Source organism: Elaeis guineensis, chromosome 8 (assembly GCF_000442705.2).
Source record: "Elaeis guineensis isolate ETL-2024a chromosome 8, EG11, whole genome shotgun sequence".
In the NCBI taxonomy this organism is placed as follows: Eukaryota; Viridiplantae; Streptophyta; class Magnoliopsida; order Arecales; family Arecaceae; genus Elaeis; species Elaeis guineensis.
This window is the reverse complement of record NC_026000.2, coordinates 19,509,154-19,581,242: the sequence shown is the minus strand read 5'-3', so window position 1 is coordinate 19,581,242 and position 72,089 is coordinate 19,509,154. Positions and strand designations below refer to the sequence as shown.

At 35.1% G+C, this 72,089-nt stretch overlaps 2 protein-coding genes across 10 annotated transcripts in view; one reads left to right on the top strand and one right to left on the bottom strand.

The window, feature by feature from the left end:
* LOC105049959 (tRNA (guanine(9)-N1)-methyltransferase) overlaps positions 1-4 on the bottom strand; it is a 5,329-nt gene extending 5,325 nt beyond the window's left edge. Inside the window, exon 1 of the mRNA XM_010929780.3 lies at positions 1-4. This exon is cut by the window's left edge and continues 531 nt beyond it. The gene's annotated coding sequence lies outside the window, so the exon portion shown is untranslated.
* An 18,268-nt stretch (positions 5-18,272) lies between these two features.
* Positions 18,273-51,683, top strand: LOC105049958 (sister chromatid cohesion protein PDS5 homolog A). Of its 9 annotated transcripts, none has more exons than XR_012143254.1 (33): positions 18,273-18,535; positions 21,474-21,677; positions 21,789-21,970; positions 23,871-23,997; positions 24,190-24,408; positions 25,886-26,102; positions 26,202-26,347; positions 26,440-26,585; positions 30,488-30,637; positions 30,754-30,802; positions 30,881-31,069; positions 31,308-31,490; positions 37,829-37,983; positions 38,119-38,254; positions 38,366-38,515; positions 38,614-38,679; positions 38,846-38,982; positions 39,096-39,213; positions 39,360-39,494; positions 39,612-39,811; positions 41,033-41,189; positions 41,333-41,476; positions 42,485-42,565; positions 42,666-43,304; positions 43,384-43,482; positions 47,304-47,383; positions 47,599-47,650; positions 48,611-48,697; positions 48,800-48,837; positions 49,455-49,523; positions 49,610-49,788; positions 50,962-51,109; positions 51,236-51,683. XR_012143254.1 is itself a non-coding variant. In XM_073261707.1 (33 exons), exons 1-33 carry the CDS (start codon positions 18,443-18,445, stop codon positions 51,269-51,271), a joined length of 4,812 nt encoding a protein of 1,603 aa, XP_073117808.1. In that variant the 5' UTR covers positions 18,273-18,442; the 3' UTR covers positions 51,272-51,683. The 9 variants fall into 9 exon arrangements, 8 of the variants coding, with proteins under 8 accessions (XP_073117808.1, XP_073117810.1, XP_073117811.1 ...); XM_073261707.1 differs by having other exon boundaries at positions 38,617-38,679; positions 50,958-51,109; XM_073261709.1 differs by having other exon boundaries at positions 49,634-49,788; positions 50,958-51,109.
* The last annotated feature ends 20,406 nt before the right edge of the window (positions 51,684-72,089 follow it).

Here is a 72,089-nt window from a genome sequence, read left to right as displayed (position 1 = left end):
CGGACCGTGCATGAGATCTATAACGCGCTAACCCGGCCCAATATATTCAAGTTTGGGTCCAAGAGCTTAAAAACCCACAAACTTTACTGAATTAGGTCTCTCTTCCAATAAAAATCTAAAGGAAAAATTATAATGACGCCACCCAGCTTAGAAAGGTCCCAAAGATGCTCCCTTGCCGTTAAAAAGTTTCAAACGGATCTTTTAAATTCCTAAACACTGTCCCTCTACCGCTCCAGTTAGTCGATGGCACTGGCTTGCCGTTTCATATGGCTAAAATGCCCTCACTGTCTTCGATGAACGAACGATTTTGGCGTTAGGACTGAAATCTGATCAGATATCAGCATATCTATATATATATTTATTTTATCTAATGAGTATGGATACGAATATTACTTAGATACAAAAATTTATATTCATATATATTTTAAATAAATATGAATATAATTCAGATATTAAAAATATAGATATAATGACTGATATAATTTAGATAATTAAATTTTATGACTACAAAATCAAAGATATTACTAAATAAATGATAAATCAAATTAATAACATTTGATATAGTTGTATATTTTTTTAAAAAATTAATAAGTGCTATATAAAATTATATGAAGTTATATATAAATTCAAATACATATCGAATAGTTGTCTATCCATATCCACATCTATTTTTCTTTGACAGATATGGATACGGATACGAATATTAATCGGATCCTCAAATTTCTATCTATATCCAGATTGATTCGAATATGAAAATGGATACAGATGGATAATATGCATACCACTTTAATCCCTATTTGGAGTGCTTTGAACTATATACGATATGCGATCCTTAACTATGGGCTATATACTAAGAATGCTTTGAGATCTGTATAAAAGAATGGATGGAATTTGAAATGCTCTGAGATTTATGCAATAGGTGATCCTTAATAATGGACCATACACCATAGATGCTTTGAAATCTATACAGACAAATAAAGGAAAAGGTTTGATGCGCTTCAAGAATTCCATGCTGAGCAATCCTTAGCTAAAGGTCATATGCTAAGGATGTCTTGAGTTTTGTGCAAGTGGGTAAATGAAAGTGATCAAAGTGCTTTGAGATTTGTGCAGTGGATGATTCTTAACTATAAATCATATATACTGAGGATATTTTTGGGATATGTGCATGCAGATAAACAAAGGGGTTTAAATGCTTTTATATTTGTATGATGGGTGATCCTTAACAATAGATCATATATTAATGGTTCTTTAAGATATGTGCAGACAGATGGATAAAAAGATTCATATTGCTTTAAATTCTGTACAGTGGGTGATCTTCACTATAGGCCATATACTAAATGTGCTTTGGCAAGTATATAGGTAGATAAATGGAGGAGTTTGACATACTTTGAAATCTGTGCAATGGATGATCCTTAATTATGACCATATACTGAGGGTGCTTTGAGATTTGCACACATGGATAAATGAAAGGGCTTGATGTGCTTTAAGATTTGTTAAATGAGTGATCATTAACTATAAATATTAGCTCATGGATTATAGGTGCTTTGAGATTTGTGCAAATGGATGAATGAAAAGGTACAAATTTATTTTGACCACAATATATTTTTATGGTGCCATGTAATAGTCACATGACATCATTCTGTTAATGAAGATAGATAATAATTGGTTTGAAAATTTGAGGGGATGTCTCTATAATTTTGCCCAATCTAAAATATTTATTGGATCATCATGTTTCAATTCTAGCCTAGATCATTAACTTATTATTGATCAAAGAGTTATCAAATTAGAAGATTGATCAATTCCTCCAGCATCTTGTAATTTTTGGGTTTGGTCGCCCCTATTGCATCATTTGAACTCTCATGATTCCTTACTTAATGGGATCCCTTGGGAAGAATGAGAAGAAACTATGTCATGGCCTGGCCTGGCCCATGCAACAATCAGCCAAAGCCCAAAACAAAACAAAAAAAAAAAAGAAGGAAGGAAAACAAAGGAGAAGAACTCCCGAAGGGAGTCTTCTTCCTCCGTTCACCGGCTCCTAATCGGAGTCGGAAACAAGTTCTCTCTGGCCCTATTTAAGGAGGAGATCCCTCCTCTCTCTTTTCCACCGAAAATCCTAAGCTCAAACGGCGGCAATCGCCGAAAAAATCCCGTGGAAGATCGTCCCTGTGCCGTCCAATTTCTCGCTGGAAAAGCTTCGCCGACGACGGAGGTAAGCCTCCTCCCCTTCTTCTCTTCTCCTTCTTCCTTCCCGTACCGATGTGCATGCTCGTCGGCGACCGGAGTCGTCGGATTTTATTGCGGAAGTAACCTTCATTTTTTACCATTTTTCTTGGATTACCGATGCCGGTGGTCACCCCGACCACCGGTTTGGCCCTCTTCTTATCGGTGAGTCACCCCCTCCTGTCGACGGCCGCCCCACGCCGGCTGCATCGCCGGCCGGCCAACCAATGAGGGGACCTCACGGTCTCCTGTTTCGGCCCAAAAGGAACCCACGGGAGAAAAAGAAGAAGAAGAAGAAGAAGAAGGAGGAGGAAAAGAAAAAGAAAAAGAAAAGAAGAAGAAGGAAAAGAAAAGAAAAAGAAAAGAAAAAGGAAAGAAAAAGGAAAAAAAAAAGAGAGAAGAAAAAAAAATATAATAATAATATAATAATAATAAATAGGATTTTCTCTCCTCTCTCTTCCGTGAAGAAAAAAAAAAGAAAGAAAGAAAAAAAGAAAGAAAAAAATAAAATAAATTAATTTATAAATAATAAAATATGAAAAAGAGAGTTTCTCTCTCTTCAGCCTGAACTAGTATTTTCTCTTTCTAGAATTGAACTTTCTCTCTCTACTTTCTCTCTCTATAATCTTCTCTCTAGATTATTTCTCTCTCCTAAGATTTTTAAAATTTTGAAAAAAATGATGATGAATTTAAATGATTCTTGTGATGGATTTTTGATCCGTGATCATCAGACGGTACACCGACATCCACTTTGATCAGATCAAGTATTTTTAGATTTTATTTCTCATGATCTTATTGAATTGTCCACATGATAATCTTAGCATGATTTGATCTGATCGATCGAATTTGTTGAATCATATAGTCTGAGGAGTTCAAGATGAGTTTTCTCTCTCTAAAATTTTCTCTCTCTAGAATTTTCTCTCTCTAAAGTCATTTCTCTCTCTCGATCGATTTCTCTCTCTTGATCGATTTATCAATAAGGAAATTCTTTCAATAGTCCTGATCTGATTCTAATGAAGAATCCTGATCCATGATTGTCAGACAGCATACTGGCACCCACCTTGATCAGACCATGAATCTTTAGATTTGATCATCCATGATCCTGATCTAGTCATGACTTAATTTGATCATGTTGATTTCACCAATCGAGATATTGGACCAATCATAATGTTGGATTGTATCATCTGATCAATTCGAATTGTACCTCATTGATTTCTCTCTCCTCTAATTGTCTCTCTCTACTTGATTTTATGAAATCGATGAAGAAACCTCGATCCTATCACTTCGAATCCGATTTGATCTGATAGTCAAACTTTGGATCGTTTAGATCCTAATTAGATTTTGATTAGATGAAATTAGATGATCGGACTCAATCTAAATCGTTGAAATATGGTATTCGTATTCTTTCTAATTATTAAAATTGATTCCGTATAGGATTGTGAATGTTTGATCATGAGATATCGTGATATGATCTACGAACAGAATTTTTGAAAGAAAATTTATAAAATTATGTGAATTTATTGGAGTGCGTTCGAGGTAAGTAATGTTTCACTTTTTCTAGATTTATCGATAAATTATAATATATTTTTCTGACATGATTTGTGAAACGATGCATGAATTGGATGAATGGTATTTTGCTATGAAAATATCTTATTTGAAATGTTATGATGAAGCATGATTGAAGATATTGATTTCATGATACATTATATTGATTGATTTCGATATTACATGATTATATGTTTTATTATCGAAATTAGAATATGAAATATGATTTATGAAAAATTATGATATAAGAAACATTATGAATTGACAACCTGACTATGTAAAGGACCCCGCCAATGGGGGCATATACGTTGGCAATTGATTGTCCTGAGGGTTTATGTCACCAGCGAGACCAGCGATATGTCGCCAGAGAGACCAGCGACAAACCGCCAGCAAGACCAGCGGTTCCAAAGGACATAGCTGTCAGATGATTCGCAGCCTACCGCAAGTAGATACGCGGTATTATGACCCTGCCACAGAGAAAATATGGTCATAGCTTATGGTTGACGAAAAGAATTGAAGAACAAAAGAAATTGAAATCTCGAAAGAAACTTGAATTTTCGAAAAAGAAATGAATTTGGCATGAATCATGTTGCATAATTGAAATTGATTTTGAATTGATGAACTCTATATGCTTATTTTCCATAAATAATTATTTACTTAAATACCTGATGAAATCTGTTGAAAGTGATCATTGCTTACTGGGCTATCTAGCTCATTACCTCCTATTTTACTGATTTTACAGATGTTGAGGAATTAAGATGATACAAGATATGAATGGAAGAGTGATCAGAAGCAGAATCTTCATACTTTTAATTTAGGTTGAAAGTCTTATTGAATTTGATGTAAAGACTATGAATCATTGTTGACTTTATTGAAGATATTAAAGAAGAACTTAGATCATTATGTTTTGGATTTAATTTATTGACTAATTATTTCACTGTTGTTTTAAGATAGCATGATAAGATGCCTTGCATGCTTATGGAAAGAGTTTTCTATGAGTATGCGGCGGTTGCCATGACCCTCGATTCAAAATCTCGGATCGGGGACGTGACAAACTAGCCTGGGCATAGGAGGATGGCATCAAATTTTATCTTCTGTAGACTACTTAATCACACAAGAAAATTCATGTCAAGTTGTATATAACTTGGTGTTCATTAAAAATGATCCAACTTTTTTATCCAAAAAAAAAAAAAGAAGAAGAACTAACTTTCTCCAAAGTCAGATTTCTCTTTTGAGAAATTACGCAAAACATGAGGAAGGACATCCTGAATATATTGAACTGTGATGTTCATTAAATTATATCTTCACAAAAAAAGGTTCATGAAATTATATTTTATGTAAAGTAATTGATCAAAAAAGAAATTTAATTTTTTTTCATATTTTTGAAGGCCGTAGGGCTGAAAATAGATTGGATACGGACCGGATATCATCATATCCATATCCATATTTATTTTATTTGATGAATACAAATACGAATATGGATATTGTTCGAATGCAAAAATTCATATCCATATTTGTTTTAAACAGATACGGATATAACTCGGATATTAGAAGTATGGATATAATTATAGATATTACTTAGATAATTAAATTTTATGACTACATAATCAAAAATATTACTAAATAGATGATAAATCAAGTTAAAAATATGTTTATATAATTATATATATATTTTTAAAAATTAATAAGTGCTATATAAAATTATATATAGATTCGGATATGGAGTGGATAGTTGTCTATCTATATCCATATTTATTTTCTTTGATAGATATGGATATAGATATTAGTCAGATCTTCAAATTTCTATTCATATCTAAATTAATTTAGATACAAAAATAGATCCAGATGGATAATATCTATACTATTTTCATCCCTATTAAAGGGTCAACTTTCTCTACAGTTGAGTTTTTTTTTTTTTTATGGTAAAATATAGTTGAGTTCCTTTTGAAGAAAGTGTGGAGAACAGGAGAAAGAGTAGCCTAGGCATTAACAAATTGGATTATAATGTTGCTTTTACATCAAAGTCTAGCATTGTTAGTATTAATGGATTAATAAGGAGGAGAATGGTTAGCTTAATCTTGTCAGTAGAGACTAATTCCAAACATAGAACACTTTGCTACAACCATTAGATAATTTAATTCTTTTATGCATGGATCATGCTCCGATATTTATGCAAAAATCAAAATAATAAATAAATCATATGTTGTGCCATCATCTCGCCAATACGATGATCACATAGCCCACAGAGCATCTGATCTTTTTTATGGATGACTGATCTTCTCTCTCCTCACCCTCCTCCTTTATGTGGACGATTGATGGGAATCGTTCACCTTCCTAAGAGTTGGAAAAAAGAGATCAGGCTACCTCTATTTATACCTGCACTTGTCTTGTCACATCAAAAAATTTAATCCTAATTAGAGTTGAACTTCCAGTCTAGGTCTTATCAGGAATAAGACTCTTCAACTAATTGGGCTTACTATAATTGATTCAGAACATATGGCTGACTCAAAAAGTTAAACATGACTAAGTGATAATTAGGCCATATTAGTAGTTAAATCCAACATTCTCCTATTTGGCCTATATTATCACTTAAAAATAACTCTTTGATTTTTTTTAAATATTTTATTTTTTAAAAAATAAAATATTTTAATTTTTAAAACAATAGTCCTGAATCAAAATTTTGAAATTAACCTAACGAGTGTGCACTCATTTTTAAAATTTATCCAATTATTTATTCCCTGAAAGATCCTTTATACTTTGATTAAGTAAAAGCCATTAATACAAATCATGATGGTTATATATCTCAATTGGCACACTCTCTTCCATGTATCATAACATCAATAATTCTCACTTAATCTAGTTTTATATACTAGAATATATAGGCTACCAAAAACGATAATACCTATGATAATGATCCCACTGTTATGTCATATAAATGACACCTCTGTTTATTTTAATTTTGACAAAAGTGAACCATAATGTATATAAACAATAATTAAACTGAAGCAATAACAGTCATCAAACCATTAAGAGATCTCAAAATAAGTGTCTATTATAAATTAAATATTTCAATGATAAATGCCCATAACTTTTATATGCTCTTTGAAAGTTTTGAATATTAAACCTTTCGTCGAAGGATAAGTTATCATACAAGCAGTACCAATAAAATCAATAGATATCTGATGACTACTAATTCTCTCATTCACAGTAAGATACTTAACATTAATGTGTTTGTTTGCATTGGTCATCTTACTACTATTAGAGAAAAAAACTACTGTAGAATTATCGTAATAAATTCTCAGTGGTTTAAAAATAGAATCCATAACTTGATCCGAGCCCTGAGATGAATTTTCTCAACCATAGAATATGTGAGGAAGCCTCGTAGCAACATATATATTCAACTTCCATAGTAGAGTAGGCAATAATGCGCTGTTTGTGCTCTTCCATAAAATTGCTTCACCAGCTAAAAGAAAAATATAATCTGATGTGAACTTCCTACTATCGAGGCAACCAGCATAATCTGTATCTGAATAATCGATGATCTTCATTTGATCAGTCATCCTATAAGTGAGCATATAATCTTTAGTTTCTTGAAGATATCGTATCACCTTCTTGATAGTTTTTCAGTGGTCTATACCTAGATCGCTCTGATATCTACCAAGCATTTCTAAAACAAAATTGATATCAGGATGAGTATATACTTAAGCATACATCAGACTACCCATTGCAGATGCATAGGATATTTTTTTCATATGATTTCTCTCAATCTCATTTCTAGAATACTGAAATTTATTGAATTTATCACTCTTAATAATTGGCATTTTACTTGATGAGCAGCTTGACATTTCAAATATTTTCAGGATTCTAGTAATATAATTATTCTGAGATAAACTAACCTCTTATTCCTATCATGATGGATTTCTATACCAAAAATATAAGAAGAGTCTTTCATATCTTTCATGCCAAAATATTCGGAAAGAAAATTTTTAGTTTCATGCAAGAGACCCAAATCACCATTAGTTAGTAAGATATTATCTACGTATAGAACTAAAAATATAAACTTACTCTCACTCACCTTCAAATATATACATTGATCAGCAATATTTTCTTTAAATCTGAAGGAAGCAATGATATAATTAAACTTTAAGTATCATTGCCTAAAAGCTTGTTTAAGACCATATATAATTTTTTTTAATTTATATATTAGCCTTTTATTTTCTTACACTGAAAATTCTTCAGGCTGTTCTATATACACATCTTCCTTTAAATCTCCATTCAAAAACACAGTTTTGACATATGTTTGATGTAGCTCTAAATCAAAATAAGCTACTAATGCCATAATGATTTTGAATGAATCTTTTTCAGAAATAAAAAAAAAATTATGATAATTAATGCCTTCCTTCTGAGTGAATCATTTTGCTACAAGTCCAACTTTATATCTTTTGATATTATCTTTGGAATCCCATTTGATCTTAAAAATCCATTTACAACCTACAATCTTAAATCCTTTAGACAATTTGATAAGTTTTCAGATTTAATTTTTAATTATGAATTCTATCTCATCTTTCATAGCATCTAACCAAAGTTCAAAATCATCGTTATTCATGGCATCCTTAAATGAGAATGAATCATCTTTCATCCCAACATCATAATTATATTTTTATAAGTAAACAACATAATCATCTGAAAAAGCTGACCTTTTAATTCTAGTAGATCTCCATAATATTTCAGATTCAGGACCATTATTTTAATTATTTTCAATCGAATCAGGTTTATTGATAGTTTGTTCAGAAAATGATGTATTAATCACTTATTGATGTTCCACAATTTCATGATGAATAGTTTCATGTGGAATATCTCTAGGTGTTACTGTAATAGAAAGAGATTATATTATTTCTTGTAACACCGCATTATGTGGTTCACCACTCTCACTATTTTCATCATCCTCAATGAACCTAGTAGTTTCGGTTTCAACAATTTTAGTGGGTGTGATGGATAATAAAATCTAAAACTTTTTGACCTTTTTGGATATCCTACAATATAATAACTAACAGTTTTGAGATCCAATTTTTTTTCTTATGGGTTATATAGTCAAGCCTCTGCAGGACAACCCCAAATATATAAATGCCTTAAACTTGATTTTCTATCTATCCATAACTCAAAAAGGAGTTTTAGGAATGATCTTACTAGGTATCCGATTTAGGATATACATAGCGGTTTTCAAGATTTCTCCCCACAAATTCAAAAGTAATGAAGAATTGTCTATCATATTCCTCACTATATCCATCAAAGTACGATTACGTCTTTCAGTCACATCATTTTGTTGAAGATTTTCTGATATAGTGTACTGTGTTACAATGCCATACTGTTCAAAAAATTTGACAAAAGATTCAGGATTACGGTCCGATTTATAATAACTACCGTAGTATTCATCACCCCTATCAAATCTCACAATCTTAATTTTTCTATCCAATTGATTTTTTACTTCAGCTTGTACATCTTAATAGCTTCCAAAGCTTCAGACTTTTCATGTAACAAAAAAATATAACCATAATATAATAAATCATCAATAAAGGTGATAAAATACTTTTATCCTCCAAAATAAGATGTAAAATAGCCACAAATATTGATATGCATCAATTCTAAGAGTTCTTGACTTCTAATGGCGTGCTTTTTATGTCTTTTAATTTATTTTTCTTCAATACAATCGATGCACATATCAAAATCACTAAAATTTATATTTGATAAAATATCTTTCTTAATCAATCTAGTTATCTTTTCTTTTGATATGTGACTTAATCGTCTATGCCACAATATTGAAGAACTTTCATTTATAATACCATATTTCATTCCAATATGGACATTCAAAAATAAGTAAAAATTGTTCAAAAAGAGAATCCAAATTCAATTTATATAATCAATTGCATAATGTTCCAATACCAACCAAAATAAATTTTTTTTATTAATTTAAAATTTAAATTTATAAAAATAAATAAAAAACCTTCTAAATCAAGTTTTGATAAAGAAATTAAGTTTCTAAATATTGAAGGAACATAAAAGACATCATGTAGATGTAAATGGAATTCGGTGTCTGCAATAAGTTTGTAGATCCCAACTGAAATAACTTGAGACTTTATTCGACTCCCCATAAAGATCCATCACTCTCTATCATTTGATTTTCGATTTGAAAAGAATTTCTACAATGAATTGAAAATATAAATTATAATATTTAAATCTATCCACCAAGTATTAGAAGGAACATCAATGAAATTGATTTTGAAATAAACAAGTGACACAGGAATACCCTTCTTTTCGAATTATTTTCTTCTTTTCTCTTAATCTTTCTTGATATGTCCTTCCTTATTATAGAAGAAATATTTTAATTTATGAGAATTTTTCTTTGGTATATTCCTAGATCTTTTATTTTTCTTTCTTTTAAGATGCTCTTGTGAAACCACATGAACAACTGAGACCCCTTCCTATTTCAATTTCTCTTCCTCCTGCACATATTGGAAGATGAGTTCATTCATTAACCACAATTCCTTATGTGTGTTGTAATAAATCTTAAATTAGATAAACTGAAATGGAAGAGAATTGAGAATAAATTGGACAAGAAAATTTTTAGATACTGTCATATCCAAATCATTCAATTTTTCAGCTATATCACATATTTTTATAATGTGCTTTCGTACTCGTAAAAATCCATCATATTTTATAGAGGTTAACTTATTCATTAAGATACCAACTAAGGCTTTACTTAATCTGGTAAACTATTATTCTACAAAAAAAAGATACTCAGAGGCCAATTCGTTATTAGGAATATATCTCCTAATGTTTCTCGCTATAGAACTCTCGATAATCATGAAAGATAATCTATTAGAATGCTTCCATTTTTCACATAATTTTTTATGATCAGGAGAACTAATGGGGGTAAGTGGATCAGGCTGAGGCTTACGAAGGGCCAAATCAAGTCTCAACATCCTAAAATAATGAGAAGTTGCTCGTGCCAATCAAGATAATTCGATCCATTCAATATGAAAATGTTAGATAGATATGATGAGAGTGAAGTAAGGATCATAGCTGTAAGTAAAAGAACATGTTCACAATTACGATCATAATGCAGATTCTATAACACAATTCTACTAATAATACCCATTATATAACTATAAAACACCTTTAGGCATGAATCATAGTATATAATAAGTATCACAACTAATTAATCATAAATTTAAACATAATAAACAATGCTAAAATATCCATCACATAAATCATAACCAACAATAATATAAAATATATAAGCAAGAATAATAATTATGGCATGCATATATAATTCATGTTTAAACTGTGACTCATTATATTAGTTGCACTTTTAGTAGTTAACTAACACGATTATAAAAATTTGAGATTATTCCCACCTTTGGGTGTAAAACTCATCTTATGTAATTCATAGTCAACCCATTACTGTTAATTTTGTATCAAATTACAATCACATTTGGATCAACTATAATAGATACACTTTTATGCAAATTCAAAATTATAATGAGAGAGAAAACTATTAGCTCTCGATGACTTAACTACCCAAGATCCACAGAGTGCTCCGGACCTTTTGGGGCTACGTGAAAACATATTTGAACATTGTAATAATAAGTAGAATTATAAAATAAATAATATATAAATTATTCAAATATTTTATATTATAAGAAATTGAATCAACATGTTTCTCAAGCCATCGCGAGTCCAACAGTTCAAAAATCACTCACATCGGATGTAAAATGAATAAATTATAGTGATTTTACTAAAAAGCTTAATATTAGGGGACTCAACCGTAAATCCCAAACAAAAAGAGATTTTTTTGTAAAATAGTTATTCTAAAATAAATCTATCAAAAAATTATAGGGACCTTTCTGTAATAAACTATTTGTCAGGGATTTATTTGTAAAATAATTTTAAATAAAGCTTAGATTAATGGGTTTGAATCTGATCCGAAACCTTAATGGATCAAACCTAAAAACCCGAACCCGAAGGGCCATTATGGGTTCGTATCTTAATGGGTTCGGATCTTTAATCGAAATGGATTCAGATCTGGATCCATTAGGATCTAGAATCTGAATCCCATCGATCCCTCTTTCAGCCCTGATCAAGAGGGGTTTTCACTCCACCGCATGGGCAGCCGAACGGCCCCCCTTAGCCACCCCGACCACCGAAGATAAGGAGCAGGGAGGGTGGTGGACTACTGCCCTCGCCGTAGGGCAGTGCAATACCCACCGTCGCTCCCACCACTGCAGCAGAGTCGTGGTTTCTCGCGGCCTCATGAAGACACCGCGTGCAGCGGTGGCTCCCGCCGCCATTGCCACTGGGGGGCTACCCTCTGCCCGATCCACTGCAGCGTCTCGCCGTCGCCATCACCATCAGTGCGGTAGTAGCCATGGCCGTTGCATCGTTCATCGGATGGTGTGGATCGGCCTCTGCTGCCAGCCTCAAATATTTTTTTTATTTCAAAAAATAATAAAACATAATTTCATTTTCTAAACCTTTATTTAATTCAAAAAATACAAAAGTATGATTTTCATACTCCAAAAATAATCCATAAAATTTCGAAGCATAAAATCAGAGCTCTGATACCACATGTTAGATAATTTAATTTTTTTATATATGGATCATGCTTCGATATTCATACAAAAATCAAAATTATAAATAAATCATATCTTGCGCCATCGTCTCGTCAATACGATGATCACGTAGTCTGTAGAGCATCTGTTCTTCTTTTTTGAGCGGTTGATCTTCTCTCTCCTCATCCTTTTTTATATGGATGATTGATGGGAATCGCTCATCCTCTTGAGAGTTGGAGAAAAGGGACCAAGCTACCTTTATTTATACCTATACTTATCTTGTCCCATCAAAAGACTTAATTCTAATTAGAGTTGAACTTTCAGTCTAAGTCTCATCAGGAATAGGACTCTTCAATTATTTGGACTCATTGTAATTGATTCAGTACATATGACTGATCTAAAAAATTAAACTTGATTAAGTGATAATTTGGTCATATTATGAGTCAAATCCAACAACAACTACTTGACAGTGAATCTAGCATTCATTACATGGTTATTTTGAAACTTTGGATGATTTTTAATGATGAGAGCATATGGCCCTCGTTCCTTGCAACTTAAAGTTGCAATTCAATGACCTATGCATTGGGTATGGTTTTTACTTCTATTTTTCATTTATCTTTGAAATATAATATAATAATATAAACTTTTACTAATTAACTTTTTACATATCTTATATATATGTGTGTATATTGAAATGGATGCTATAACATAGGTCTATTAGCCACCTGTATAGATATATATATTGGCCATGTATCGAACAAAAAACATATCGGGCATATACAATAGAAGAAAATAGAGAGAAAGTTTTTAGTTTTGTCATGTTTCTATGAATATTTATCTCAAAGAAAAAACTTAAAAGTCAAAAGTTTCTTCTATTGATAGAGTCATCATCTTGTGATTAAAAAAAATGGTATTCTTTTTGTTTCTCATTTTCAGAATATATCTTTTATTGATACATATCATATAGCCAAATGATACAAACCAAAAAAATTAATTATCAAATAAATCAATATATTATTCTAAATAAATCAATGCATAATTTGTAGGATATGAAATTCACTAATATATGGTGCATGACTAGATAGTATATACTTAACAAATTAGTCATCTAGCAATTTGATACATGTCTTTAAATAAATTGATATATAATTTTTAGAATATTATATTTATTAGTATGTACACATGATTAGATGATATATATTTGTAGAATAGTGATTAAATACACGTTTCCAAGTAAAAAGCATATTCTAAAAGTTGTATATCAATTTATCTAAAGGTCTATATCGAATCACTATTAGATGTATATTAAATAAGTTTATAGCGCGTATTGAGAAGTTGACAACTATATACCATATAGCTATCTAGTATGTACTGATGAACATGACGTTTCGGAAACTATGTATTAAGTTACTTGAAGATGTGTATTAAATTATCAGATGACTATTTTCTAAGTGTATATTATTTAGCCACGCATTATGCGCTAATAAATACTATATTTAAAAATTATATATTATTTTATTTAAATATATATATATTGACTTGTTAAATGGTTAATTTATTTTATATATATAGTATATATTCATAAAAAGCATATTTTGGAAAGAATAAGAAAAAGAATGCCATACATAATTTTTTTTTTTTAATCATGAGACTACTCTCCGTGAATAGAAAAAGTTTCTAACTTTTAAATTTTTACTTTAAAATATATAATAGAAAAAATATGAAAAATCGATCTATATTTCCTTCTGTCATGTTTGCCCCATGTGATTTTTTTCCCCATGTATCCACTTGCCATCTACGTATAACAATCATGTCGTTCTCAAACAAAAATCATATGGATCGAGCACTAGAAAAAAAATTATGGGAATAGATTTTCAATTTTGTCACATTTTCTTTAATATCAATCTTAAAGAAAAAACTCAAAAATTAAAGATTTCTCTTACTAACGGAGTCGTTAGTCTCGTAATTCAAAATAAAAAAAAAATGATATTCTCTTTCTTCTTTATTTTCATAATATATTTTTTATCGATACATACCATATAGCCAAGTGATACATATCAAGTAAATTAATCATCAAGCAAATCAATATACATCTCTAGATAAATTGACACTGCTTTCGAAATATAGAGTTTATTAGTTCGCAGTATATGGCCAGATAATATATAGTTAACAAATTAGCCATTTAACAATCTAATAAATATCTTTAAGCAATTAATATATAGTTTTCAGAATATTTTATTTATCAGTACATACTACATGGCATGGTGATACATACTCATCGACTTCTTAATACATACTGCAAGTTTGTTTGATACACATCTAATAGTGATCTAATATATACTTTTAAGTAAATCAATATATAATTTTCAAAGTATGAAGTTCATTAATACATAGTAAATGGCTAGGTGATATATACTTAGTAAATTAGTTATCTAACAAACCAATATACGTCTCCAAACAAACTGATGCATAGTTTTCAAAATATTATATTCAAGAGTACATACTACATAGTATGGGGATATACATTGATTGACATTGTGATACATATTATAAGCTTCTTTAATATATATCTAAAAACTATGTATTAATTTACTTGTCAATGTATATTGGATCACTGTTGAATTTATATTAAATAAGCTTGTAATATATATTAGAAAGCTAATAAACATGTATCACCGGACTATATAATATATACCAGTAAACATAATGCTCTAAAAACTATGTATCAATTTATTTAGAGATATATATTGAATTGCTAAAAGATCAATTTATTAAGTATATATCATCTAGTCATATGCTACATATTGATTAACTTCATATTTTGAAAACTATACATTGAGTTATTTGAAGATGTATATTGATTTGCTTGATAATTAATTTATTTAATATGTATCATATGTCAATGTAGTATGTACTGATAAAAAATATATATTATAAAATCAATAATATTATTTTTTTAATTATAAAATCGATAATATTATTATTAAAAAAATTATTTTTTAAATTTATTTTTTTAAATTAATATTAAAAAATATATCAAATTATGAAGTCTATTCTATAATTTTTTTTATGAGTGCCCGGCCGATGTGATTTTTGTTCGCCGTTCTCCATCAAGAAATGCCGAGATAAAACGTTCCTAAGTCTGTGACACGCGTCTCTCGTTCCAATATTTCTCGCCGTCCACGCATTCTTTCTTAACGGCAGCAATCCCAACTTCAAATACATTACTTGGACCGACATTAGAAAATAATGCACACCCAACTGAAAATATCAGCCATGCGATCGAGATCAGACGGCATTTAGAACGAAACAAGTCCACTTGGCACCAGCGGCCACCAAATACTAACTAGTAAGTACTGTTAACTAAAGGTCGGTTTTCTCCGCCTTGCACCGCGCGCCGGTCCTGAAGACAAACGCCGTTCCCTTTCCGTCGCCAGCAAGTGCCACGTCAAAAAGTCCCCCAGTCTTATGATTTAACCTGGACCACGTCAAAGTTAAACTGAACGTCATTCTTTAATTTTCACCATTCTTTATATTATTATAATTAAGGTGGGCGTCGATTAGCGTGACTCAGCTTTTCATGAGTTCGGGTTCACCCTCCCCCGGGTGCGCGTCTGGGCGCAATCCAGCGGTCCAAGATGGAGATCTCCTTTAGATCTAAAAATTATTATTTTAATTTTAATCATGATGATCCAGCAACGAATCTTCTACAGTTTTTTTGTGGGTAAAGAATCTTCTACAGTTGAAATGGTAAGAGTTTCTATAGCAAATTTTAGTATAATAAAAAATTCTGTGAATTCATTAAGCAGTTTTTTTTATTTATTCTATTACATTTTGCTATTCCATTATATTTATTCTATATATATTTAAAAAATAAAAAAAATCATAAGTATAATTTAAGTAATAAATTTTAATGATGACTAAGTAAAAATTCTAATCATTAATACTCATATCATAAGTGCAAGCAGAGCCGAGATGTCTATTTTTTTAATTATTTTAAAAATAAAAATTTTTATCATTAATTTTGATATCTATATGATAGAATAAAGAATTAAACACTAGAGCTTCCGTGCAGAAATTTTCATTATTAATATTCATTTAAGCCTTGTGCAATTATAAGGTGTAATTTTTTTTACTTTTATTCAATTTCTCAAAATATAAATCACAATATAACAAATTATAATAAATAACAAACTTCAATAGCTAAATTTTTTGTCACATATAAAGAAATGAATTTAAATGATGGCCAAGTAATTGAATACCATCATTGTTAAAATTTTATTGCATATTAAATAATAAATTTTAATGATTATCAAGTATATTAATGTTAGCACCGACACGATGGATTAGGAATTTTGTATAAGCTAAGCTTTTATTTTACTTGTACATATGCAATAGAATAGTGAATAAGATAATAAAATGTAATAGACTCTGGATAAAATATAAGAATTATCTTTAATATTGGGATATTTTGGTAATTTAATAGCAAATCTTTTTTTTTGTGATAGAACCTAGAGCCGAAGGCTGCTCATTCAAATATATAAGCTCAGAACCTGAGTTTACAGATCTGATTCCAATTGTTAAGAAAATTACCCCTTACATTATGCAGCAAGCATTAACCGATTTAAAGAACCCAAGCAATATAAAAAAATGTGCTCAAACTATCCTTGCTACCAGCATAGCCTGCCTACATATTTATCTCAGCAACTTCTAATCTCAGCATTCAGAAGTCATCCAGAACGCCTAAACGTAGCTGTAGCTAGGAGCTTATTCAAAAATCCGCAGAGCTCCGCTTCCCTCCGGTTTTCATTTCCAAGCTTTGCCACTATGATCTTTATGCAAAATGACAGCCAGTTCATGTGGAATAACTTCATTAGCTCCCCAAGAACAATCTATTTGCTGAGCCATATTATCAATGAGATCGACAGCTCTATTTGCTTCCCTAAAAACTTGAGAGGTAAAAAATACACAACACTCAAGTTTCCAATACAATACATCAATTAACATTGGCGGGCCTTGAGCATCTCCCACCTTACAGTTAGCCATATCAGAAATAACAGCCAGAGAGTTTCATTAAAGGCAAATACAGATAGCTTTTAATTCCACCATAGCTACCCTCAAATCCATCCAGGCTACTACAAGTTCAGCATGTTGAACAGTACAATTATAATAGCAAACCACTTTATCCAATGGTCGATAATCATATTAGAGTTGCTTTGGATGCATCCTGACATGCTTACGCAATATGTCTTAAATTAAATTAAGACCATTATCATTGGTACAACAGTGGAATCTTAGTTCAACCCACAAATAGCCTAGGTCTGCTTGCAAATCTGATCTCTGGCTCGTGAGAAGTAAGAAGCAATTTTTTGCTGCTGCATGCCATGTACAATTTGCTTCGAGCCCTAAATCACACGGGTATACGAACACCGATGCTCCCCATTTGTCTTCAATCCATTATCTACTAGTTTTTTTGTTGAGAGAGAGAGAGAGAGAGAGAGGAGGACGCATTATGGGACTCTTAATCTTTTTTCCATCGTCTTCTACTTTCCTGCCGATAGATTGTAGCAATCTTTTTCCTGGGGAGCCTAACGATGCATGCTTGTATACGCATGTGTGTGTATATATATATATATTTATATATCTATACCTATTTTTGTGTACGCATATGTCTATATATATATATATATATGTATCTGTGTATGTAGGTAGCCCAGGCTGCCCCAAATTAAGATTCAATCCGAAGGTACTCCGGCTCGAACAAAGGCCAATCCTGTAATATGATCTAAAGACGAGGGGCGAATGCGTAACCGAACTACTTAAACGTTTGGTTGTCCTAAAATCCGGACAATCCACGAGCTCCAAGTTCGGCTATAAGTCAGTCTTCCGTGTTAATGTTCCAGATCTGATTGGCGATGCCGCCTCCTCACTCATCTCGTTTTGCTTCGTTTCCCGTTTATTTCACTTCCGAGAGAGTAAAATAAAGATAAGAAAGAAACAGGGGGGAAACCCTTGGCTTGTCCCTCCCTCTCTCCCGAGACCTCGCTGGTCCCGATCGGGCGGCCGGAATGGCGCAGAAGCTGCAGCAGCAGCTGAGGGACGTGGGGTCGAAGCTCGAGAGCCCTCCCGCTTCCAAAGATGCTCTGGTTAAGCTCTTAAAGGTGGGTTCTTTGGCGTTATTTTTGGTTTCGATTCTATGATTTTTGCTGATTTGCGCTTTAATTGGTTGGAGAATTCGTTCCTCCCCGTCACTCTGGGGTTTTCTTGGTGAATTCTAGGGTTTTGATGCGAAAACATGGAGTTCTTTCTCATTAGGGTTTGGGTTGAGTGAAAATGCATGTTTGTGGGACAAAGATGGGATTTTGGTGTTCGTTTTGAAGTGGATGTCGTTGTTGCGGTTCTTAATTGTGAAAAAGCTTGCAAGTTTTTAGCTGCCAAGAGGTATAACTAACGAGAAAAAAAGTAGCGAGAGAGAGAGAGAGAGAGAGAGAGAGAGAGATTATATCGAATAAGTGGTGTTTTAGTTTGTTCCTTCAGAAAAATTTTTGGACTAAGGGTGGCATGCAAGCAAGCTTGAAGACAAGCTAGTTTTAGACTAAGCGTGCAAGGAAGATAGAGTGAAGCAGACTGAGATTTCATTTTCCGACAGCAAAGAATTGTCCTATGGCAATATTCTTTTCCCTAGCCAGATTAATTTAATGATTACATTGTTCTGGGTTTGAACACTCACTGAGAGGCAAAACATTTGGGATGTATGAATTGTGGAGAAATATTTCTGCCCTTTGCTTTCCATTTGAGTTTGAAGCTCAGTTCTTGATATGGATTTTTTCTTTTTTCTTGAGCTGCAAATTTAACCTGATTTTATGTTGGTAGCTCTACCAGTCACCTGGTTTCTTAGAAACTATTGCCTTTGTGATGGAATCATATAGGTCTATTTTATTGCTAACTTCTTGTTGCTGATTTTGTGATGAAGTCAGAAATTTAAAGCGCGATAGTAATATATACCATAGAGATAAGACGTGAGTTATGTTAAAAAAGCCACGCAAAGTGATAGCCTATCTCTTAAAAGCCAGGAGCATGAATTGTGTGGTGGGCTAAGGAGATTCATTGGAGAGGTCAATGAGTTCCATATTACTCATTGCACAATGTGGCATAGAGAATTTAATTGAGAGGGGGAACTCATTTTGGAATAGGTTGGATATGTAGGGACTGGAATGGAAGCACTGACCATTGAATAGACGTTGCACATGGGGAACCTTAATTATAGTATCTTCCATATAACTATGGTCAATTTATTCATTAGATTGTGAATGTAGTCATTGAAATCAATATAGAAATCCATAATACTACATCAATCCTTGACATCACTCGCCTGCTCAGTGCAAGGAGTAGCAAGAAATCATTAGGGTGGAAATGGATGGAGAATAATAATGCATGAGAAGATGACAAGAAAGTATGGGCAACCATTATAGATATCATGATTTTTTTTTTTCAAAGCCAAATAAAACTGACTAATAAAGTGGATGACATATGCAATATCAGATCTGGAAACACCAGTATGAAGAAGATATTACCCAGCTTATAAAGGCTTCAAGAAAGGGCATAGTTTAAAAAAGGTTAATAACTTTCTTCAAGCTGAAGATAGAATAGCACAATATGTGCCAACCAAAGACATGCAATGGAAAAGAATATCATGACTTTTTATACTAATTGTGTAAAGAGTAAGTTTGTTTTACAAATCTGTGAGAGCTACTGTTATTGAAACATATTGTTTTATGAAGGTCCAGAAAGAAGTGAGCATGGGAAAAAAGGAACAACATGTAATTTTAAAAATATGATGGTCCCTTCTTTTGACAACACGTCTTTTCCCTTTGTTTGGGCATGAGCACATGAAAATTTGGGAAGTGTGTCTTGGGATTCAAGAGAAATTCATAATGGTTCGAGGTAAACTTTTCCCCTTGTGTTGTACGGTTGTAGTGAAGATCTGTAAGCATGTGCTGAGCTAGAAAATCAGTAGATTTTATAAAGCTATTGAACTAAATTGAATATTCACCTAAACAATAATCTAATGTTTGTAACTCTTGATTATCTAACATCTAATGTCAAAAGGAGCTTTAGTAATATATTATACATGCAAATGTAAAACCAAGATTCTCCATAACAAGGGGATATATTAAATAACACACCAGAATTTTCAGTGGTATTCAAGCTCCTTGTCAACTGTATCATGTAGAGAGGTGTACTGTGTTTGCTGAGCTGCAGTCAAATTGAATGTGTAGTGCACCTAAACATTGTTGTAGATCATATTATGAATCCACTTGCTGATCAGATGGTAGATTAAGTCATTGCAGACTGGATTAACCATGGTATCCGATCCCAATGGGGCAATAAATGATAAGGCTGATTAGTCCGACTGGTGGAGAGGTTTGCTAGTTAATAAGGTCAGGCATGGATAATTGATTAGACTAGAAGTCAAACATTGTGGTTGAATCGAGATTTCATAATGGTTGAAGCGGGTTAATTAAGCGATACTGAACTTTATGGCTTAGGTACACTGTGAAAATAGAACAGAAGAATATTATCTGCCATGATAGGGTTTCAGCATGATACATATACAACACTGATTGGACATCTGTGAGTTCTGTATACAATAAGACAAAATCAAAGAAAGACTTGCATACATATAATCAAGTCATATGCATATATAATTACTTAAAACCATGGTTTAAACTACTATTATTTGATTTTTTGGTCACCAAAGTACTCTTATTTGTTTGAGATCATTAGATATTACATAATCTACAAGCACCCCATAACTTGGAGTGCAAAACCATTTCAAATTTGACATGCAATCTATCAATACTACAAATTATCAGGTATTCGTGATGATTGGAAATGCTTTAAGTGTTAAGCTTGTTGAGTAGACTTGGGCTTCCCCCAATTTGAGCCTGATTTAAAATGCTTGTTACGTTTGAGATCCAAATCTAGCTATGATTTTGTATTAGGTTGCATATATGTTATGCACTTTTCTTGGGGACGAATATTTCTCAATCTCTTGTTTGAGGGAAAAAAAACCCTAATATATTTTTGGATGTTCAGCAAGCTGCAAACTGCCTCTCCGAGATAGATCAGTCACCGTTGCCGTCAATGTTGGATTCAATGCGGCCTTGCCTTAATGCAATTGCCAAACAAGAATTGCTGAAACATCAAGATAGGGAAGTCAAAGTTCTGGTAGCAACCTGCATTTGTGAAATCACCAGAATAACTGCACCAGAAGCTCCTTACAGTGATGATGTTCTAAGGGTACTTTCTTTTCTTGACAGACATAAAGTGCATTCAGGCTTTAAGAAGATCTTTGGCATAAATTGACTCATGTATCTTATCTTCTGACTATAATGTATTCATTTCTTGCAGGACATATTTCATTTGATTGTTAGTACTTTTAGTGGATTAGGTGATATTAACAGTTCATCATTTGGAAGGAGAGTTGTTATCTTAGAGACACTCGCAAGATACAGGTCATGTGTTGTGATGTTGGATCTTGAATGTAATGATCTCATATATGAAATGTTCAGTACATTTTTCTCTGTTGTCAGGTATGTTTCATCTGTCAAGCTGATAAATATAAAGGCTATAAACTTTCCTTGAATATTTGATGCCTTTATATAGAGATGTACTAAGAAGCTGTTTTTTAGGAAAGTAGATTATTCTCTTTATTGGCAGTTATCACCTTTACTATTAAAAAAATGCATTCTTCTCTACATGGAAGACAGATTCTTCTTGGTTCACATCTCCACTGTAGTCATGTTTTCTTTTGTCTTCACGATTTCCTTGGGTATTATTCCTTTTTTCCCTAAGTTGAGCTATAGTGAGCTTAATCTCTCTTAGATTATAGGGGAAGTTTTTATTGCCAAAAAACTTTCAAATATCACCCCTGTTACTGACAGATTATTAGCAATATGTACCTACATGTATCTGTGTACATATTTCTGGATAATCTTATAACAACCATTGAAGCATCGTGGTTATAATCACTATTCCTTGAATTTAATGTGTTGATGATTATCTCTATATGATGATGAATTGCGTAGTTTGGCCTTTCAGATATTGCTATATCCACAATCCTCAGCATTGTCCTTTTCATTTATACTGTTATATCACTATATCCTTGACCAATGAATTGCCATGCAAGTGTTCAGCTCACATGTGCTGATTTCTATGGCTCTTTAGTCTTTTGAAATTCATAGAGGCTTTGTAAATTATGTTGGACATGTACATTTGTTACATATTGGGAAAAAATTATGTGAAATAAGAAAATGTGGTTGTCTATTAGGTTATTGAAAACGGAATACCAAAGTTTTTTAGAACGCTTATCTCTGGTTCCTTGGATCATATTTGAACAAATGTTATCCTGACTAATACAGAGGTTGGGTTAATATTTAAAGGCTACTAAAAGAATGTTGGTGTGAGATTCCTGTAAGTAGGTCCACTGCCTCATCCCTCAACATGACATTTGGAAGAGTGCCTCCCAAGTGCTGAACAAACACACATTTTATCCTTCTGTTTATATATTCTTTTTGAAATTTTCTCTTGTTTTCTCAATATCCTTTCTTTCATCACTTCTGTATCACTGTAAGTTGGCCTTTTTCTGTAAACTTTCGAAATGACAAAGCAGATGCACTATTCTGATATTGTAAGGCTCTGTCTCTGAAAGCGGTATGGAACTAAAATGAACTTGGAAGAGTAAGGACCTGTTTGGAAAATCTAGCAGGATTGGGTTGGATTTCGCATAGGATCATGGATTATAGAGTCTGTTTACGTAAGGCCCATATCAACCCACTCCCACTCCAGCCAAATCCTGTGGGAAGAAAAAAGTAACTTCATAGGTCCCTTTTTTTTAATCCTTCAGTTCAACAGGCCAGTACATGGGATTTAGGCCAAAACTAGGATGGGCCTTTAGAAGAAAACTGGTTGAGCAGGCTAACAGGGCCAATTCCTATGGGAGTTCCAGCCCAATCCTACTGGATTTCCCAAACAGGCCCTAAGATGTATAAAAGTGATCTTGTTGATATAATGATGGTATGCTTTACTTTGTATACAACTGATTCATGCCAATCAGTCTTTTATACTCCCTCTCTAGACAATGTTATCTTTTATACAGAAGGCCAATTGTTATGGCACCTTAGAGTTGTTTCCAGTGATTTTGGTGAATTTTTGGCCTATACCATGTCGGTACATGGTGATATGCTATGGCATTTCTTTGGCTTTTACATTTTTAACCATTGTCCATGCAAATGCATCAAATTTCTTTTTCAGGAAAGTAAGTCTTATGTGCATTAAATGCTGTGTGTAAATGTGGAGGTGTGTGTGTTTGTTTTCTTGGTTTAGACTTTAGAATATTTTTAGATGAATTGTATTTGTTCGGTTTGTCTTTACCAATCATGAGAAGAGTGTTGTAATTTTACTCGACTGTGGCTTTTGGCTTATCACATGCAGTGATGATCATCCACAAAATGTTTTTACATCAATGCAAACAATCATGGTCCTTATTCTGGATGAGAGTGAGGATATACAGGATAATTTGTTAAGTATCATCCTCTCTGCTTTGGGTCGGAAAAGAAATGTGAGTGTGCTTCTTGTTCTTCTCCCTATTTTCTTTTTCTTCTTCTCATACTTTCTTCTTTAACAGTACTCTTTCATGTCTTCTTCCCTTGAATATTGTATATGTTTAGAGTTGTGCTCCTCTCAAGCTTAAGACCTATTTCTTCTTTATTTTCTTTTTAAAGAGTCGATTTTGTGTAATTTGTGGAACTAGGATTCTTCTATGGCAGCACGGAAGCTTGCGATGAATGTTATAGAACATTGTGCAGGAAAACTTGAGCCTTGCATAATGCAGTTTCTTGTATCATCACTATCAGGCGATAACAGTTATTTGAACAAATCACTTGACCATCACGAAGTCATCTATGATATATATCAGTGTGCACCCCAGATTCTCACAGGAATCACTCCTTATATTACAGGAGAGTTGCTGGTAAGCACTCCATATTGCTATTTATCTGCATTATTACCTTTCTGTAGTAGATACTACTGTTCTTTGTAAGTTAAGGTGTGCCAGAATAGCAGGAACTGATCTTATCTATATCTTTAAATAATTCCTAATTTCTCTGGATTTCCTATTAATTTTCATTGCCTTTGTTCATTTGTGCCAAGTAATGCTGTAGTTCTTAAACTATCTTCTCTCACCTAAATTAAATTCATGGATCCATAGCCAAGGGGTGTTTCTATTCCTTTTATGCATTTGAAGTCAATTTATGTTAACCTTTGATTCATAATATCTTTGTCAGGGATCTACTTATTCCCAGTCTTGTCTTGACTGTGGTGATGTCCACTCATAAAATATGAACTGATTTATGATTCCATCTAAAATTTGAACATGTCAAAAAATTTTGTAAATACTTAAAGACATGAAATAAGCTGACAAAAATATAAAGTTGTAGGTATATATGCTTTACTACATAGTCACATTTTTTTTCCTCTAAATGGTTGATGTTTCATTATAGTTCTGTATTGTTAGAGAATTTGTGTCTGGGTCCTTTTTTCCTCATCTCTATGGCTACTTGTTGGTCATTTACCATCCAGATATATTTGGACTCATAACTTTGAACGATTTATTTGTAAATTGCATTCTAGGCGCTACATTAAAAACATTTTGGTCATTCAAGTGGGTGCAGAAGCAAAAAAGGCTCCCACTGCCCTTCTGTACCTTGCCTTCTGCTTCCCTGTCTTCTAAGTTTTACTCTTTTACATCTCTTTTTCTTTCAGTTCGATGCTTGAAGACTTTAAGGAATATTATGCTTAGCTTATTTAGATCTTCTGCCTGCTGTTTTGCAGACCCGGTAATAGTTGCTTGTACGGACAAAACATTGGATCTAAATTTTAGTCAGTTTTTGAGACTCAGATGCAAAAACTTAGGTTATCTGTGGAGGAACCATATTTTATTTAATTTACTGAAAGCACATCAAACGATAGTTTAATTTGTTGGAAAGAGTTTCCCAAGCACCAGTCAGAAGGAATATGAAAGCAAAAATCCCATAGCTGAACAAACCATAAAAGTGCATATTTCGAGATATTTCTGTGTCAGCTGGTTAGACCAGCATTTTAATACAATGTGGTTATTTTGTGATTTTAAGATTGGAAACATTGACATCATCATAACCTTCTTTGACCACCATGAATGATGTAATGGGAGGCTATTCTTATGATTTTACCTAAAGCATAATTATCATTGATTTAATTTAAATTTAATGATAAAAATGATGAAATGTTCTAAGAGCCTTGGGTCATTCACTCCTGATGTGGATAATTTATTTCAGTTCTGATATCAGGAAATTGTCGATCTGAACTTATTGATCATATTTAAATTAGATAGACTGGATCTTTTTTGCCCTTCTTAAATCCAACAAAAAATGTTTTGGTAGTTCTGACTCCTTAATTTTAAACTTCTATAGACAGATAAGTTAGATGTTCGGCTGAAAGCGGTGCAATTACTTGGTGACCTGTTTGCTTTACCTGGGGTATCAATCTCTGAATGTTTTCAGCCACTCTTCTCTGAGTTTTTAAAGAGATTGACTGATAGGGTAGTGGAAGTCCGTATTTCTGTAATTGAACACTTGAAGCATTGCCTGATATCAAATCCTTCCCGACCTGAAGCTCCTCAGATCATCAGTAAGGAGGCATATTCCAATTTGTGTTTTGATTAGCTATTAGTATGTTTTTTGTTTCCTGGTAAATCATTTCTGTTGTGATGCTTGACCTTGTTTTCAGAGGCACTAAGCGATCGATTGTTGGATTATGATGAAAATGTTCGGAAACAAGTTGTTTCTGCAGTTTATGATGTGGCTTGCCATGCATTGAAAGTTATTCCAGCTGAGATAGCTAGGCTGGTCGCAGAACGCCTTCGAGACAAATCTGTTTGTCCTTCTGCTTGACTTTATAGCTTATTGATTAAATTTGTTTTTACGATACATTTCATAACATGGTTTTCCATTTTAAATGTTTTCAGCTGTCTGTCAAAAGATATACCATGGAGAGGTTGGCTGATCTATACAAACTTAATTGCGTAAAGAGCCCTGAGAGCTTGATAGATATTGAAGATTTTGAGTGGATACCGGGGAAGATATTGAGATGCTTATATGACAAAGATTTTAGGTAAGAATTATAGAAACATTAGAAAGAAAAGTGGCAGTTTTGGTTGCGCATGTGGTGTTTTGTTGACAATTGTTACTTGACATGTATGACATGAATCCAAATATCATATGCATTAAGTATATTAAAGGAACTCTAAATGTTGCCCAAAGTAAGGAGAAAGTGATGGAGAATCGATGTAGATGCTATAGACGTAAAATGAATATTCAAGGGGACTCCAATAAGGCGAGGAACTTCCGTTGCTGTTGAAGGTTGTAGGAGAGAAAGTGGAAGAACTAATGACAACATGGATGGAAGTTGTGAGAAAGGATTTTGAAAGCTGGAAATAGTGTCATGGATAGCCCTAAAAGGGAATTGTTGGTGTATGAGATTCATAGAGCTGACCCTGGGTAATTGGGAGAAGACCTTATGGTTATGTTGTATAACCTGTATGATGGAATGGTAGTAACCATGACCATGAAACTTTTTCCAACAATTTAGGGCTAGCTTTATGGATTCTTGTTTTCAATCATTCATATAAAAGGGCTTTCTTAAGTGTTAATGCAAGCTTTTCCAGGTCCATTTTTTCTACTTCAGTCAGTTCTAGCTTTGACCTTCCCCTTTTCAATTGGTCCTTGAAATCAAATTCAATCATTTTGCTAATTGGTGCAGTCTCATGATTTGGTTGCATGTGCTGATCACCGTTGCAATCAGTTTTTCAAAAAAAAAAAAAAAAATGTTGTGGTACTTGGTGTCACTCTCTTATTGCTATTCCTTGGTAAGTAACAAAAGGCAAATCCTTCTGTATGGTCATTGACAATGCAAGATTTTGATGCACAGACAATCATGTCATGTGTGTCATGTTTCCATTAATTGATAATGTTCATGTTTAGCTCCCTCAAATATGTCTTCTAATGAAGACCAAAATACCTGTCTATGCCATTTTTCAATTATGATACTTGTCCTGCCAACAAGTCATTGATACCATGCCAGGTGCCTATGTTTATGCTTACTGTGCTAGTCAGTATCATCATTGGCTTTTATTTATGCAATGACAAAAGTCATTCTATGGTAACTGTAGTTTAGAAACAAAGGTGATCCATTCTCCATTGTATATAATCTTCTTGAGATGCTACCAATATATGGCATTGCATTGTATTGACAATATGTTCACAAAATTCAAAATGCATTGTTAAGTTGTAAACAAGTCACAGGTTCCAATGTAGATTTTTATCATGAATTTAAAGCCTAAACATGTGTATCTATGTTAGTTTTTATGAAAGATTACTTGAAATGAATCCATATACATGTTGAGCAACAACCAACACCAACACTGATATCAAACATGATATTGTATCTTAAGTTTTATGTATTAGTTAAGCTTTATAATTTTTTCCAAACCTGTCTATATGCTAGTATAAATCAGTTATATTGGTCTAGTTTACGAAGAATGATTGAATAAAGCAGTGTGCCTTAGTTTTTATGGATTATTAAACTATTTATTATTTTGTTTCAAACCTTTCTATATTCTGTATAAATTAGTCATAATTGGTCTAGTTCACAAAGAATGACTGAATGAAGCAGTGTATCTTTGCATGCTGATTGTGAATCAGGGGTTAAAGCACCGGTAGACACGGTTAATATGGCACAATATGTTCCTTGCCAGTTTCTGCTAGCATGTGACACTGGCATGTCATGGGCTGCTTGGCAACCATGCCAAGCACTGGCATAGTACAACATTCCTTGGTACATAATGTGCTGGTGCTAGGTTGGCATACACCTTTGGCATGTGATTCCTCAATTCTTGCTATGAATCTGGTTATTGACTTGTAACTTTTCATTCCAATGCTAACCAATTTTTTTCATGATATGATGCAGTATGCATGGTGTGCTGACTTGTGACTCACACGATCATGTTATGCTGCACTTTTAATCCTTTGGTCTTACTTAAACTTCTTGTTGTTGCCTCTGTTCCTTGACATGGTTGAGAAATGCTTAATGCAAGGTTGTGCTGAAAAGATGATGTTTCTAAATTCTTAGTTCTTGTAATTCATTTTAGAGTTTTAGGAAAACAAGGACTGAAGAAAATACGTAAGAATGATTGTGAAAATATATTATCTTATTTGTCTTATATGTGTATGTTATGTCTTCCCGAGTTTTAATTTCAACGACAATGTGCTTGGTGTTGGCTGGACTAAAATGAAACCAATCCCAGTATGGCATTTCATTTGGTTTAGTAGGGCTTCGATTCTGATTGTGGCCAATATTGTTAGTTTAAGTTTACATATAGATGGCATGTTAGTTTCATTTGTGTTGCCTTTCATTTTCTCGAGTTGGAAGACGAGCATGCCTACAGGCAATAGATTCTGTACCTAAAGGACATTTTAGAATAATGTGACATGAATTTTGTTGTTTTAAGGAGATTGGGGTACAAGAAGTTGTCTTTCTATGTTGATGGTCAAATTTGTTCATATGAAGTACGATCTCGCTTATATTCCATGAAGTCTCGTAGATTTGAAAATAATGCGAACTATCAAGGAACCAAAATTTGTTTTTTGTTTTCTTTTTTCTATACAATACATGGTACAGGTAGTATGGTCTATCATTTTCTCTAACTTGTCATATTTCCTAATTTTTTCCTAAAGCTAGACATTTGTCTCTTATTTTTTTGTATTTTCCTTGTTTTATATTGTATTTTAATGTCTATATTATTTGGACAAAAACCAGAGATAATAACCAAATAACTTATAATACTATGTATTTTTGTTATAATTCGTAATGTTTGTCTTTGTTTTGTAAATTTTTCTTGATATTTTTTCCCTCTGATGGTGAATAGTCACTTATTTATATGGTTTTGCATCTGAATTGCGTAAATGGAGTAAATTTTCAGTTTTTTGCCCTAACCTGAAACCATGGTCGAAACAAAGCAGCCTTCTTCTTATTCTTCTTGTTGAGAAAAGGCAGGCCTAATTACTTTCTGTAGAACCATGTCTTTGAGAACTTAATTTGCACAGCTTTAGTATTTCTGGAACGAGTTGTGGGATTTTCTTTTTCTTTTTTTTTTTAAAGAGAGGGCAAAAAATGTTCAGTAATTAACAAGTAGTGATAGCTTGACTGCTGTAATTTAAAGCAATTTCTGATCTCTTTTATATTTGGATGTATGGCCCTTAGGAACATCTTGTGGCGAGGTGGAGAGAGACAATTAACATTGAAACCAAAGAGGACTGTGAACTTGTGGACCAAAGATATGTGAGCATAGGGCCCTTTCCTTTTGTTCATTGGAACAGTACTTTCCCTATTTGAAGTCTCGGCATCAGCAGTTCTGAGATACCACCTTGTTGTACAGGGATTCTTCTAACATTTTATTCTAGCCACTCTAGGAACAAGGATGTCTGTTTCTTTTCTGCCTCATCAATCAAAGCAAATTATGTTTTGGGCCAGTTCTCAGAAATTGGTATGACCTAATTGCATTGAGAAATATTGGGCCTCTTTTTGCTTTGTGGGCTTTATATTTTGTAGGAAAATCATTTAGTCTTCATCTTAGGGATTCGCTGTAGTACTCCTCTGAACACACTGTTAATTTCCTTTTTCATTACTAAACTAATAAAATAAAAGTTTGAGTTGTTCAGTTTTTTCTAGTTAACAATAAATTTTGTGCTCTAACAATATCTAGAGTGAGTAAACACCATCCTATGGGAGAATTTATTTATTAAATCATGATTTTTGTTCCTGAGCCTCCAAATACATATGCTTCTGCTGTTTCTCCGTGGAAGTTGGTTGAAAGGTTTAAGTTTTTTGGGCAAGTACGCGTCTATTGGATGATAGAGCATCCTATTAGGCAACTTGGTTTGACTCGCCCGCAACCCCCCTTCTTTTTCTCCTTTTAAAGAGGATATGCTTTTAACATTTCAAGGAACTTCATACAGATCGGAGACGATCGAGCTTATTTTGTGTGGTTCTTTGTTCCCATCTGAGTTCTCAATCAAAGATAAAGTGAAACATTGGATAACAATTTTCTCAAGGTTTGATAAAGTTGAGGTCAAGGCCCTTGAACAGGTTCTTTTGCAAAAGCACAGGTTTGTATAGATTCCATCATGATTTTGTGGGATTTCCAATGTTGTCTCTTTAGTTAAATATCTTGTATTTGATAGGCGTTGCACGGATTTTCAGGTGATTTCCTCTTGGATTGCAGGTTACAGCAAGAAATGCAGAAGTATCTCTCTCTTAGACAGGCACATCAGGTTTGCAAATATGTGATATTGTCAGTACATTTACATAATTTCAAGATGCTGTTACAAATCAGTCTCGCTGAAAAGCAGGAAGATGCCCCTGACCTCCAAAAGAGAATTTCTGGCTCCTTCCGTATCATGTCTCGCTTGTTCAGTGATCCTGCAAAGGCCGAGGAGAGTTTTCTGACTCTCAATCAGCTAAAAGATGTGAATATATGGAAAATTCTGATGAGCCTACTTGATCCTAGCACTAGTTTCTGTCAAGCATGGTCATATCGGGTATTTACTGTTCCCTGGTTGAAGTGAACACCTTTTAAGGTTTTAATTCGTAAAAGCGATTCTAACATGGTCAATATACATCATAGCTTCAGAATATTGAAGTGCTGTAGCTTGCAGTGTAACTATCGCCAAATACATGTTAACCTACAGCAAAAAAGATAAATGTTATGTAATAAGTCAATCAACTGGATGTCAGCTGTGGATATTGGGATTTATGATTTGATTTCCATGTTTGCAGGATGAATTGCTTAAGATCCTTGGAGAAAGACACCCACTTTATGATTTTATGGGAATGCTTTCAATAAAATGTTCATATCTATTATTCAATAAGGAGTATGTTAAGGAGATTCTTTCAGAAGCTGCTGCACAACAATCTGTTGGAAATACGAAGCTCATGTCATCATGCATGAATCTACTTACGGTAACATATGCTCTTTATACATCCCGTGTCACTTAGATATTAAAGTTTTATGAAAGTGAACTTGAATGATATTTAAATGTTAGTATTTGCTGTTGCTGATTGACATGATATATCCAAACAAATGGACCCTTTTCACAGAATGGCAGGGTTTGAAAATTTTAATAAAATTCAAAAATCATCTACTTGCTAATGTTGGATCTGTGACCTTCTAACATTTAAGTAGTTTGATGCAAAAAAGGGTTTAGTTTAAAATTGTGCGCTGAATGAATCAGTGAATCTTGTTGAGTCAAATCCTAGACATGATGGAGTTGGCTACCATTACATGGATTCAGTCCCAACATGCGATTCAAAAGTCAGGACTATGCTCATGATCCTCACATACATTTGAAGCAGTGGGTTTTAGTAAAATTCTAAAGCTTAGAAGTGATTTTGGACACATTAACATGCTAAGAGATGCAGGACCAAATTGGTATGGCCTGTGTCGTGTGAGAGAGGACCATAGGAATAAGATAGTTTAGGGTTTAAAGTAGCTTTATTGCTTGAAGTCTGAGTCCTGAGAACAGGATGGCAATGAACTAATAGTAGTTTTCTGGGTGAAGGATCAAGAAACCTTACTCTAGGGGTTTATATGTGAAAGGGCTCATGAGAAATCAAGATCTAGGGTTTTGGAGGCTCAACCAAATGGTTCACTATAGGGTTATAATTAGATTTCAGCAGTTTAGTTCACACAGATTTAAGCAGGCAACAGTGACTTTTGGATCTGACCAATCAGATAATAGATAACAAGTATTAAGAAAAAAGAGCGGCTACTTGCACAAGGTTCATGCGATGTTTGGGGAGGGTCAGATGGACATAGCCTTACCCCTGCATGTGAAGAGGCTATTTTCATGTTTCGAACCCGTAACACTAGGTCACGATAGAATTACCTTAGCATTATCCCAATGCTCACCTTTTAGAGAATAAGTATTGAGATCCCTATTCATATTGAAACCAACAGGTTTTTCAGTGCAGTGATTAAAACTAGAAAGATCTAAGGGAAACTGAAATCTGATGATAATCTTTGAAATAATAATGGCAAGCAGTTAACAAAAAATTATAATGAGAGAAAAATTAGTACAAGAAGAAGAGAGGATAGAAATAATGGAAAAGATACAGGACAAAGGGAGGGGAAACAGCCGGCTCATAGCCTTCTTCACTTCGTAAAAACTTTCAGCATACATCACCTTGCAACGGGTCCTTTCTGGATTCTTTATAGACTCAACAAAATAGCTAGAAATTTCCCTGTTGGAATCATTCAGGACTCCTATATATATATATATACACACACACACACACATATATACATATATACATATATACACATATATACATATATACGCACGCATATATGCGTATATGTACGCATATACGCATGCATATACGCGTATATGTACGCGTATATGCATATATGCGTATATGTACGCATATATATATATATATATAATAAGATTTCATTCTTAAAAAAAATTCATTTTTTGATTTATTTCATCTATTCCATGACGGGAACAAAGGGGGATACACGTTACACCACGATTTTGAATCAGAAGAGAGATTTCAAAAAATGGCAGATCTATTCACTCTATCAATAACCAAGCCGGATCTGGGGTATCATAGGGGATTTGCCTTTTCTATTGATTCCTATGGGTTGGATCAAAAAAAATTCTTGAATGAGGTATTCAATTCCAGAGATGAATCGATATATATATATATATATATATATAGCGAGAGAGAGAGAGAGAGAGGAAATCCCAAAAAAATCTCACTAATTAACCCTGTCTTTGACTCTTTGTAGGACTCTTTAAAGGTCATAGTTACTGAAGCACATACTGTTTATGCTACAGTTATATAACAGTAACTCCTAGATACTTTCCTATCCAAATCACATTGATTATTGAGAGAAACAAAATATATAAGTCAGAACTAAACAACTTATAAACCAAATAAAATAGAAAAGAAGCTTGGACTGTTGGACTTTTGTTGACCACACTATGGACGAAGAGGTTGCTCTATCCTCACTTAGTCTATCTTTTGCTTAGTGGTGTAGATTTTAAGGGGCTGTTGTAGCTGCATGGAACTGCTGCTACTGTCACTTGTGTTGCTGTCATAGGCTAGCTTGTGCTTTCTCATGCTGCCGCCGCCGCCGCCACCATTGCCATCACCTATGGCCCATCTGCTTTACTTTTCTACTTCTGCTGATATTTATTGTGATTTATGTTACTGGAACCTTACGGCTGGCTTCTTGCCCATGCCATCCTAGAAGCTTTGCGGTTGCTTTTAAGCTACTTTAGGAGAGTTGATTTCTTTGCTCGGCCTCTGTTTTCATCTTGGGATTCCAAGATGAAGGTCTGAGTACAAATCTAAGGGAAGAGTGCAGAGAAGAATGGAGAGAGAGAGAAGGGGGAAAGCTATTTATCTATTCTAGTGCCTGAGTAGATCTTGGAATAGTCTTTTCCACATGGGTGGGTTGTTGAAGGTAGGATACCATATGTTCATCACTGGCTTGTGCTGTTTAACACTGCTATGATATTCAATATTGAGTAGGAGTTCCTTATGGGAGTTTTACTTATGGAAGAAACGGGCCCTTCTGTTATAGCTGCATTGATGGAGGTTGCTCCTTATAGCTATAAGGATGTATGATTTAGGTGATGAGGACCAAGAGATTCATGGAAAAGAGTCACATGAAGTGCAGAAAGCAAAACATTATAAGGCTCCATGAAAACCTGAAGAGAAGTAAAATCCCCCAGAGCCAAAAAAAAAAAATGCGAAAGATATGAAACAGTGGCAGAAATTGTGGAAATAATTTTAAAGTAAGCAGAAGGTGAAGAACCTGAATGTTATGAGAACATAGAAGGAGAAGAAATGAAGTTAGTTTAGAGAACATCAAAAGAAATCCTCGAATAAATAGCACATAAATTGACAAGGGACGGGGATGAAAAGAGGGTTGGAATTATATTAAGGTGCTTTGAGTAGTTGGTGGAGGATTTGAACAGGTGAATTAGAGGTAATCAAATGCGTAAACATAGTGTCCTGGCCATAAGAATCGATGTCAACTCTAGATTGAGAACTCAACTACAAAAGGATCTGTTGGAGATATGAACCATGGTCTGCTGTTTTAATTTAAGCCAAGTTTAGAAATTTGGCTGGAGAGGAAATAATGCAACAATGGCCATACTTGTTGGCAGACATGGTTTCATGTGAAGGTCTGAAGTGAGGATCCCCAACTAGGTCATTTTGTAACCAAGAAGCAAGAGTTGGACGAGCCATGAGAAGTTTTCAGAGTATCCACTATGGGGGCAACAGCCCTATATATATACTTCCAGAAAAGGTTGAAGCATTCCTTGCATATGGTGAAACTGTATGAGCACTGTAAATCTAGGAAAATGTTTAAACATTGTGCAAGTTACTAGTATTTTAAACATTGGGACTTTGATGTGGTTGAGGAGTTTTGGGTGATTAATGATATAGCTAATAACCATGTGATTCCTTTTGAATAAAAACCAAGATTGTTGAAGTAATCCTGGTATTTTAATGTCTTAATGAAGCAGTTTAAATTTGGATTCTTATTGCTGAGGAGTACAAGTTTGTGCAAGTGTGAAAAGCACAATCTGAATCCTTTAGACTAATGTATTGTCATTGTGGAGAAGAAATCATACACCATCTCTGATCTTTGTGCTGCAGAAAGAAAAGATATCTAGCAAATATTAATCAATTCAAAGCTGTATGTTCATCTAGGCTGTTTGACATGACAGGATTTAAGATCCAAGTTCAATCAGGTTATCATTCCATCATCTTTATTGATATAATGTTCTTAGGTTATCATTCCATCATCTTTATTGATATAATGTTCTTACTTCATAGTGCTTTCATCATAAGGTCCTTTGGAAGTTACCCTTGTTTTCAAAGATCTTGATGCACTTCATAAATGAATCAATAACAAGCTTCTACTTGTGCTTTGCAATCCCTTTCATGGTTGAGCACTTGAGAGTAAGTGTTCATAGAAGAAGCTGTACATTCCATGTCATTATTTGGAAGGGAGAAGTATGTATGAGTGATTTAAGGTATACATCTGCTCAAATTTAGTAAGTTTGTGGGTCAGTTCTCTAGTTCTGGCTTTTGGAAATCATTAGCTACCAAAAATGTTAGCCAGTGGTGGAGCAAATTTATCGACTCTGAGCTAATTAAGTCCTCAAACCAGTCAAGAACTTAACCTGGTCTTCTGGTGCCATATGAATTTTGATATCCAAGAAGAACATTGAGATGGAAGGTATCCATATTTCTATAGTTGTGAATATTTCTAAATCCTATCTTTTGTTTGTCTGAGTCGAGTTCCTGATAGAAGATGGGAGATAACTAGAAGATTGTTGAAGGTGGAGGATGTAGCAGGATAAGGGTTTTTATTTGCTAGTATTAGCTTTTGCCATTTTGGTTAGCAAGTTTACAGGTGATTATGCAAGAATACATGGCAAGTTGGAGTGTAGTTGTTGAGAAGGTGCTTCAGGAAAAATATTCAAAGGAATTACTTTTGTGTTACTTCTGGAGAAGCTTTGTTTGCTTGCTACTTGTATTCTGAATGTGTCTGCCATTATTTGCTGAGATTATCTGGTCCAATATTTCGGCATTTGGTTCCATGATTGCTGCATGAACTGCATGTGACAAGCACAAGGAAAACTACCCAAACTTTTCTATGGGGAAGTAGGAGTGGGTGTTTAAGAACATGCTTAGAAAAAGAAACTGAAAGAAGGAATATTTGAATAGTGCGTATGAAGGACGTACAAAGTAATGACTTTTGAAGGTCACTTTAATAATTTTGGAAGAATGTAGGCATCTGATTTTATATATCACATGAATTCTGGCAAGCTTCTTCATAATGGCTGTTAATTTAGATGCAGATGCCGGAGCATTGCATGATTTTCATAAGTGGCAGTTTTGATAGTCAATGAAGAAGATGATTATGTACAATTGTTAGCTGTAAAAATATGTTGGACAATGATATGCGGTTTGACATAGTTTATCATAAGAATGTATGCTGAATATTGTCTCAATCCCATGCATGTAATATATGCATATATAATGTACAGCTCGCAGATGAACTGGTACACAAGTCTCTCTCTCCTCCCCTCTCCCTCTCCTTCACTCCTCTTTTCCACAACTGTACTCAGAAGGGAAAACAGAAGCATATTTTAGTAGTTGGATACTCTTGAAGGGCCAATAGATCATTATGTGGAACATGTTATTGGTCTTATTTCTTATTCTTCTTCTTTGCTTTCTGGAAGCTATATTGTTTTCAAATTCCTCTTCTTCTTTCAGTGTTAACCTCTTGCTTTTGTTTATGCCTTCTTTCTTTATTCTGGATTTGATCTTTTCATCATATGGAGCATAGTTTTAGATTTATTTTATCTTTTCATTTTCCGTGCTTTACTTTCAGTTTTGCATTTCATATTAACATCAATGAAAGATTGGGTAGCTTTGAATTTGCACATTTTCGAATCAATCTAATGCATGTTTGTGAACTTATAGTGGACAAAGCTGCTTCTCTTTTTACATAAAAATGCAGTTTGTCTATGCTTGAAGCTGTACAAAGTCTACCACCCCCACCCCAATCTCTTTCCTAGAGGGTGAGTCCCATCTTGTTTGGTCGCTCTGCAGTTCTTCCTTAGGGCTTTCTGTTAATGTTGCTTTAGGCACTCAACAAAGTTCCTGATTTCCAAAATGTAACTCTTAACTTGCTCATTGATGGCATAGTCTTTTTATTTCAAGTAACAAGATGAATTAACCCTATGTGGTGGTGTAAATGCAGCTTGCAGTCAGTTTACCATTGCAAAAGAATCTTTGTTTCCATTTAAAATCAGTCCTGGAGGCTACATAAAAACTATGACCCTTCTAATTTATTTTCAGCAACTTCTGCAGGATTTTGCTATGGTGCCTAGAGAATGGTGAATATATCAAACTTTTCAGCAGAGACTATGACTATTTTCATGAGGCTTTGACAAATAAAATATTGCCAATTTTAGGAATGTGTTATGAGTAGAGTTTTATGGTTTGAATCAGCATCCTGAATCCTGGGACTTGGCTAAAATTAGTGACTTAAGTGACGGTTAATTATAAAAGCTCAAGGTTCCAGTTCTGGGTTAGGAATTTGTGCCTCTTGCATTATGGTTCTGCTTGTGGCCAAAAGTTTTTACATAAATATTGGCAAAGCTTTGCTCTGACCGCAAATGTTTTATTAGTTTTAATTAAACTGGCATCTTGTATCATGCTTATTATGATGATCTAAGGATTATCAAACTGCCTTTTTCCAGGTTATTTCGAGTTTCTCTCCCCTGCTTTTGGCTGGCTGTGAAGAAGATCTCGTTCGTCTTCTAAAAGAGGATAATGAAATAATTAAAGAAGGTATTTCTCATGTTTTGGCAAGGGCTGGTGGAATCATTCGTGAACAGCTGGCGCTGACTTCAAGGTGCAACTGGTTAAACTTATAAGAAGAAATTAAGTATTACTGAAACATGGGTTTTGATGTGCAACTGGTTATACTTAATATGTGGACATAGCTGCCTCTGAAATATGGTTTTTGATATTCTTTTTATTTTCCCAGTTCTGTTGAGCTACTGTTGGAAAGGCTATGTTTAGAGGGTACACGGAAACAAGCAAAATATTCTGTACAGGCCCTCGCAGCAATAACTAAAGATGATGGTCTAAAGTCCCTCTCTGTTCTATACAAGGTCTTCATGGTCATAGTTCATTGTCGATTATTTTATTTCATCTATTGAACCTTATTCTTCAAGAAACCTCTTATTATTGACGGCAGTTGCATTAAATGGCATTTACAACTGGGTTTACAGAGGCTTGTGGATATGTTGGAGGAGAAAACACACTTACCAGCGATATTGCAATCCCTGGGATGTATAGCACAGACTGCATTGCCAGTTTTTGAAACCAGAGAGGATGAAATTGTAGGGTTCATAAGGAGTAAAATCCTCGAAAGTAGTAATGTATGTCTTTCCTTATCAAAGTTGACAGAACTATGTATACTTTTTTCTTTGACAATATGATAGATATTAATTGTTTAATATTTCATTATTTGTGGCAGAAGGATGATGGAGCTTCTACACAAAAGACTGAATGCAGTGAAAGGAGTGAACTTTGTTTATTGAAGGTAAGTAAGTGTTTTTATTTTAAACACTTATTTTCTGGTGTTCAAAATATGATTGTGCTACACCCTGGTGACACCAGAATCATATTAATTGTTATGTACAACTCTTACCACACAACTCCACTTCCATTTTTTCCCTCATGGACCATGTTTTGCGTGTACACTGCAGATCTTTGGCATTAAGACTTTGGTGAAGAGCTACTTGCCTGCCAAAGATGCTCATTTACGACCAGGAATTGAAAAACTAGTGGAGATCCTTAAAAACATTCTTTTATTTGGGGATATTTCAAATAATATAGAATCAAGGTATTGAAAGAATCCATTGACCTTCATATATATAGGGTGTTTTCCTAAGGTTTTATTTCCTGTACATTTTTTGCCTATTATTATATTTGCCTGAAGAATAATGCCCTTTACAGTGCTGCTGATAAGGTCCATTTGAAGCTTGCTTCGGCAAAGGCTGTTCTTCGGTTGTCAAGGCATTGGGATCACAAGATACCTATTGATGTTTTTTATATGACCTTAAGAATGCCACAGGTGGTTCACATTCTTAACGTTAATCTCAATTGACTATTTGCATTTTGTTGGTATCTCCAGCAATGCCATCCACAAGCAATTAAAGTTTCTTCTTCTTATTTAGCTTACTCTGTGGTGTTTACTGGTTTTTGTCCTTGATTATTTAGGATATCCATCCTCAGTCTAGGAAATTATTCCTCAATAAAGTGCATCAGTATATTAAGGAAAGGCTGCTGGATGCAAAATATGCTTGTTCCTTCTTGTTAAATATAAACGATTATCACACTCCAGAATATGAAGAGGTCAATATTTTTTTCTAAACTTTGAAGTACAGCCATCTTAGTACTATACATTTCACTCTTGCTTGAGTAAGGATTTTTTTTTTTTTTTCTAAAAAAAATTGTTCTTCAATCTGCCAGTGCAAACAAAATCTACTTGAAGTAGTACAAGTATGCCAGCAACTTAAGGTACGACAACTTTCTATGCAATGCGAGATGAACATGCTGGTGGCTTATCCAGAATATATCCTTGCATATTTGGTCCATGCCCTTGCACATCATCCTTCGTGTCCAAATATTGAAGAGTGCATGGATGTTCAAGCATTTGAACCCACTTACTGGTATGTTGAACCGTTTTTATTAAACTCAATGGCCTTTTGTCTATATGACTCACTTTTAGAGGGCCTTCCATCAAGGCACATGTTGCTTCTACCATTGTACCTTTTAAATTTTAAACTGCACATTGGCTAAAAAACTTCAAAGGAATATATATAATTGTTTTTTCCTTTGCCTTTTTTTTTTCTTGTGTCGATGACACATTTTATGATAATATAGCATACAATCATGTTCTTGTCGGGCGATGCCCAATTGGAATTTCTATGTTGAAGTAATTTCTTCTAGTATGAAATTTTTGATGCTTGGACCCTAAGCTACACGATGAAAAAGCTGATAATCATGTTACTTTGCTCATATTATAGCTTCTGAGGCTCATTGACTTATTCCTTGCTGATCATTGTATGTTGTTATCCAGTTGAGTCCTATAAGATGATATGTTCACTGTTGAAGTCTGGTAGGCTGTAATTGAAAACCTTGCTTTTTTTCTTGGTCATTGACCACTGCAAATGTGTATTCTTGCTCTTCTGAAGCACATGGCTCCAATTAGAAATTCATGTTTAGATCTTGTTAAATCCAGTACTTTGAAGATATGTGATATGCTACATGTATACCATAATTACCATTTCTGTTCTGCATTCCATTATATTATATTTTCTTTTTGGTAATTCAGCAATCTATATCTCTTTGTATTTTGTGTAACAGTTTCATCTAGACAAGATGCTTTTTTAGTGCATGGCAGCATTGGTTCGTGAAGACAAATAACTGCTCAAATAGTACTTACATTTTAGTAACTCAAATATGTAGAGGTTTTTATTCAACAGTCTTTTGGGCAATCATGCAGATGCTATGTATTTAACTTTAGAAATATGAAAAGGCAACATATGAGTTTCTGGATTTTATTCTCTTCATGTGCTTAAAGCATGTGACATGGAGCTTTGCATCCAGGCTAATTTGTGTTTGGCAATGCATTAGTCAATGTTGGCCAAAGCCTTTTGCTGAAGCAGCATAGTTTCCTGATGGTAGTTGCCTGGTAGGTGTCATATTTCTGAGAACACAGCTAAAAAGCAAATTTGAGGATGCTATTGTGTGCTTATTATTGGTTGAGGTGTGTTTTATCTTGTGCTCATACCTATAAAAATGTAGGAAATAAAACAATAAAACTGTGGGAAGCAAAGCTGCATTAGAAACTTCTCGTATATGTATGCTAATTGTTTTGTAGCTTCCAGGCGGTTGCATTTGTTTCTTTCTACGTTGTTGCATGGAGATGAAGGTCGACAATCTGGTGGTGTTTCCAACTGGAAAAAGGAGAGTTTTACTGCAATTGTTTCTATTTTGCACAGTATTAAGAGCTCAGAAGATGTGGTTGATGAAGCAAAGTCAAAAGTAGGTGATTTTTAACTTCTTACTGTCATACCAGATAATTGTGCATTTTAGTTCATAAGAATCATTGTATATCATGATGAAAATTTCGTCTTTATGGTTTGCTGTTCGATTATTTGATGACAAGTTTGATGCCGAATTTGCAGACATCACATGCTATATGTGATCTTGGTCTTACAATTGCAAAGAGATTGGTTCAAGACCAGACAGATATTTCAGTAATCAGTGCAGTTCCCCTCCCACATACGTTATACAAGTTTGTCGAGAAAAACAAAGATGTGATCTCTGTGGTGAGTATTCTTAACGTAAGCACATAATCTTTTCCAATACCAGTTGAATGTCAAAAAGGAAGATCAATGATTTGATGTTTAGAGCATTCATCTTGCTATTATTGCAAAGTTATATTCTTGTCATGATTATTCTACCTGCATTTTCTGGAGTGTCTTTGATATCATCATGAGCTATGGTAGATTACAGGAATGTTGTGATTCTGTATGGTTAATTTAGAATTAATGCTGAGTTATTTCATAATGCATGTTAGTCACCAGGCATTTGACCAAATATCTTGACGAGGTAATACTTAATAGTACTATTGCTACATATCTTTGACCCCATGGCACATCAGGTTTCCAGCAATAGAAATGTGAAAAGGTTATAATATTTTTCTTTAGTAGACATTTGGAGAAGTTTACCTGATTTTTTTTTTTTTTTTTAAGAAATAGCTATGTTAAATGAGTGTATCAATGTTGTTTTTGTTGTTCCGCATACTTTTGGACCAGTACCATGGGTGAAAAGGCCTATATGATATGTGGGTGGACATAAAAACTTTGTCGTGCTAGCTCTTTTGTAGCTTCATGAATTAGGATCTTATTTTATTATAAGAATGTAGTAACCATGTTTCTTCTAGAAATCAATATACCTAGTTGATGCAAAGTTGGGATATTTTTTCAGCTATCAATATTGCAGCCTTGTTATCTTATGTTTTCATTCACCCAACTAATATTGGACAGAATAAATGTTAGCTAGTTAATCCCGTTGAAAGAGGTTCAAATTTAAAGCTTGAACATATAGTATTTACCTCAATATCCTTCTTCTGGATTTTATATTCTGTTACTTAATGCTTCTCCAATGTTGCAGCTACTAGCTACTGCTGTTTTTCTTAGTTGTTATTTTTTGGGTTATTTTTAATGAGAAACATGATACCATCTTTAGTTTGCTGAGGTTTTCAATGGAGAAAAATTTTCTTGCTCTTGCAGTATCCTGTTGTATTGATAGTAATTTTCCTGTAAATGTTTAAGGATGCTGATGAACAGAGCTGGTTGGGTGGTGAGAGTGCCATGGCCCATTTCGAAGCACTTAAAATTGAAAATAAAGAAATGGTGAGTACATTGCTATGGAATTCTGGAAACTTAGTTTGTACATGCCTAATACAAGTCTTGGATTCTAACTTCGAGAGATTCTTGTTCTGTGGAACTTTAGATTGATTCAGGTGCTGCCAAGGATGATATGGCCCTAGAGAGGAGTGATAAAGATGGTGATGAAGTGCCTCTAGGAGAGATGATGAAAATTCTTAAATCTCAGGGACCCAAGAAGAAGAAAACAATCAAAAAGAACAGTTCACCTTTTGATATTAAAAAAATGGAACATGAAGTTGATGTTCTAGGAGTTGTAAGGGAAATAAATTTGGATAATTTGGAAAGAGCCCAGAACGTGGAAACAGGGACCAAAGATCCTGAGTATTTTGGAAGTGGGCAGACGTCAAAAATAAATAATAATGAAAAACTTACAGTATCTGGAAAAAGAAAAAGGGACAAAACTACAATTGAAGTAGTAGTGCCAACTCCTAAACGTAAAAGGTCCATTTCTGTGCAAAGGTCTCATTCTGCAAAGGGCCAGAAAGGAAGCAGAGGAATTCCTTCTTCACAATCTATTGAGATGGATGAGAAGACACATATCTCCTTGGGACAAAAGTTGTTCACCGATAAAGGCCTGACTGAGTCTACTGATTCAGACTTGTTAGCCTCTTGCCTGCCCATGGTTAAAAGCAGCTCATCCAGAAATGGAAAGAAAGATGCTGATGGTTTGCTTGCTGAGAAACTTGTCAGCAATGACCAAAAGGTAATCTCCTTTCTTATACACAGGCTAACAACTGCCATTATCAAATCTAAACTACTTTTTTCTGTTGGTTATATTGCAGAAATCTTCCAGTCCGGTAGATTCTGATAAAAAATCTAGTCAACCCTTACTTGGTTCAATTAAAAAGCGTAAAGTAAGAAGCATTGCTGGTTTAGGGAAGGTAATCTCAAAATGTTTCTTTGGCCAACATTTGATAGTTGTTCTTTGTGATTGTCCTATGTACTTATTATATAATTGCAACTGATGGAATTATGTAATTGCTGGTGAACTAAATTAGATGATAAACCTTACAGTGTGCTTTTTTGTTATAATTGAAATGGTCACCTTTATGCCTGACTTTTGATTTGGTTCTTGTTTGATTTAATTAAAGCACGAAAAATTCTAATCAGGGGTGATTGAATCTGATCCATTTATCCAAAAGGAATGATCCAGTCTGATAAACCTGATATTCATTAAACCAAAGTTGTTAAGAAGCACATGTCCCAAATAATAATCTTATTCATTTAAAATTTTGGGAAAACAAGACTAAAGCAAAAAACATGGATTAATTGCACCATCTGTTAATGAAGCAATCAAATAACTTTCACGTATAAATAACAGGTAAACAAGGGGGTGGGGCTGGGAGGGCAGCAAAGCCTGTTAGTTTGGAATAGAAGAGGGAGGTGGGATTTAAGGTTGGGGATGAAGGATAAATCTTGCCAAAGGCCTTAGATGGTGGCTGTTTGTGTAGCCCTGGTTGATATAAAGTGCAAGGACACCTTGAAATCTGGTTGCTGTATGCAATGGCTGTTATCTGAAGTAGTTGTGTGCCTTAAGTCTGCAATGACGGCCAGAATTGAAACTTGAAACTCTATCATGCTCTATTATCAGAACTAGATAGTTAACTAATTTTGAATTCCATGAGATAACCAAGTTTATTAAGCATGATGGCCACAGAACATTAAAAAATCATCTAAAGAAGAACATAATCCAAGTATAGCAAACGCTTTTAAGCTGTTGATTTTCTACAGTTTGTTTGAAGATGGGCACCATTGTGAGCAGGCTCCAGATTAACGGGAGCTTTGAAGATCAAAGTTTATGATAAATTGGATCAAGTGACTAAATTTGGCCAAACAAATAGAGTTATTTAATCTTATTTGATTTCCTTATATACTAGTGAGTGGAGGGAGCACCTATAACTTTACTGCTTTAATCAAATTATATTTAGGTCAGCAAAATGCTCTTTAGAAGTCATAAACCTTGAACTCCTGGAAAATCTGAACATTACATGACATGGATTTAATTGTATTTGCAATCATACAACAGTAGTATACTCTATTAGAAGTTTGAACAGAAACCTCACTTGTCAAAGTGATGACTAGATAAAGTGGGCATGCTCATGAGTTATCTGAAAAATGCAAAAAGTAGACAACATTTTCTAATTATCTCTTAATAAAGATCTTGATGTAAATCATTGACCTAGTTAAAGACCATTCTCTGAGAGTAACTTTTTTATATTTTTTAAATCATTAAACTAGGGCCTGTTTAGGATCTTTAGACCAAAAATGATCAGAAAATTTCTCTCTTGTACAAAATTCTTGTAGAGAACCAAAATTCGGAAGCAGTGTCTCTGGTTTTTCTTGTTTTTCCATTGTTCAGTGATCATGCTAAACAAGCTATTAACTAGTGTTTTGGGTTCTCATCCTTGGTTATGATTTTCTTTTGTGGAAAAAACAGCACCTTGGCCATGGTTCCAACTTGCAGCGACAATAGTGTTTATATTATCTTCCTGGAGCACCTTCTTCATTATGCGTTTCCCTGCCCCCATGTTTAGACACTTCCTATTGTTGTTTTAGTTCTCATGCTTTCTTGTCCTCCTTTCTCTGTTCCTTCTATTTGACTTCCGCCTTGTGTCCTTTTTCTTTTGTTCCTCCATTTAACCATTCCATTCTTTGTAGAAGTCCTATTACTGAGGCTTGTAGGAACATAGTCATGTCCATGATGTTTCTTTTGCAAACAACTCTTCTGATGAGGATTCTTAGTTTAGCGTGGTATCTTCCTTACAGTCATTGCTGGAGAGTTAAGTCTTCCCTTGCTAGTTGCTACCACAATCACCTTTTCCTTTTATTCTTTCCCTTCTAAATTCTCATTGCTTCCTTTAAGTTGATTGTTCTTTTTGGAAAGCATAAGCATATTGGCTCAGTGAAAGCTTTTAAGCATTCCTCAGTATTAAAAGCCCATAAACATGGAACTTTTTGCTCATTATTTAAGATATGCCAATCAAGGCGTCTCACGGCTCAACAAGAAAAAAATCATGACTCCAATTGTTATCCTAAACATTAGAAACTAGAAAGCTTAATTTCTTGGCACGAGTTTGGCTAACTTTTTGGTTTTCAATGTGGTTTGTCCTCTTGACCTCTTCCTAGGCGAAGACTGTTTGGCTCTTATTTGTTTTAGGCTTTTATCCTAGTTAATTAATCGATGTTGTAGCCTCTTTTGTCCAAAAAATTCTTGAGGTCTAATATGAAACCGTGTTCAGGGATGCTCATCTGTCCCTGGTGTTTGTTGTCTCATGCGCAGTTCCAGATAGGTCCCTTTCGCATGGCTTAAGATGTAAAATAGTGTTGGCAGTTGACCTGTTTGTTGTGAGTACACACGTTTTTTTCATTTTCTCATGGTTTCAACATTTACCAATTTTGAAAGGATGACATGATCAACACATTAGTCACATTTAGTTTGTTGAGGAGCACTAGTTAAGTAGGCTACAACCTATCTTTTCCGCACAAAAGAAAGAAGAAAAAGGAACACTAATTAATATAGTTTTCTGATCATGGGCATCATTCCCCTTCACTAATTTTGGTTCTTAAAGGAGGTACACCTATGCTTTTTCATCATAGTTTACAGTTAATATCTTGTGTGCACCAATAAATAAATGCACTGATAGATAAATGCCCTTACATCTTTCTGTTTATTGTTGAGCATTCTGCTAACTGCATTCCAGAATCAACCTGCCAACTTGTCAATGTGCTGCATATATGACTTATTTTACTCACATAATCCATTTTCTTTGGGGCACCAACACAAAAAATCTCTATTTTCCTGTTCTTTCCATTGCAGTTCTAACCCTTCTTTAGTACCAAGTGGATTGGTGATGTCATGAATTATCAAGCCAATAAATGGTTGTCTTCTCTTTCTTGGAGAAGCCTTTATTCTAAAAGGTCAAGCTTAGGATGTTGTTTTGCAATCATATTTCTACATGAAATACCATGTGAAGTTTAACATATATGCAGATGTTTGGGTGTGGCACTTTTCCATATGGATGTAGGGGTTATAGTTTCCATTCCTAAGTTAAAATGGATCACGGTTGTTAAACATCCATTTCCGTTTATCAAGCAGGTCAAGATCCTCCATCAATCTTATTCATCACCACAGTCTTGCTGGTTCGCTAACGTTATGTCATATCTGATTCATTATATAGCTAGCCAATTTCAAGTTGTCCAATACCATATATCAAGTTCCCGACCGCACAACAAGTTCTCTTCCTAAATTCCTCATTGGCAATCTACCTGAGTTTTAGAGAGGGAAAGGATACAAATGCATCAATATAATGCTGTATCTCAAACAGTCTGTACATCACTATCCTTTTATATCTTGCATCTAATGTACTCGAGATTATAGTAATCACACCACCATCATATCATGTACTCTATCAGGCCAATGTTGTCATCGGTTGATGCTTTGACTTTGTGCTGCTTCTGATTTATGAATATTAAAAGGATGATGAACATGGTATGCACGTGGAACATAATGACAGATAACTACATTATTTGTTAGTCACTTAGTCTTATATTGCACAAATTCTGAATATGATATCCAGATTTACTGCTAACATTTTTGTGTAGGAACAAAATATGCTCTTAATTTAAATTTCTAAGGAGAAAGAATGAGATTTTAACCATGTCTTTCACATTCTAGTAGGGCTAATTATTTTCATGCCTGCAGTGTTCATCACATAGCGATGAATTGAGTGATTCAGAATTGGTTGGATCCAGAATAAAAGTTTGGTGGCCGTTGGATAAGCAGTAAGCTTTTTCTGTTGGCGTGTTAACTTTTTTATGTGTTCTCAATTTACTTTTGATGCACAACCTTGCTCTATTCAATACAATCAAATGGAAAAGATTACTTTATGTAAAAGAGAGCAACGATGATGCTGTTATTTATAGTTGATGTGCAGGTTAATTTCTTGATCAAAATAGAGTAGTTTGTCTGATTTTAGTATCCGCTGCTTCTATTATAGGTTCTATGAAGGTGTTGTACAATCTTATGATCCAGGAAAGAAAAAACATGTGGTGAGTTGGTTCTGTCCTATACATGATCTGGCAGATATCAGAGATGCTAGTTTCTAAGTGCATTTATGGTGTTCACTGATCTCAAAGACTCAAACATGAAAAAAGGAAAAGAAACAAAAACTCTGATTGCATATTAAGATTTTGCTTAAAGGAACTACATGTCCCCACAATTTCCATGTTGTTGCATTTGTGTTGCATGCCTACACATATGCTGAGTTTTTATCCTTGGTTTTCATTCTGAGAAGCTTTAGATATAAAATGTGGTGGTGGAAAGGTTTTGTTTACATCTTATAGAAGTCGTGTCTCCAAATGATTTACAAAATATTACAATTTACCACAAACTTATTGGTATGTTTAGATCATCTATGGTGGTGTTAACTGAGGTTCTTAAAACTGCAATATGGGTCTGTAACAGTCATTGGTTGGTATTTTACTCATTCTGACACAGTTTGGCTGCCACGGTCAATACCCTGTATCAGAATTGGCTGCAACTGGAAGGTGATATGTACTGGCTGATAGAGGTCGTGCCTGCTTTACTTGAATCCTTGATGTTAAGATTGCAAGAGAGTCTTTTCCCTTACTACATTGTAGCATCAAAAATAAAAATCATCATCATTTTTGCAGATTTTCCTCATTCTGGGTTAAACCAAGTATAGGATCATTCAGTTTGTCCTATTTGTAAGGTTGTAATGGGTATTTGCATGAAAAATAAAGGCTGGCATTGTTGATATGTGCCTGATATAATTGTTGTTAAGTAAACATTTTTAGTAAGTTCTAGAAAATGATAGTACCTTGCCAACTTTTCGAAGTTAATTTCTCCCATTTTGCGTTGGAGTTTTTGTTTAATCCATGCCCATTCATATTTTACTATATTTCTTTGTCATTTACAATTTTTCCAGCTTTTTCTTTCAAAAATTTCTGCCAAATTAGAACTTTTATCCCATAAAACTCATGTTATAGATATTGTATGATGATGGAGATGTGGAAGTGCTTCACTTAGCCAAGGAGAAGTGGGAAGTTATCAGTAATGGATGCATGCCAAAAAAGGTTTGGACTTGTTACTCTTTTTTCTCGTCTTGACTTCTATATGGAGCCATAAATTCCCAACATAAAATTTTGATGTATTATAATTTGCTTCATTTTTGACAGCGACCAAAATCCAAACATGCATCCCCACATGAAGAACTGTGAGTATTATACTTCAACTGTTTCTGCACCATTTATGTTTAATTGCTAGCTGGGTAGAAAATTTGTGATTGTTTTGATGCTGACACTGCTTGTGGTCATGGGTCATGCCAATGTTAAAAGATGATGTCATTTTTTCCCCTTTTTGACTGTACACGAAATTTTAATTAATCGAGGATGACAGAGGAGCAATACCAAAAAAAACATTAACACACAAAAAAAAAATGGCAACCCCAACAAGAAAAGGTAAAAAAGAGCCTGCTCAGCCAACACTGGGTAGCCTTTCATACTGCCATGTGACCAATGCTGGACAACATAATTTCTATGATTAGAACTATTTAATCATGTGTCCAGCAGATGGGAGCAGGATGTGAAGGGCTAAGTAGTAGTCTCAAAAAATGGCCTCTAACCTACCTTATCTTCCCCCTGCTTTATCATAAAACGTCATGATATCTGAGGGTATATTTCTTATTGCAAGGATGTTAAGTTGATTGTTCATGAACTGTCTGAAGATGGAATGTTTTAGTGTTCGTTTTCAGCCACTGATATACCATACTCCAAATAACTGAATCTGTACTGAAAATGGTCCTTTATGTTTGATCTGTAATTGCCACTCCAGGTCACCAGAGAAGACAGGTGACAAAAGCAACCAAGCTGATTCTAAACAAAAAAAGAACAGCATGAAGAAGTAAGTGAAATCCTTATTTTATTTTATTTATATTATATTTTTTGGGTAATGTTTTATGTCATCGCAAACTCTGGAATTATTGACAGATCTTCATCTTCTAAAATCAAAAGAAAAAGTACTCCAAGAAAACGTAAAGTAAATAACAGAAAAAGAGTATCAGAAAGTAATGTTAATGCAGATATGAGCGACATGGATAGCAGGGGTGATTCTGATTTATCAAGTGTCCGTCCACCTTCTGGGTCTGATGTTGATGATGCCAACTCAGGTATACATCTGTATATTTTTTTAAGAAGAAAAATCTTCAAGCAAAATAGTGCATATTCCATTGCACATTTCATTGCTAGATGAAACAGGATTTCGGTCAGAGATCTATACAGGGTGGGAATAACCCCTCTTTGACAAAACAGTCAAAACAGCAGAACACACACCTTCCAACCTTTGGTTACATGGAATCTGATTAGCAGAATTGGACACACACACACACACACAGTATTGGACAACACCCCCACCCCCCTCTTTTTTCCAACCTTTGCTTACATGGAATCCGATTGGCAGAATTGGCCAACTAGGCAGATACCTTTGCTTACATGGAATCCGATTGGCAGAATTGGCCAACCAGTCATCTGCCTAGTTGGCTTGCATTGCCTGAAGATACGCATGGCACAACAAGCCTGGGCTGGTGAGACATTATCCTGATATCCTGCAGTCAGGGGTGTTTTATTTTAGAGGCTGATGTCCCTTGCATGCATGTGATGTACAACCTGTTAGAATGTTAAGTGACATATGCAACCACTTGCATCCACGTGCATGATGTCAGTAAGTTTGCCAGGTAGTAGACCTTCCAACCTTTCCTTGCATGGAATCCGATTGGCAGAATTAGCCAACCTGTCATCTGCCTAGTTGGCTTGCATTGCCTGAAGATATGCATGGCACAAAAAGCCTGGAGCTGGTGAGACATTATCCTGATATCCTTCAGTCAGGGGTGTTTTATTTTAGAGCCTGATGTCCCTTGCTGGATCCAGTGGACAACAGTGGCAGGGTTGCCATCCAACCACAAATTAGTTGACTGGATTGTCAAAAGTAATTACAGTGCCTGGATTGGTTCCATACCAACACTACGCTAAATAGAAATAAAACAGAACAACTGTGAGGTCCTTTCAGCTTCTCCTCATAGCACCTATGTATCAGGCTCATATTCCGTCCTTGCTGAGCTCTTTTCATCTCGTGAACCCTGATGGACAGACTGCTTTAAACACCATCTGTAGGCATAGACTGCTTTGACCTTGCATAGGTCACCAGCCCATTTATATTGAAAATCAAGTTAATATGCCAATGTGTTATGTGTAATTTTCAGTTTTTTCGCATTCTACCTCATCTGTCTTTCTTATATTCTTCTATCATACAAGTTTTGTCATTACCTTTACTTTCTCCCAGATAGGCTTGAAGGGAAAGAAGAACATGCAATGTTAGAAGTTGGAAAGAAAACTGAAGGGAGCTTCAAAGAGGATTCAGAAGAGCCGGTGGAAGAAGACAAGCAAGATTATTCTGGCTTAGATGGCACAGGAGATTCCGATGATGAACCTCTTGTAAATATTCTTAGCCTTTAAACCCATTTTCTATAGTCTAGACCATGTTCCATTCATAATCTGCATGCCAGCTCGATTTTTTCTTTTTCTTTTTTTATCTTGCCATGTACCATGTAATCGATGCAGAGTGCATGGAAGCAAGGTGCTGGAAAAGCCACGTAAAAGATCTATGCTCATCAACTAGCTCACTCAGTACAAGAACTTGATAGCAGATTGGTTGGGATATGGATCTTGCTAATTTGTTCTCTGCTCCCCACGCTTTCAGTTTTCATGTAGGAAATGTTGTTAGCATACCACAGGGTAGTATAAGATAGCCTTGGAAGAGGGATAGTGGTTCTATAATGTGAAACTGAAGCTTTAGCTTTTGTGAAAATTTATGTGCAATCTGTGCATTGTTGCATCGATTTTTTTCCCCTTCTAGGTAGACAGATTCTGTCATTATCTGCCTCTACTGTCTTTCGCATAGCTAACCGCTGATTGAACTCTGGCAATTGAGTGGGCCATGATAGATCCATTTGACTTGCATCCTCTATTCACAAGCCATGAATGTAATAATTGGAGCACCTTTAGTGCATCTCATTGGGGGCACCTCATTCTCTGAGTTTGCATGTAATAATTGGATACGGGTTGTAGTTCTGTAATGATGCTTCAGTGGGCACACAAATCTCCCACTGGAAGGAAATTGGAGTGTGTTGTAAAGTTGGAGATGCCATAAAGATCCTTGTCCTGATTTTACCACTAGCTAATCAACTTAACAAACTAGTACCAAACAGCAGATCTTTTAAGGCACTTTGATGGTGGTACCTGTGCCCAGGTATGAAGTTTGTGCAGATGAATAGGCCGCAGAGATTGAATGGCGCTCTTTCTTCAGCTTGCTGCATTGACATTTTATGGGTGTTTCCTTTTGTGCTGCAACAATAGCAACCATGGAGGTTCATTACCTCCATAACGACCTGTATACTGGGTATGAGATTTTAAGGCTGTGAGGGGTAACTTTTTGTCTGTTGAATTTATTATGATCTGTTTGATATTTCGATTGCTGCCGGTTGGGCATTTGTGTGAGTGGGTCTGTGTTGTGGTGTCCAATTTGAATGAATTCTCTGGGCGCATTGCATTCTTTTCTTCAAATTATCTTTTTGCATCCATGAATGTACTTGATATTGAATTATAGCTGGATATATTTCTATCTATAAACCATTCTGCCCGGCAAAAAGTGCTACTCGATAAATTTTGCTTTTGGGGTATGTTGGACAAAAATATTGTGTAAACCTGAACTCAGGATGTATGAAGAACTGTGTTCTGACCAAAGTGAAGTTTTAGGGATTATGTAAGGTTTATAAGGTGACGCCATTGTTCAAATTTTATGTCAAATTCATCTGAAATTATATGTCTTGCAATTTTGAAAAAAAAAAAAAAAAAAGAGTTGTGGGCTTTACAACTCAATAAGATTATAAAAATTTCTCACATTTATATCGGTATAAATATAAAATATTTTTTAACAAATATATCATTGATGAAAAAATAATTAGAATCATATATTATCAATTTAATAGGTAAATAATATCATCATAATTATATTAAATTTATCACATATCACAAATTAATAATTTTATTTAATAGTAATTTAATGAAATTATTTATCATTAATTGATTAATATAGTTCTGATTTAGACAATATTACTATTTCTACATTGGACTAGATCCGTCCACACTTTAGTTTATAGCAGATCAAACATACATCAAGTTTTCACTCATGGTCGTTTATCATATGTCAACCCATAATTGATATCACAAATATCATATTTCATAATATATCGGCTAGTCTGGATCTTCTTCAATTGAACATGATTCATCATCTTGATTTGATTTCAGTATTAGATTAGTCATAATCATGCTTCAGCTCATGGCAGGTTAAATACGCACCATGCTTCCACCCATGACTGACAACTGTAATATCATATCTCTGTCCGTGACTATCATATCTCTGTCCGTGACTGATACGCCACGTTTTATACATGATCAACAAATCCAAATGCTCTCCATTTCTCACTTCTATAGTTATACAAATTTATGTTTATCTTTTCAGCATTGGATTAATTACAGCTATGTTTCAACTTATGGTAGATCAAATACAATGCTGCACCCCAGTCCACAATTGACTCAACACATCTGCCACGTTTCTTATATGATCAATCAGTCCAAACACCATCCATGTTCCATCTATATTATTAAAGTTATAATCTGATTTTCAGCATTAGATTAGTTATAGTTATGCTCTAGCTCATGGTAGGTCAAAAATAATGCCGCATCCTAGTTCGAGGCAGTACAGTATATACACCACATTTCTTACGTAACCAACTAGCATAGATGCCATCTACATCCCATCAATTATGTTAAATCATAATTTTTTTATTTAGTAATTATTAAGTATTAATTAAATATAATTCAAAAAAATATCAACTCTCATAATACACGTACCGATAGGTATAAAATATATATCAATCATATAAATATATCTTTATATATAATTTTTTATAAATATGTAGATGGTCGTATTGAAGAATCTTTATTTTTATCGGTGATTGACTCAAACACCATGACTATTGACTCACTCTCGACCTATGAATTTTGGGGCAAAACATTCGACTCAACATCATCTCATCTCAATAATTGTTCATTGATAGAACTAGTCCATATCATCAAATCAATTATAAAAATTTATAATAAAAAATAAAAAAAATAGATAAGTGGTTGCATGATATTAGCTCGGGACCGCCGATGCCACAATGCGATCTGGGACCCCCTTGTAGGATCAACCATGATTTGGGTCTGTTTAGGTATTTAGATCATCCAAGCATCTACTAGTCCAGAAAATATCCAGAGAGAGAACCGGTGGAGAAAAAAAGTATTGAAGAGAGAAAGCGCTAGGAGAGAGAAAAGAGAAGAAAAGATTCTCTCTCTCTCTCTCTCTCCCCCCCTCCTTTCTCGTTTTCTCCTTCTTCTTTGTATAGAAACAGGGGAAGGGAGGAGATGGTTTAGGCCGGTCCTCCCTCTACGGTGTACCCTAACGATAGTGGCCTCCGGCCAACTGTAGCCACAACATTGGCAATACTTGATGGTAAATGGCTGCAGCATGACCCTCAGCAATGACTGCCAGTCCGACGGAAGAAGAAGAGAGGAAAAGGACTCTTGGCTATATCCGACGACGGCAGCCGGTCCGACAGAAGAAAAAGAAGAAGAAAGAAAATAGGAGAAGCTCCACCCACCAACAATCTGGCGAATTGCTGGCCAATTCTAGTTGATAAGGAAGCCTTGGGATCGAAGAAGTGAAAAGAAAAGACATCAGAGGTCCTTACCTCATCTCCGGTGAGAAATCAGCAGTGGTTTGCCAAGGAATGTTCGACAGAAATCAAGAGAAATCCAATGGGTTTTGCTGATGATTGATTGGGGATTTGGAGTGAGCTACCTAGAGAGAAGAAGGTGCTCCTTTTATAGATTGAATCTAGATCACCCGCGAGCCCTAGAATCCTTCTCTTGCCAAACTTATGAGAGAAGGCCGACTCACATCGGGAGCCCTCCTCTGGTCCTCTTCCACCTCACGTACTAAGCATGTGAGGTTCAGATTTCCTTTTTTTTTTTTTTTTTCCTTTCCATGCTTTCAAATTTGTGTGGGGATAAATTTGGTCTTGTTAGGCCGGGTCATTACAGCATCAATCCTTGACTGCAATACGAGGTCCGGTGCTTTGAGCAGGCAGTGGGATGTTGCGGAGAATAGGTGGGGGGGGGGGGGGGGGGGGGGGGGTGTGTAGCAGAGCGTTGTGTACCTCCGGTGCCTTTGTGCTAGAGAATCTATAGATTCACTTTTTTGGTCGAAGTTGTTGTTTGATTTATAATCGAAATTAAAATAAGAATAAAAATCAGAATGGTTTAAAATCAAAATTGAAATGGTCAAATTCTCCATAGCATTTAGTTCGTGATCGAAATCGAAATGAAAATGAAAATTTGAATCCATAAAAGAGAGTAAAAATTGAGTTCTATATAGATTGAGTTATTCCCATTTCACTCTGGAATCAAAATTGGAATGGAACTCCTCCGAACCAAACGGTTGGAATGGGAGTCATCCATTTTGATTCCAATTCTACACCTCCACTCTCTCCAATCAAACACTCCCTAATTGTTTTGCGAAACACTCTTTCCAAATAAATTAGGTTAAGGAGGATAAAACTATTTCTTAATTAGCATAAGATTTTATTTAATTTAATATTAAAATCATTGATAAAATATTTGGGCTCATTGATAATTTGATATGATATAAATCCTTTCTGAAAGAGGAAGGCTTCATCTAGGTTCAATGACGCATAACCCAAGACTCAAACTCAGAGCTTTTATTAGTAAACATAGGGATATGATTGCTGGACTAAGCCTCCATTGATAAATAATATAAAATCATTTTCCAAGAACTCGGAAATGATTAAAAGATCATATATAACATTCCAAGTTTGCCATTTGCTATACTGAGATGAATTATATTGCAGACTAATTTGCTTTAATAGTCAATGAGGTAAATATGGAGTTACCTCGTTGAAAAGTCAGCATATAACCTTCTGCCACGCGAATATGTTAGAAACCGTCATATTGAAAATTCTGCACCAATTAAAAAAGTTCGGTCTTCGACGAATGGGGCCTGAGATCTGTCGTCTTCTTTTATGTTTGACAGTGGCATGAACACCAGTGGCTGGCAGCGAGCGTAACAATGTTTCAAGCAAGTCCAAAACTAGAGCATCACAACGTTTCGAGTAAGTCCACAACTCCAATCTGACATTCTCACACTGCCAACGCTCATCTCACCCGCTTCCACTCCCATTAAGTTCGAAAGAACCAGATTAGCTATGAGAAGTTAACAAGGGCTACTCTCAGGAGTAACGTTGTAGAGCTGTCTTTGCATGGCGTGCATATTTGCCATCTTTCCTTCCATCCTTCTCTACCTTGAATTCTCATAACAGCAATCAACCAGAGATCCGAACTATTATATATTGTCCCCCACTCAGCCTTTGGGGAACTTTTCCCCGTTTGTTTCAGTTATCAAAACAAGAATTATTTCAGTGAAGACACACCGGCAAAAACATCCATTACCTCTGAAATTTAAATTTTAAACAAGTTACTGTGAACACTCAATACGCTTCACATCACCGTTTTAAAAGCAGAGCAATCTGAAGTAACGAGAGTGAGGTCCATTATGTTTTTCCATAACATAAACAAAAGAAAAGGAACCCACAGTGCCATTGACCACTGAGATCACAGACCCCTGGAACCCAGTGCCATAATGTCTGGAAGCAGCACTCCCACCTCTGCGGGGGTTCGTTTAGGATACTGAAAACGAACTACTGCTCATTGAGCTTGCTGATTTACTGATTGAGGTGTGTTCTATGATTAGTATCGGTAAAAGATTTTGGCAGGATGAGATGGTATATCTGTCTAAGATACAAGTTATTTGTCACGTCTCCGACCTGAGATTGTAAGCCGAGAATCATAGCAACTACCGCATACCTATGGAGAACTCTCCCTACAAGCATGCAAGGCATTCCAAAATAGATATCAATACATCATAGTAAAATTAATAAAAAATTAAGTTTAAAATTTGACTAACTAAAATCAACATTAATCTCTCACAAAATTTTAATAATATTCAGAAGATCTTGCATCAATTAAACTTCAAATAATAAATTTATAAAAATATAATAATAAATCCATATTGTCGACTCTCGCTTTTAACTCACTCTCAAAATAGTATCCATATTCGTAATTAAGAATCTGAATTAGAAAAAAAAAGAGAATTAATGAGCTTGATAGCTCAATAAGTAATGAATATCTCAACTAGATATTTCAGATATTATCATGAGATATGATGCGCGAAAATAATGTCATGAATAAATATAAGAATATATTTCATGCTTACTTAAATAAATCAATATTTTTAATATTTATATGCATGTGTAATCATGAATTCGATTCGAATCAAAACTCATATATCTCAACAGTCTGAACACCGACCATACTTATCCTTATGGTGGGGCTAGCTAGAACAGAAGCGGTAAGCTCAAACAGAGTACTAATGTATAATCCTCATAGGCAGAATCTAGAATCCAATACACAATCCCCATTGATAGAGTCCAGAGTCCAATGCATAATTCTTATTGGCAGGATCCGAAGTCCAATGTATAACCCCCATTGGCAAGATTCAGAATATAGTTAGGCTGAGAGCACAAAATCTAATCTGTATCAAAGCACTTTTGCAAGATAATATATGTATCATAATTTCATATATATGCCATAATAAATACATAAACCATAATATTCTAGAATCTCAATTTGAAAATCACTTTCTATTTAAAATACAGTTTCATAAATTATGCATAATTTAAAGATTAATTATTTTTTATAACAAATTATAAAATATCTTGAAAAGATGATTTATTACTTACCTCTACAGAACACTGAATGGATAGATTCAATCCATCCTGAAAGCATCCTTCAGAATCAATTACTCAAAATATATTCTTCTATCAGTCTTAAGCTACAATTAATCATATGTGGGTCTAGCTAAGGTGGGTGTTGGTACACTATCCGACGTTCGCAGATCAGCACTGTCTTTGCTAAAGTCAAATTTGAACCATTAAAAGAGAATATTTTACTAGATAAATCATAGAGAGAGAAAATTTCATAGAGAGCAATAATTTTAGAGGAAGAAAATCCATAGGGAGAGAAAGTGAGAACTTTCTTAGTAAGAAAAAGTAGAGATTCAAGCACAGAGAAGGGAGAGAGGGAAGAAAGAGAAAATTTCTCTCTTCTCTATTTTTTTTCTTTTTTTTTGCTTCCTCACGTTTTGGCGAAACAGGAGATCTTCTCTAAAATGAATATTCTACAATGTCACAATCAATTTCTTTAATAAGGAATGAACTTCTTTGCAATATCCCTAACTGTGTATTTGTTTCTACATGCAAGTTTCATACAGGATCCACATTCCAGTATAAACCTCAAAGAATATTTCAGTTAAATATCATAAAAGATTTTCTTAGCTCAAACAAAAATAGTATTTTATCAATGAACGTTTATCTTGCTATTAAATAATTAATTTTAAAATCTAAAGCAACATCAAATTATTCTCTCATATCAAATTTGGACTTGCAATTCACTCAAACTATTAGTAATCAAATTAATAATCATAATGCACGATAGAATTTCATGATCAATCCTTTTGCAATTGCTTTAGATCAAAATCTAACTAACTATATCATAATCTATAGATTATTGCATCATATATCAAACCCAATGAATCATAATTTTTTTAAAATTTTTTCATACATAATCATAAGCGTTAGTCAAAATCATGAAGATAACTTATATTGCAATCATCATAGATCTACATCCTAATATCTCAAGTGTCTACCCACCTATACTCATCCTATGTCTGATTACATATCATAATTTATCTATTTATATTCTGATACCATATTAATTATCATACCCCCGATCTGAGATCGTCAGCCGAGTGTCATAGCAACCGCCGCATAGCTATGAAGAATTCTCTCCACAAACATGCAAGACATTCTAAACTAGCTGTTAATGCATCATAGTGAAATTAACAATAAATTAAGTTCAAAATTTGACTAACTAAAATTAACTTTAGTCTCTCACAAAATTTTAATAATATTTAGAAGATCTTACATCAATTAAACTTCAAATAATAATCCTATAAGAATATACTAATAAATTTATGTTGTCGACTCTCGCTTCTAACTCACTCCCAAAATAATTCCACGTCCATAATTAAAAGTCTGAATTTGAAAAGAAAAGAGAAGTAATGAGCTTGATAGCCCAGTAAGTAATGAATATCTCAGTTAGACACTTTAGATATTATCATGACACATGATGTTCGAAAATAATATCATGAATAAACATAAAAATATATTTCATGGTTACTTAAATAAATCAAATATTTTCAATATTCATATGCATATATAATCATAAATTCGAATCGAATCAAAATATATATATCTCAATAGCCTAAACTACGACCATACTTATCCCTATAGTGGGGTCAGAATAGAAGCACTAAGCTCAAATAGAGTACCAATGCATAACTCCTATTGGTGGGGTCCAAAATCCAGTACACAATCCCCATTGGTAGTTTCCAGCCTGACAGACTTCAATGCACAATTTTCATTGGCATGATCCAGAGTACCAATGTATAATCTTCATTGACAGGGTCCAAAATATAATTAGACTAAGCATAAAATTTGATCCGTATTAAAGTACAGTTGCAAGATAACATATATATTATAATTGATGTATATTCTATAATAAATCCATCAAGATTAGAATCTCAATTTGAAAATCACTTTTCGTTCAAAATACTATTTTATAAATTATGCATAATTTAAAGATTAATTATTTGCTTACAAAATAAATTATGAAATATCATGAAAAGATGGTTCATTACTTATCTTTGCAGAATACTGAATGAATAGATTCAATCAATCCTGAAAGCATCCTTTAGAACTTATTACTCGAAATATATTCTTCTATCAGTCTTAAGCTACAACTAATGATATCTGGATCTGTCTAAGGTGGATACTGGCATGTTGTCCAGCGATAGTAGATCATGATTCTCTTTACTATAGTTAAATTAAAATCATTGAAAGAGAATTTTTTACTGGATCAATCATAGAGAGAAAAAATTCTATAAAGAAAAATAATTTTAGAGAGAAAAAATTCATAGAGAGAGAAAGTGAGAACTTTTTTAGAGAGAAAATGGGGATTCAAGCTCAGAGAAGGGAGAGAGGGAAGAGAGAGAAATATCTCTCTTCTATTTTTTTTGTTTTTGTTTTTCCTTCTTTTTTTTTTTGCTTCCTCAAGTTTTGGGTGAAACAGGGGATCTTCTCCCCTTTGATTCACAAGACAGGAGACTGACATTCCCCATTCCTTCTCTGGATAGAAGATCTCCCACCGACTGTGGCTATGGCCGACGACGGTTGGGGCCACAGTGATACAACAAGTGGCACCCCACTGGTGATCGATGGCAAGGACGGTCAGAGAACTCAAAAATAAACATGAAGAAACTCGAGAAACCAAAAATCAGATTTTTCTAAGAATTTTTGGTAATAATTTGACAAAAACTCAAGCTTTGGACCTATAGAAGGTTCAGAGGAAAAGGATTAGACGGATTTACTTGATTTGATGAAAATTTATTTGATTTTTGATGTAAAATCAAGCCATCGGTATATCAGGAAGAAATCAGAGAAAAGGATGGTGAACGACGACCAATCTCCACTGAGAAAGAATCAAGGGAGTTGGGGCCCTTAAATAGATCTTTATGGGAGGATTTAGAGTTTGATTTCAACTCGGATTCCTAAGTGGTTTTGGGTCTTCTAATTGGAACAGAACTCCTTAGGGAATTCTTCATCTTTTCCTAGCTCCTCATAGTAATTCCAGCACGTGGAGGTTTATTTCTTTTCTTTTTAGCTTGCTTTAAAATGCATGTGGTTGGGGTGTTATATTATGGATTACTTTATGGCCATTAATTTTCAAATCATGGAGAACTTGGATCATAGCTAGGGAAATTTGAATAAGGGCAATCTCTATTGGGTTTGGTGATATCAAATTCACCAATTAACCTATTGGGCTTATTTTGGGTTTGGTTCAAAAACTCATATAATGGGTTAGTTGGATTTGAGCTTACTTAATGCATTAGCTAGTTGGGCTAAGGTTGGTTAGTAAAGAGAGCTTTTATTGTATTGAGTGAGATTAAGTCAAGATATATTTATCTCTCGAGCGTTCTCTTTTTTTGGGGTCGAGAAGAGAGATGAGGAGAGCATTTTGGTGGTGGTGAGTTCTCTTATTCTTCTTCTTTGTCCAAGCTTCCAAGGTTGATTGTAGGGGTTCCTAGGGCATTTTGAAGCGGGCTTCACGAGATTGGAAAGGTGCTGAGGAGATATAGTACGTAAGAAGGAAGTTTTTCATTGAAAAGTACCAAGTCTATTATTATATAGTGATAATCTCTTCTCAAACTTTTGTAATCTATTTAGTTGATAGCAGATTTTGATTTTCTTCGTGCATGTAGCCTGATAATAGATGAACCACGTAATTTCTTGTTTTGTGTTGTTGTACTTGTGGCTTTCTTTTTAGTTTTCTTATTTCTTCATATTCTTGCATATCTTGATTGTGGGTGGTTTAGATCCGATTCACCGATTTATTACTGAGTTGTGATTTTGTTATTTGAGTTCGACCATCGCCATTCCTTATGGTCTCCATAATAATTTCTACTTGTAGTTTGAAATTATAAAAATATAATTGTAGCTAGTAGGTATACACTCTGCCCTAAATATGTGATCCGCCTTGTTTTGTTATGTATGAATAAGTTCTAATTCTTTAAAAGAAAAAGCTATGTCATAATAATTAAGTGGAAGAAGAGCTCGAACAATTATGTAAAACGCTGTACGCTAGATAGACTTTTTTTTTTTTTTTTTTGGGTAAAGGTATGCTAGACATTTAATAGTCTGATTGTATATAAAGACGAAATCCCTTGGCTGCTTGACCAGTATTGCCCAAGATATTTGACTCTCCAATTTGCTGATGGCATTGCTGACCTCTGCGAGTATTCTTGAAGAATACCTATAGTTAATTAGGTTTTTCGTCATGTAAGTAGACTATCAAAATTCATAGTGATTTGAGGCTTTTCTCAATGGTCTTACATACCTCGTTATTTTCAAGCTTTAGGTAGTGCATTTTCAAGAACATGGACCTCAACACCCCATGTCCCACCCTCCCTCCTTCGGTCCTTCCTCTCTCTCTCTCTCTCTTTCTCACACACGCACACGCACACGCACACGCACACGCACAGGAAGAAAAACGTCAAAGACCATAGAAAAGTACTGGGCACCTAGAGTGTGAAAACTAGTTCCCTAAAGACCACCTGCATAAGAACCAGTTCCGAGTTTAACTGCATTCATGACGACTAATGACTTGATAAAGCAGTCCCAATATTCAGGAACAAAAATCATATGGGGCGGGCACCACCCAGTTACTGCATTGGAAATGTCATAACAAGTAATAAATTCAAGCTAAAAACGAAATTAAGAAACAAAAACCCAAGACTAGACTAACCAAATCATAAACGGAAATATCTAAATATAACCGACCCTAACATGCAAATAAACAGCTAATATCTCTAAATAAATAGCAAGATAGCTAAGGCCATGAACAAAAATCATATGGGACGGGTTTTATAGTTTGCCGTATTTTTTTTAATATCAATCTTAAAGAATAAATTTAAAAGTCAAACGCTTTTTCTATTAACAGATTTATTAGTCCCATGATTAAAATATTTTTTTTTCTTCATTTTCAGTACATACTTTTTAGCGATATATATTATATGACCATATGATACACAATAAATATATAGGCATGTGATATATACTGTAAACCTTTTTGGTACACATCCAACAAAGATCCAATACACACTTGCAGTTAAATTAATACATATATAGTTTACCGAACCTAGTATTCACCAGTATACAGTATATGACTATTTGATATATACCTAGTAAAATATTCATCCGATGTTCCAATACATACTTGTAGATAAAGTGATATACAGTTTTCAAAATATAGCACATATCAGTACACAGTGTATAAGCAAATGATATGTACTAGATGGCTTACTGATATATACCGAAAGTTTTTTTAATACACATCCAGCAATGATTCAATACACACTTACATATTAATTGATACATAGTTTACCAAACTTAGTATCTATCGGTATACAGTATATGGTCAGTTGATATACGTCTAGCAAAATATTCATCTGACGTTCCAATACATACCTTCAGATAAAACGATACATAGTTTTCGAAAACTTTTAGATGCAAAGATCTTAAAAAAGAAGAGAAATTTGGAACAAGAGAAAAGGATATGAGGAAAACCTCATGGATAGGAGAGATGGCGCAATGGGTTTGGAAGAGGAGAAAGAGACTCAAGAGTAAGATCTTATGGATAGGAGAAATGACTTGATGAGGAAGATAATAGATGGAGAGACTTGATGAGAAAGAAAGAGGATATGAACGTTCATGAAGGATCTCTCTTAGGCGTGCATTTTATTTTTATTTTTTCACTATTTTAGTTATGAAACTAATGGACTCTGTTAATAAGGAAAATCCCCCCCCCCACCCCGGCCCCTATATGTGTTGGCTTATGGTGCTTGCCTCAATATGATTTTTGTTCCCTCGTAGAAGATTTAGAGGTGGTCTTAAATGAGACATTATGTTATAGCTCAAAAAAAAAAAAAAAAAAAAAACAAAACAGAGCAACCGGGAAGAAGACTCCCGGTAGGAGTCTTCTTCTCCGGCGAAACCCATGGAAATTAGGACTCCTATGACCCCTCGGAGTCCTAGGGTGCTCTATAAGAAGACCCCTTCCCCTTTAGACTGAAGATCGACCTCCTCCCTCTCTCTTTCTCTCCGTTTTTCTCGATCGAAGGCTGCGGACACCCTTTGATTTCTCGCCGTGATTGCCGCCGACGAGGTCTCCGGAGGCTGAGGTAAGTTTTTCTCTTCCTCCCCTCTTTCTTCTCCTTCCTCCCCGTGCATTTGTGCGCGGCTGCCGGTGACGAAAGTCGCCGATTTTCGATCGGGAAAGACACCCTGTTTTTGATCTATTTTCCTTGAATTTTCCGGCGCCGGCGATCGGAATTGATCGCCGGCCCCGCTCCTCCGTGACCGGGGGAGTGGCCCCCCGTCGGCCGCCGACCTCCGCCGCGGCGGCCGTGGCCTGAACGGCCCAGCAAAAGAGGGAACGCCGGTCCCCTGTTCCGGCGTGGGAAGAACCAAGAAAAAGAAGAAAAGAAGAAAAAGAAGAAAAAAAAAAGAAGAAGAAGAAAAAAAAAAAGAAAAAGAAGAAAAAGAAAAGAAAAGGAAAGAAAAAGAAGAAAAAAAAAGGAAAAGAAAAGAAAAGAAAATAATAATAATAATAATAATAATAATAAAATATATATATATATATATATATATATATATATATATATATATATATATATGAACAAATAAGTAAGTAAGTAAATAAATAAATAAAAAAAAAATTGAAATTGATGAGAGAGAGAGTTTCTCTCTCTTCTTTTCAGTCTGAACTCTGACTTTCTCTCTCTGAAATTGGACTTTCTCTCTCTACTTTCTCTCTCTAAAATTTTCTCTCTCTAAGATATTTCTCTCTCTTGATGGATTCCTCTCTCTCTAAAGATTATTCCTCTAGGATTAGCGTAGTGGGAGGTTTCATCTGATGATTCTGATCAAGTTTAGAGACGAGTCTGATTTTAAGCGAGATTTTGATTTTGGGATTTGTTAGATTTAATTTTGAATTAAAATTAATGTAAAAATATAATTTTGGATAATAGGCACGGAAGAATCTCCTAGAAGTTAGTCGATCTATTCGTTCAGTGCTCCGTGAAAGGTAAGTAATGAATCATCTTCTCGAGATATTCCATATTTATTTTGAAAATAAATAATTATTCTCTGAAAATTATGCATGATTTATGAAATTATGTTTCGAAAGAAAAGTGCTTTTGAAATATTATGGTATATCGATTTATGCACATATTTAGTGAAAGATTATGATATATATTGTGGTACTAAGTATTTTGATATAGATCGGATTTATGCTCTCAGCCTAACTATGTTTCAGTGGGCCCCGCCAATGGGGATTATACGTTGGTACTTTGTGGACCCTGCCAGTGGGGATTGTGCGCTGGTATTTGTGGACCCTACCAGTGGGGGTTGTGCGCTGGTATTTCTGGACCCTGCCAGTGGGGGTTGTGCGCTGGTATTCTGTGGACCCCGCCAATGGGGGTTAAACGTTGGTCATAGTCGAGGCTGTTGAGTTACGAGTGTTTTGAATCGAATCGGATTTATGATTATGTTATGTGTGAATTTTTGAAAATATTGAATTTGCATTAAATCAGCATGCAATATATTTTTGTGTTATTTGTAGCATTGTTCTTGAAAATTAAATAATATCTGAATATATGGTAGAGATACTTGTTACTTACTGGACTGTCTAGCTCATTACCTTTCTTTCTATTTTTTTTTCAGATTCAGATAATTAATTTCGAACGTGGGAAGAAATATTGGGACAGAGCTTTTAGAAGCGAGATTTAGCATTGTCAACTTCATTGAACCTAGATCTATTGTTTTAATTGTTTTAGTAAAATTTTATTGGATGTAAGACATTTGATTTAATTACTTGAATTACAGTTGAATAATAATTATTTGATTTTATTCCGCTGCGATGCATTGATATCGTGATGAGATGCCTTGCATGCTTATGGAGAGAGTTCTTCATGAGTATGCGGCGGTTGCCGCGACCCTCGATCCACGAATCTCGGGTCGGGGACGTGATAATTAATATGGTATCAGAGCATAAGTGGATAAATTATGACACATAGAATTTAACATATATGAGTGTAGGTGGGTAGACATTAGGAATATTGGGACGTTAGAGTATGAGCATCATAATAAACCCATCCTAACAAATAGATCAATGAATCTAATAAGATTTTACTACACAAGGTTACCATGCCTCCCCGTAGAATGACAAGAACTACTCAAGGAATTGCAAGAGAGACATCACAACCACGGGATGGTAGCACTCCCCATCTAACCAGTGGCACCCCTCAGGAGGAGGGAGTTGTAGATCCTAATGGGAGTACTTCGAGAGCACGTCAAGAACCAGATATGGCTCAGTTAATGCAGACCCTAATCAGGATGGTACAAGCGCAACAACAAATGCAGCAGCAAATGTTTGAACAACAGCAGATACAATGAGATACACAACAACATCAGCATCCACCACCACAACATGGAGAGTAACCAGTACAACGGAACAACATTTCAGAATTTAAAAAGCTTGCTCCTCCAGCTTTCAAGGGAACTACCGAACCTTTGGAGGCTGATAACTGGATAATGGAGATGGAGAAGGCTTTCGCTGTCCAAGAGTGTCTTGATGAAGAAAAGATTCGATATGCAGCTTATTTACTACAAGGAGAAGCATACAACTGGTGTCAGCGACTACAGCGCAAGCATGAACAAGACGGCGAAATACTTACCTGGGAAAGGTTTCGGATTGCATTCTATGATCAGTATTTTCCTCGGAGTATAAGGATCCAGAAAGAGCAAGAGTTTATTTATTTGAAGCAAAAGAGTATGAGTGTGACTGAATATGAAGCAAAATTTACAGAGTTAGCCAAATTTGCTCCGAGATTAGTGGATGGTGAGCAAGAACGTGTTCACAAGTTTGAGATGGGACTGAGAACTGAGATTCGAAAATAAGTGGTTCCATATGAATTGACAACTTATGCAGATGTGGTAAACAAAGCACTGATAATTGAAAGGGAAGTCAATGCAGAATGCATGGAAAGGGAAAGAAGGCAAAGAAAGAGAGCAAGATCAAATGATATACAAGGGCAGAATAATAAAAACATCAAAAGATCAGCCAAGGGAATAGTAGACAATAAGACTCAACAGATTGATGGTGAGCCGTGCTCCAGATGTGGCAAAAATCATGCAGACAAAGATTGTTATTGGAATACCGGTACTTGTTTCAAATGTGGTCAGAAAGATCATAAAATTGCTAGCTGCCCGCTAAATACTGAAAATCAAGCTGGCAAAAGAACTCATGAAGGACAACATAAGGATGGCGGACATATTTCTAAAATCCAGGGAAGAGTTTATGCGCTTACTCAACAGAATCCACAGGCTTCCAATACAATGGTAACAGGTATGAAAAATTTCGAGGACGAAATTTTTTTTTAGGGGTGAAGAATGTTATAGCCCAAAAAAAAAAAAAAAAAAAACAAAACAGAGCAACCGGGAAGAAGACTCCCGGTAGGAGTCTTCTTCTCCGACGAAACCCATGGAAATTAGGACTCCTAGGACCCCTCGGAGTCCTAGGGTGCTCTATAAGAAGACCCCTTCCCCTTTAGACTGAAGATCGACCTCCTCCCTCTCTCTTTCTCTCCATTTTTCTCGATCGAAGGCCGCGGACACCCTTTGATTTCTCGCCGTGATTGCCACCGACGAGGTCTCCGGAGGCTGAGGTAAGTTTTTCTCTTCCTCCCCTCTTTCTTTTCCTTCCTCCCCGTGCATTTGTGCGCGGTTGCCGGCGACGAAAGTCGCCGATTTCCGATCGGGAAAGACACCCTGTTTTTGATCTATTTTCCTTGAATTTTTCGGCGCCGGCGATCGGAATTGATCGCCGGCCCCGCTCCTCCGTGACCAGGGGAGTGGCCCCCCGTCGGCCGTCGACCTCCGCCGCGGCGGCCGTGGCCTGAACGGCCCGGCAAAAGAGGGAACGCCGGTCCCCTGTTCCGACGTGGGAAGAACCAAGAAAAAGAAGAAAAGAAGAAAAAGAAGAAAAAAAAAAGAAGAAGAAGAAAAAAAAAAAAGAAAAAGAAGAAAAAGAAAAGAAAAAGAAGAAAAAAAAATAGAAAAGAAAAGAAAAGAAAATAATAATAATAATAATAATAATAATAAATATATATATATATATTTATATATATATATATATATGAACAAATAAGTAAGTAAGTAAATAAATAAATAAAAAAAAAGAAAAATTGAAATTGATGAGAGAGAGAGTTTCTCTCTCTTCTTTTCAGTCTGAACTCTGATTTTCTCTCTCTAAAATTGGACTTTCTCTCTCTACTTTCTCTCTCTAGAATTTTCTCTCTCTAAGATATTTCTCTCTCTTGATGGATTCCTCTCTCTCTAAAGATTATTCTTCTAGGATTAGCGTAGTGGGAGGTTTCATCTGATGATTCTGATCAAGTTTAGAGACGAGTCTGATTTTAAGCGAGATTTTGATTTTGGGATTTGTTAGATTTAATTTTGAATTAAAATTAATGTAAAAATATAATTTTGGATAATAGGCACGGAAGAATCTCCTAGAAGTTAGTCGATCTATTCGTTCAGTGCTCCGTGAAAGGTAAGTAATGAATCATCTTCTCGAGATATTCCATATTTATTCTGAAAATAAATAATTATTCTCTGAAAATTATGCATGATTTATGAAATTATGTTTCGAAAGAAAAGTGCTTTTGAAATATTATGGTATATCGATTTATGCACATGTTTAGTGAAAGATTATGATATATATTGTGGTACTAAGTGTTTTGATATAGATCGGATTTATGCTCTCAGCCTAACTATGTTTCAGTGGGCCCCGCCAATGGGGATTATACGTTGGTACTTTGTGGACCCTGCCAGTGGGGGTTGTGCGCTGGTATTTGTGGACCCTGCCAGTGGGGGTTGTGCGCTGGTATTTCTGGACCCTGCCAGTGGGGGTTGTGCGCTGGTATTCTGTGGACCCCGCCAATGGGGGTTAAACGTTGGTCATAGTCGAGGCTGTTGAGTTACGAGTGTTTTGAATCGAATCGGATTTATGATTATGTTATGTGTGAATTTTTGAAAATATTGGATTTGCATTAAATCAGCATGAAATATATTTTTGTGTTATTTGTAGCATTGTTCTTGAAAATTAAATAATATCTGAATATCTGGTAGAGATACTTGTTACTTACTGGGCTGTCTAGCTCATTACCTTTCTTTCTATTTTTTTTTCAGATTCAGATAATTAATTTCGAACGTGGGAAGAATATTGGGACAGAGCTTTTAGAAGCGAGATTTAGCATTGTCAACTTCATTGAACCTAGATCTATTGTTTTAATTGTTTTAGTAAAATTTTATTGGATGTAAGACATTTGATTTAATTACTTTAATTACAGTTGAATAATAATTATTTGATTTTATTCCGCTGCGATGCATTGATATTGTGATGAGATGCCTTGCATGCTTATGGAGAGAGTTCTTCATGAGTATGCGGCGGTTGCCGCGATCTTCGATCCACGAATCTCGGGTCGGAGACGTGACACATTAGACTCTGGTGATCCATATTGGCTTGACCTTGAGCAAAGGCCTGAGCTCGAGCCCTGGGCAGCACCCGGCTAGGGGATGGCGCAAGCCCTGTACCCAGGCTAATGACTTCTAAGTGTACCATGACCGCATGCACAATTGTCCTCTGCTCTGACTCGAAGAGACCAGGAAATCCAGAGTCCATTATTATGGTGTTTTTTTTTTGGTAAAACCATTGTTATGGTGGTTGAAGTAGATTATCTCATCACAAAGACGGAGGAGGAGAAGAAGAAGAAGCGGATTTGACTTGCACTGGCTGTAGTCTCCGCGATCCACCACGAGCGCTGTGTTATTCGATCTAGAACTTTAAAAAGAGATCATGAGTACACTGGCTAGATATATAGTTAAACTAATAACTCATCCAAAAAGAAAAAAATAAGAATAAAATATTGCATAAGTTCTGAGATGAGTTAACTCTTTTCGAATTTATTTAATCCCGGCCCTAGCGGCTGTACACATACTCCTCGATGCACATAATTACACATAACTTCGTATATATGCCTGCATACCTACATACATACATAAATAAAAACATATATATATATATATATATATATATATATATATATATATATATATATATATATATAAAGTGTCCAAGGGTGATATATTGCATGCAATAATTATTATAATTGTAGGAAAAACTCAACCAAAACATCTAGAAATTGCTATATTTCTATGATTCTAAGATAGTATTTGTTGGAACCATTTAACCGACCCTGACTCCGGCTCTACATCGACCTTATGAACGTATTACTCCGGCTAACAATCAGTTTGCCGACCGATAGTCGGCTATTATCAACCAACAATGAACAACCACGACAATTTGGTTAAGATCCAACTGATGACCATCGGTATATCAGAGTTATCGACTGATGCTCATTCGGATCTCCAGGACTATCGACTTACCACTATTATCGACATATAGTCGGTCTATCATCTCAACACATCTAATCATTATGAACGGTTATCGATTATGTGTCACAGTCATTAGTAGGCATAAACAACCCATTAACTCTATGATTATGGTCCGATAATTTAGCGCCATAAAATATGGGACCACATGCTCGACGATTATATCGAAATCATTTGTAAAAAGAAAATAAATGAACAATACGGGGAAGGTAATTCTGAGCTAAGACTCTGTCACTCCAAATACTCTTTATCTACTGCTCACCAATCTCCTCATTGATTTAAGCATCATAGGATCCCCGCCGAACATAATTTCAGTCTGTGAGGACTTCGTTTTGCAGGTGCTCTTCACTGATGACGGGCGCTATAGGGGATTGGCCGCAACAGATTGATGCGCTAGAAAGGGAGAAACGATACAATCAACCATGCTAAAAATCAGAGCCCAGCACTTGATGGGATCGGCGAGACAGTCTTCCCGTCGGGAAGATGTTCCTCTCCCACCTCCAGTGGCAGAGTCCAGTTCTTCGCATCCTGTGGTCACAACAGACGTACAAATTGCTACGCTTATGCAGCAAATGAAAGTATTAATGGAGGTGGTTCAAAGCCTCCGGCAGCAGCAAACCCAACAGCAGCAGCCGCCGGTGGAGGAGCCGATGGCTCATTCCATGCCATCTAGGCACAGCCGCTGTCTTCCACATTGCTCACCTTCTTTTTCTCTAGAACGGCAACCGTCTCGATGCTCTCATCGAGATGGATAGTAATGTTCTCGGCACTCCCACCATGCAACCCATCATTCACGACATTCTCCCTCTCTTTCTCGTGCACACAGTATCAGGAAAGGAAACCAACCACGGACTTGTTCTGCCTCTCTCTCTTCAAGCTCTTCAGAGGGTTCTACCCCTGGAGTTTTCCAGCAACGGTGGCTTGACGACTATGAATGCATGTTTAAAGAGATTGATCATCAGCTTGCCTGACTTCAGGTGGAAGGTCGGAAGTCTTCCAATGACTATGACTTCCACACTGCTCAGCCTCTCTCTCGATGCATCCTGGATCAATCGATTCTCTCTAGTTCAAGATGCCACAGATGGAGCCATATGATGGCTCCACCGATTCGATCAATCATTTGGAGAGTTATAAGGCTCTCATGATGATTCAGGGGGCAACTGACGTCCTCTTATGCATTGACTTTCCGGCAACTCTTCGAAAGGCTGCTCGAGCCTGATATTTCGGGCTTCAGTCGGGAAGCATTAACTCTTTCGAGTAGCTAGAGCATTCTTTCATAGCCCACTTCGGCACTAGCTGAAGGCTGTCACAGATATCAGACAGTCTCTTCTCTATCAAGCACGGTGAGACAGAGACGTTGAGGGACTTTGTGGCTCATTTCAATGCAGCCACACCTGAGGTCAGGGATCTCAATGAAGATATGACCATATCGACCATGAAGAGGGATCTGAGGGGATCAAGATTCATCTATTCTCTAGATAAGACTCTTCCTCGGACCTATACTGAACTTTTGGAGCATGAGTACAAGTATATTCACACAGATGAAGCTACTTCTGACCGACGTCAGACAGACGAAAAAGATCAGAAGAAGAAACAAAAGAAAAATGAAGCTCCAGCTGAATCAAGTAGGCCGACTATCAATAAGCGAGCTTCACCTCGACGATGGAGTCCAAAGCTGAATAACTATGACATGTATGACTCCTATACTTCTCTTTCTGCTTCTCGTGCGCAGATCTTGATGGAGATCGAAGGAGAAGAGTACTTATGACACCTCCATCAATGAAAGCACCGTCGAGGAGTCAAGATAGAAAGAAGTACTATCGATTCCATCATGATTACGGTTATGATACCGAACAGTGTATCCAGCTCAGGGATGAGATAGAGATCCAGATTCAATGAGGCTATCTCGAGAAATTCCAATGTGATCGTCCGACTCAATCTCCCACCGACCAACAACCTCAACCACAAGCTAAGGAGATACTTAACAATCAACCAAAGGCAGGAGTAATCAACATGATTTTTGGACGACAGAAGAACTGGGGGGGCAA

Coding starts and splice junctions, on each gene's coding strand:
- LOC105049958 (XM_073261706.1), top strand. CDS start 18,443: ATGGCGCAGAAGCTGCAGCAGCAGCTGAGGGACGTGGGGTCGAAGCTC. Junction 48,838..49,454: donor GCATCCCCACATGAAGAACT/GTGAGTATTATA, acceptor TTGCCACTCCAG/GTCACCAGAGAAGACAGGTG. Junction 49,524..49,609: donor AAAAAGAACAGCATGAAGAA/GTAAGTGAAATC, acceptor AATTATTGACAG/ATCTTCATCTTCTAAAATCA.